The sequence below is a fragment of the Chiloscyllium punctatum genome, chromosome 21 (assembly GCF_047496795.1).
Source record: "Chiloscyllium punctatum isolate Juve2018m chromosome 21, sChiPun1.3, whole genome shotgun sequence".
Lineage (NCBI taxonomy): Eukaryota > Metazoa > Chordata > Chondrichthyes > Orectolobiformes > Hemiscylliidae > Chiloscyllium > Chiloscyllium punctatum.
Genome location: NC_092759.1, coordinates 81,923,170 through 81,995,258, shown reverse-complemented (window position 1 = coordinate 81,995,258; position 72,089 = coordinate 81,923,170).

Here is a 72,089-nt window from a genome sequence, read left to right as displayed (position 1 = left end):
ATGAGAGAAGAGTTTATTTAAAGTCTGAACATTGGTCTCCCAATCGCTTTAGGGAAGTGGGCTGCGGTAGAAAAATCAGCATGAGAGGTGATTAAACGACCCAGATTCATGCTACCCGAGTAAGGTAAAAAATATGGAAATAATCAGCTTCTCTGTTTCTGTGTAGAACTAATGTCCATTCCTCTCAGGGTTGAATGAAATCACCTCTTATTCTCTCACAGCTGAACAGAGTAATTTTCACTAACTCCTCATGATAGCATTATCCCAGGGAGTAGTCTGGTGATAATGCTTTGCACTCTCTCTGTGGCAACGAGATCATTCCTTAAAAAGGAGAGAAATTCTGTATGCAATACCTCAAATGCTGCCTCAAAAACACTCTCACGGTTGATCACAACAATTGTTTTTCCTCACTTAGCTGTGTGCGTTTATTCATCTATCACAAAAAGCCACTCCTTCTCACTGCAATACGACTGACGTGGAATTTACAAGTTCATTTCATCTGCTCGTCAGCGTCAATGAAGTCAGCACCAGAGGTACCTCTGGAGATGACCATCACTCTCGGGAAAATCTCTAGATGCAGTGTTTGGTTAAGGGGTAAATTTAAAGAATGGGTCTGCGTGCGTTGTTCTTCAGAGGGTGGTTGTGGACTTGTTAGGCTGAAGGGCATGTTTCCACACTATTTGTAATCTATTCTATCGAATCTAATCTAATCTAATACAGCTAAGATAGAGATTGGTCACCAATCTGAATGGACATAAACTGGAGTAAAATGGGAAGCAGGTAGAGGAAGAGAGCTCTCTTTCCTTTTGTTCTTCTTTCATGGGATGTGTGCAGTCTTGGTAAGACCAGCACGTTATGCCGATCTTGAACTGCATGCCTGCTTCAGCTTTGCACAGGATAATAAAGAGTCAAACGCATTTCTGAAGGGCTTACACTCACGTGGGGTCTTACCAGGGAACGATAACACACTGCCTTCTCTAAAGGACATGAACCTACCAGATGGGTTTCTTATAACAAATGATAAGGGTTTCATTTAAATTTCCCCAATTTCCTTCATGAGATATCAACAGGTTATTATTCTGTGTGTCTGTAGTATCAGTCAATGATTTGACCACCATTCACTGTCTTCTTATCTGACAAATTCGGTGCAGAGAATAAATTAAACATTTCAAGGGCAATTAATTTGAAACCGCCACATTTTCAGAAGGGAAATTAAACAGTTGCATCCGGATTTAACAAAGGAATAAATTTGCGTTTATTCCGAAATTACACTGCGGCTGAGCAGGACACTACAATACATTATAGTGAACTTGGACAGGATTGATGAATGTAGAAGGCAGGAGGATGCAATTCTCGACAGGACATAAAATATTATTGAGTTGAAAGTGTCTGTTTCCTCCTTGGATTTCAGTGAATAATTTGTCAATAGTAATCTGCTAGTTGTCATTTATAAGAAAAGGAATTTATAAGAAAAGAAATTTTTACTTGGAACTGACGGCATTGACTTCCCCTTTTCCAAAGTTTTCACATCATGGGCAGAAATTCGGTTTAACACGTTTACTAGACAAATATGATGGCTTTTTTGGAACACCAACCATAGCGAGGATGGCATAGTAACCGACCTGAATAATCCAAATGTTTAAAATGTACACGTTGTCAGTTATCTGCCTTGTATATGGGAGGAATTTTAATAAAAACATTGTCGGAACTTCAGCAGGTTTCTCCGTTTATAAATGGAAACATAGAACCTGTAATTACTGATCAGTCGAGGGAGCAAACATGATTTTGCCCAGGCATCAATATTGGAACGTTACTCTTGATAAATCATATAAAGATCAGATTCCAGAGTACTTCTGCAATGACAAAAGAGGGGAACGAATATTAACGATAAGACCGGAAGACAAAGAAGCAGAAATTAGGGAATTCGGCGCATTGAGTGTGCTCCACCTTTCAATCATAAGTGAAGTGCTTCTCAAACCAGTTCTCCCACGTTCTCACCGTAAACATTGACACAATTTAGAATCAGTAAACTGTCTATCTCAGTCTTATATACACTCAATGATCGTCCTCTGCAGTCTTCCATTGCAGAGAGTTCCATAGAACCATCGCTGTCATCCTGAAGAAGATTCTCCTTATCACACGTCACTCTGTATCTTCAGGTCCTCTTTTTTCCTACAAATAGAAACATCTTCCCAACATCCATTCTGTCTAGGTCATTCGATATTGTGTAAATTTCAATTAGATCCCCCCACATCATACAACCTCCTCGATATATAATCCTACAGCGCTCAAATTTTCCTTATACGTTAAGCATTTCATTCCTGGCATATTCTCGTGAATTTCCTCTGAGCACGTTCCAGGAGGCCTGCGTGCTTCCTGAGATATGGGGTTCAAATCTGCGTACAATATTCCAAATGTGGTCAAGCCAGAGTCTTATGGAGCTTCCGACGTACAACCCGGCTTTTATATTCAAGCCCTCTTGTATTAAAAGGCAACATTGTATTTACCTTCCCAACTACTGACAATCTGCAAGTTTACCTTGAGAGGTTCATGGACTATAACTCCCAATTCTCTTTGAACTTCACTTTTCTGAATTTACTCCCCATTTAGAAAATAGTCCATGCATTGCTTCTGCCTGCCAAACTGCATAACCTTACACTTTCCCGTGTTCTTTTACTTCTCCCATTGTTTTGCTTACTCTCCCATTGCTCTCCCATTTGCTTCCTCTCCAATTCTGCCTGCCAAAGTTCATGGCCTCACACTTCCCCATGTACTTTTTCATCTCCCATTGTTTTGCTTAAATTGGCCAAATCCAACTGGAGGGGAAAGTGAGGACGACGGATGCTAGAGATCAGAATCAAAATGTACAGTCTCCAAGGTAGCTTCCGAGAAGCAGGAGATTCGACATTTTGTCCATTACTTCTTCATGAGGAATGAGCGGGTTGGCGGAAGTGGGATGAGAGATAATTGGGAGTGGAGCTCGGGGGAATTTAGCTTGCAAGACGATAGCTAGATGAAGGTAGGTGGTGATTTTGACAGGTCAGAGTGGAAGGTAGAATGGATAGGTGGGAAGGAAAATGGACAGCTCAAGAGAATACTCAAATCTGGGATAAAGTGGGGGAGGGCAGATAAGGAAACAGGCTCAATTTACCTTGATACCACGTGGGTGGAGGGTATCAAGTTTACGATGTTGTTTTCTTTCAGCAGGGGTCAGTTGGCTGGAATTTGGCAGTGGAGTGGCCAAGAACTTGCATGTATTTGACGGAGTGAGTGGGGAAGTTGAAGTGTTTGGCCACAGAATGTGTGTGTTGGATGTGTGTGGCCCAGAGTGTTCCATGAACCGTTCCACAAATTGACGTTCTGTTTCTGCAAAAACAGGAGACTGGGAGCAACGGACAGTTGCTTGGATGCGCAGAAAAATCTCTGACGAATGCGAAAACAGCCACAGTTCCCTCAGCCTTTCCTCCTAAGAACTTCCTTCCAAACCAGGCAACATCGCAGTAATGGTACTCTGAATCCTTTCCAAAGCTTCCACATCCTCCCGATAATTTGGTGACCAGAACTGCGTGCAATACACCAGGTCCAGAGTTACCAGTGTCTAGTTCCGCTGAAGCATGACCTCGTGGTTCCGAAACTCAATCACCAAACCAATAAAAGGCAGCACATCATATGTCTTCTTAATTACCCATCACCCTGATTCGCAACTTTCAGGGATTATATCTGTGAACACTCTGTTCATTTACACTGCCAAGAATTTTACCATTAGCCCTAAACTCCGCATTCTTGTTACTTCTCCGAGGAGCAGGGAAATCGATGTTACAGGCAAAAGCCCTTCTACAGGAATGGCATTCGTGAAGAAGGGCTTATGCCCAAAACATCGATTTTCCTGCTCCACAGATGCTACCTGGTCTGCTGTGTTTTTACAACTTCACATTTTTCAACTCTGGCATCAATCGAATGCCAGCCTCACTATGCCAAACTTGCCAGGCACACTTATATACTTCAGTGGTGTAGCTCAGGGTGCACTGACAACTCGAATTGAAATGCTGCTGCAAGGACGCTGTGCTCAGCGACACACACCCAGCATATGTCCTGCCCCTCTCGGCTGATCACTGGGTTTGAGTGTGTCTTCACACTCACTTTGAGCGAAATTGATCACTCACAGGATTAGTCCCTTGCCGTACCTTGCCCTTTCTGCCTTTGGGAGTATTTGCCCTCAGACAAAGTTGCCAGGGTGACACGAATGGTATATTGTCCTGTTACTTACAACAGACACAAAACCAAGAAGCTTGATATCATTGTCCAAAATCAGTCACGGTGCCCAGCACAGTGAGCCACGAGATCTGGTACACACTTTCAGTCTGCCTGTCGTGATTGTTAGGGTAAGGACCCTTCCCCTGTTATGGGTGAGGACCTGACTGTTGGGGAGACTCCGTTCCACTTGCTTCTTTCTGCCCTATTGTGGGATTGTTCCTTTGGGAATGTGAGAATTACCAGGAGGTATGAGGCAGATGCAAGTCGTTTATACAGTTTATAGCACTGGGACAGCTGGAGGAAAGGTCGGGAGGTTTCCTGAGTGATTGAATAGGCAGCACAGATAGACAGCAGAGTTGGGAAGATGGGGAGAGAATTGGTTAGAGAGAGACCCAGAGAAGATGTTGCATTCAATGAGAGTGGGAGAACATGAACCATAAGTGAGAGTGGGAGGGTGGGTGCAGTAACAGAGACAGAGTGATTGCGAGGTCACATAGTGTAGATGGTAACACCTACCGTGATAGAATGCTGAAGGTCACTGACCTGCATCCTACATGCAGGGCATTCCCCTCAAGGCCGGCACCTCACTGACCCAAGGGGTAAGCCTCAGACCAGGTTGGAAGGGACTGGATTCATGGCCTCCACTGTCACTCCTGGAGGAAGGTAATGGCTCTTCCCTGCACCATACCATCCACCAGAACCTCAGGGGTTTGTCCAGAAAATGGGGCCACAGTTTATTTCCCCTTCTGCCATGTCCATGGAGTTTCGGATTGACAATTCAAGAGTTTAATGACGTTTCAAATATGGCAACTGTAACAGGGAGGCTGCTCCATTTTGGGATATCCGGGCAGTGGGCTGTTGTTGAGAGGAAGGGGAAAATCATCGTGTTCGTCTCAGATGAGAGGAAGAACATAGTAGCAGGGAAAGTCATTAATGAGGAAGATTGGGCATGGTATTATGAGGAAATGCATTTAAGGTTGGAGAGAGAATCCTTTCATTAACCTCGACTAAAAAGAGACTTGACAAAATCATACAATGCTTTCAGCCTCTGTCTGTCTTGATCAAAATCGGAAGTGCTCCAAATATGGTTTGAATATATTGGGAGTGAGAAACTTATGGAGAGCGGAATGATAGAGGAGATTTAATTCTTTAAAATGTACTAACGCAGTGTTTAAGGCTGTTAAAAGAAGCCGGGAAAAATTCCCCTGCCATTTACTGACTACCGTTAACCAGTCCATACTGGATAAAGGGATGGCGCAGGGGGAACGGGATAACTGCTAACACTGCAGCTTGTTTAATATGGAACAAGGGGCTAAGTGAAAGGTTCGAGGCTGGAATTCTGTGATCCAGGAAAACGGTCAACGAGGAAATCGCAGGGTCTCCAGGAGAGTAAACTTGTATTTCTTCGAGGAACATCGTGTGTGATTATCAGGGAGGGATTTAGTTCCGTTGAGGCTGTCGAGATCTGGAAGTGTGTAGGGTTGGAAGGTGGTTACACCATCAGAAATCTGACAGGACTAGTGGATGTAACACAGCTGGTTAGACATTGGAGATGGTAACATAGTAGGGAAAATTGTTGGGTTTGGATGAAGGTAAAGATATGGAGAGTTCCAGGTGCTGGAGGAAGTCGCAGACATGGTTAGCACGCTAGTGGCTGACAAATTATGAAGATAATAGTTTTTGTCAGGTCAGGAGGGTGTTACCGATATTGATGGCTGTGTTGACTGGAGGTGATTACAAAGATCTGGAGGCTTGTATGAATTGGAGCAAATACAGAGAAAGTGAGATGTGTAAGTGCTTGACGGTTATTAAGTGAAGAGGAATGAATCTCATGGAGATTCCAGTGAAAGGACGTTGACAGGGCCTGTATGAGTTACAGAGATATCAGGGCAGCATTGACAGATATAAAGTGTAGATGTAAAGTGAAGAAGATTCACAGTTCGCATATTATGAGCGTTGAGTAACGCGACTACATTAACAATATCGCACTGAAACACACAGAAGTCTTATAACACAGAAGGATGTCATTCGGCCGATTATATTCAACTCCTAACTGCACATGTTGCTGATTAGATGACTTACAGTGTTGAAACAGGCTCTTCGGCCCAAAACGTCCACACCAACCCGCCGAAGTGCAACCCACCCAGAACCATTCCCCTACATTTACCCCTTCACTAACACTATGGGCAATTTAGTGTGGCCAATTCACCTGCAGGAGGAAACCGGAGCTCCCGGAGAAAACCCACGCAGACACGGGGAGAATGTGAAAACCCCACACAGTCAGTCGCCTGAGGTAGGAATTGAACTGAGGTCACCGTGCAGCCCATTTGTGCTGAATAATGATCTTCCGCTTTCCTCCACATCTAAACACGTCATTTTAGTTCCAATAATCATCTAGTTTCATCTTGAATATTTCAGTTGAACGTGCAGCTACAAAATATCCAAATGCATCCGAACAAATCCCAGAGAAATTCTTCAGGTTATATAATGCCTTTCTCATCTCAACCAGCTGAATTCCTCTTTAAGCACTCCCAATTTGAGTTGACCACAGAGGATTGTGGGAGAGCTCCATGTTGTCTGTCAGTTTTCTACTAATTCCACCTGGTCTTACCAACTGGCCTGTGAACACTCCTCTGAGTGTTCCTTCTGCTTCGCAATTCGATTCTCTATCTGATGTTGATTCTATCGTTCGTCTCCGTCATCCAGGGAACGTTGCATTTGTTTATCGTGGTCCATTTGATGAACTATTGCTCGACTAGACGCGAGCCATCTTCTCTTTCAAGGGATCCCATTGGTCAGTTTTTTTTTTCGTTTTCTCACCAAGTTTGTGTTAAAGTCAAACATTCCCAGCTTTATTCTTTCCCCATTGAAGACAGCTCTCAGTCAACTCATTTTTTTCACTCTCAATTATTGAATATCATTCTCGACCATAATCATGACATTTAAAGCGAAATTAGCGCTATGCAAAAAACGTTAACCCACTGACATTGGGTATGCTTCCCCCTCCTTTTTCCCAAGGACCAGGTCCAAAAGTACATGCCCTCTCGGGCTGGACACAGACTCCTGTAGTGTGCTCTCCTCCATGTAATCCAGGAACACTCGTGACCTGCACGACCACTAGCCCAGTGTATATCGGGATAATTTAAATTTCTCAACTTTACTACTCTATCATGTTACCATTTCTCTGGTAATGTTTTGTGGGTTTGTTCTCCAAATCCTTTCAACTATCTGGTGGCCGACAGACTATACCTCACAGAATTATTGTGTACCTCTAGCCAAATCCATTCTTCCGTTGGAGAAATCCTCTTTCTCTCGGACACTTCCCCTCATCTTATTTACTCTACTCCAAGTATTCGTATGGATGCAACATCACTGTGATTCAGGATTTCTTTCTGACGCCATCTTTTACCGTTAAACTTGCTGTTAGAAAATGTTACCAGCTACATGTCCATGTATGTTGTGAATCCAAGTAGTTTCCTCTAGTATTCCGTTTTGTTATCAAAGCCCTGCCAAATTAATTTAAATCCCTCCCAATTGCACTAGACAAGCGCTGCATCAGGATCACAGTCCCAGCTCTCTCACTTGCAACCCACCCAGCCTGTACGTTTGTTGCCTCACCCAGAACCAGTCTCAATGTCGCAGGAATCTGAAGCCCTTTCTTCTGCAAAATCAACTTAATGATACTAATGCTGCAATGCTTTGCACATGACACAGTGAGTATTCCAAGGATTGCTACATTTGTGGTCCTGCTTACTAAAGTTCTATATAATTCGCTACCTTCTGATTACCAGACCACGTCACACTTCTTACCCAAATCACTGAGACCGACACGGAACATGGTCTGTGGCTGTTCGAATTCTCACAGAGTAGTATGCTGCAGACACTGACATTCTTGACCTCACCATCCTTGGAGACACGCCAACAGTCACAGAAATGCTTGCATTTTTCTCAACTGACTGAATCCCCTCTAACGATTGCTCCTTCTTTTTTCTCCTTTTGCTCCTGTACAGACCAGTTGCTTGTGGCGCCAGAAAGATGGCACTGACTGCACTCCACTGAGCAGACAGCACCTTGAGCAGATTCCAAAAGGTAATCTGATTTGTGGGTGAGATGTTAGGCTATTCCTGTGTTCCCTGACTGTTTTTCTTGGATTGACTGGAGGCCCATTCCCTTCCTTCTTCCAGGTCGCCATTTTTGCAGGGCGATTCCCTCTCTGTATGTTCTATCCCCTTAACTCTCTGCACCACAGATATTCCATAGTGTCAACAGTCACTGTCCGAACTCCAAGTTCCAGTTTCATCTGGGACATCAACAGTGGCTGCGATTTTCCAGTGTAACATAAAGTGTTTCTATTCAAGGGACCGTGCTGCCATGTCTTAAACTGAGAAGTTTTACTTCGTTAACTATTTGGCGTAAAGTTAACAGGAAGGAAATACATTTGAGCTTTGTTCCCTTATGGAAATGTGGCTTAATAAATCACTTTACTAGACTCCCTCAGATTTTCAGTTACTCCTCATATTTCTGGGTTCCACACTTCTTTCAGAAGAATACATTTGCCATCTTTAAGCAAGAGATTGGTGTATTATCATCCAATGAACTTGCCGGGTTTTTCCTATTGATGTCCCTTGTGTTTCTTTCAAACTTGGTACAGGCAGGGCGCAGCAGTAGAAACTTCTCTCTGTACCTCCCAGCAACGTGTAATCCTCGAGCTCCCAACTCAACTCAGCTGCATCATAGGGACAGAGTCTCTTTGACTCCCAGGTAAATGTAACGCTACAGCTCCGACTCCACTCTGCTTCCTCACCAGTCAACGCATCTGTGACTCTCAGGTACGTGTAAAACTCCAGCTCTCACTCCACTCTACCTCTTCACAGGTTCGCCAGAGATGTGACTCCAGGTATGACGAGGCGTCGATTCTCACTGCTGCTTTATCGTCTCCAGTTTGCTGCCTCTTTAATTCCACGGTGTGAGTTAGTCTCAGGATCCTGCTCTATGTTTGTCACTAACATGTTCACTCCCTCGGTACTGATTGAGAGACTCCTGTTTTCCAGCTTCTCCAACTCCGAGTCCCAGAAGTCCTCGATCCGCGCTGCTAATTTATATTTTCTCCCTCTTTGTTGCTCACACTCAGGTCCGCTGCTGTTGTGACTCAACGGTAATGGTACATCTGAAACTTCAATTGCGATTTATAACATCCTATTCGGGACCTCTTGCTCACAAGATTGTCGTTGTGTGTGGAACATTGCAGTGAAACAATAAAGGGGTTTAGAGGGGATAGAGGGTGGTACAGAGTTTTATCGAGCTGTCAGGGTTGGAGCAATTTATCGGGTCAGGTAGGCAGACCGGCAGCGCCTAAAACAGTTTACTGGAAGCCTCAGGGAGGTTTGCAAGAACTGAAGAAGGGAAAGAGAAGAGAGAGGTGGTGACTTTTTTCGTCATGGAACTGTGTAGAGTGAAAAGGGCTTTTTGTGAGCTTCTGAAAGAGGTATGAAGACATCATCAAAATGTACAATGACAGCGAGTTGTGTTGCTCCTCCAGTAGACTGTTGGATTTCACACAGTTAGAAGACTTGTAATAACTGGGGAGAATACAGATTTTTGGAGTAGTTTTTGGTTACTTAGTGGCCTTACACTGGTTCTCCTGTTCCTTTTTATTCTCCATTTCATACTCAGATCTCAACATCCCCTAGCTTTTAGGGGCTCCATCTGCTAGGCATAACCTCTATCCCCCTAGCACTTGCATAATTCCTCCATCTGGCCAGTAAGGTGTATTTGAATTTATTATCAGCATCATCCTCCCATTTTTTAATTAATGCCTAATCAAAGCAGCCATGAGACAATGGCACAGATCGCTGACAATGCATAACGGTCTAAAAACCAATCGATCCTCCTAATTAATTCTGATTTCGTAATTTAGAGCTTATGCAATTTTTTTTTGCATTTAAAATAAGCAATATTATCATTATACCTATTAAGAGGTGGAAACTGAACAAGTGGCTAAGGTATTTAAGAATTAGCAATGTTAACTGGAAATTCGTTTATTCGAAATCCAGTTTTATAATCTGAAATGAGTTCAATTTCCAACTCTGAAATCTATTATACTTACTTGGCTCTCGTCCGTCAATGCAAAGCTCAGAAGTCTTTCAGCGGTTGTGACCAGTCATTGCTCATTAATAATGTTATGGGCCCTGAAATGACTGCAGCTGCATGAAAACAATTTGTCTACTCATGCACAAATAATGACCTCACGCAAAGCCACAGAAGTTAACAACAGTATCTTAATGTTTATTACATGGTTCTTCACAAAATAATGTTGAACTGAAACTTCAATTCTCAGTGAGGGAGGGAAATTGATAAATAATAAAGCTATTACTGGCACTCCATAATCACCAATGAAATGCAAAGGTCGTAAAATTAAGTGGAAACAAATGAGTGCAGAAGCAAAAAAAAAGCTGTGAATATCGTTTTCTGAAAACAACATTGGTGGTTTAGAATTTTTCCGATCCATCTTCATCCTTTCAGGTTTACAATATTTAAGTAAATTAAATAAAGATCATATCATACCTCCAGTCAACGAGCAAATACTCATATCTGAGGTCATTGTAATCAATTTTTGGTTTAGATTATTTTAAAAAGAGGATCAGTCATCTACTGAGGTTACTATTGTTACTTGCTTTATTCAATTATTCGCTTATTTCAACACCTGGGCCTGAAAAGGGATGAAATGATCTTTGACAGTAGCATGAACTTATGGCTGATTTACTGGCGTCAAATGGTGTAAATTATATGGAAAATATGCTTTTTTCAGATTGTAATATAACCTTCCTCCACTTTAAACTGATTCGAATTTAAATACGATTATCTTTTTTGGAAGCATAACATAATGATTAGTTCGAAATTGACATTCGGGCACTCATGATCTTTGAGAAGAATTGATGGATTACTTCCTCATTAATATTGACGTTTTTTTAATATGCATATCATAATTATTGATGGTTTCCCTAATCTGATCTCGAGATCCAGGGAACCAAATGCAAGCATACAATCATCAACAAGTAAATGTGCATTCAAACCAGACCACAAAGAAGCCAACTTTCTACAAGCTTCAGTGAAATAATGTTGAGCTGGTCTCTCTCTCTCTCTCTCTCTCTCTCCCTCTCCCCCTCCTCTCTCTCTCACTCACACACACGAACATTTTCAAACGTTCTTCCTAACTCAGTTTTTAGCTTTGACTTTATTCGTTGCTTGAAAGGGTAATGTGGAATTCACTTTCCGGAACAGTCGATTAAAAGCAAATTACTGCGGATGCATATATCTGAAACCAAAAGAGAAAATGCTGGAAAATCTCAGCAGATCTGGAAGCATTCGTAAGGAGAGAAAAGAGCTGACGTTTAGAGTCTAACTCGAAACTTGTAAAAGGGTCAGTTAGCCGCTCCATTTGCATTACCAACAATATTTGCAAGGCAAATTATTAGTAACTCTGCATTAATCCGCAGGACTGGGGAAATACAACAGATTCTTTAATAATTGTCGAATGTATTTATTATGCCAAATTCATTAATGTCTGGATATCCTGAAGCAAATAACCATAATCACTTCAGAATTGTACGTGTCAATTAAAATACTGAAGGCCATATGCATCGATCCGGGGCATCTTGAATCAGTCGTGGACATCAGAGTGGGTTCAGAGCTTATCAGATGGGGTTTCTCCTGTCATAACACTGGGGGAAGCAAATTCATTACTACTAACTTGTAAATCGTAAAGCTTTTAGCAAGTGTTTCCATTAGCATGCTGGGACCCTGTTGAATACTCACACTAGTATCCTCTGGGTAGTCTCGAAATTTGTGTCAGTATTTCTCACAGCACTTTTGTCCCTGGCCAGCTTCCCTTTATTTTGTGCTGGACAAAAAGCAGCAATCACACTCTATATTTCATCCCTCAGACAACATCGGCCGGTGACCTGGCAGGACCAGGGTACCCCAAACCTTACATTTGGTTGGAAAAGATTTACCACTGCGTTTCTTGGCTTTCTTCGAGACAGCAAACAGACGCTGTCCGTCCTTCTTAGCTCGACAATATTTACTTGTCCCTGGGGGCCGCCTTTCTGCGAGGTGTTTGAAACTCACCAATTTGATTTGAATGTCATCGGTCCGGAGTGCAAGTCTGTCACCAGCAAAAGAAAAATGAATAAAACCACACATAGAGAAATAGGTCTGGGAGCAGCTGCTAATAACAGAAGGTCGAATGAATTTAGAAATTATTCTTACCGATAGTGTGTTGCCACAGAGTCTTGCCCATAAATTAGCCAGTTAACTCATTTCGAAATCCAAGGCTAATGCAGCTCTGTGGATGCTGTCGTTCAGCACACCGTCTTGCCACATCTCTTTCTTTTTTTACCTTTCAAAAGGGATCTGCCTATTAACTGAGGACGGACTACCATGTTCCCGACAGCTCTCTGACTGCGGTCTTTCTGCAACATCTCTTTCCTTTTTTGTTCTTAAAATGGATCAGCATGTTACATCAAATCCAGGTCACGCTGCTAACCGATAATATAACTCGCTCGTTTTCCTCATGTTTTCAAACAAAAACTAACACAAAAAAGTCAATCACCGTTCACAGCAGGCTCAGTGGCATTCCTCAAAATGGGTTCAAGGGAACCATTATTCAAGCGGGTTTAACGAGGATCTCGTAAAATCGCAACAGGTTCAAGAAAACCACGTAAAAAGAGAAGTAAATATTTTGCCAAATCGTTTAAAACTATATAGTCAGGAGAGGAGACCTTGAGTAATTACATAGCTTTAATCATGGCCATGGGGAGTTATATCTTCATTCAGAGAAGACCGACGCCATTCCAACGAAATAAAGAATGTTTCAAGACATATAGCAAAACAGAAACCCATTAACCATTAACTATGGAGTCTCGCGACTGTTGTAAGGTCCACATACATTGTCCACACCAACATGTGCTAATGTCTACAAAACTAAATGTTACCTTATACTGCAGGTCCAGCTCGGCATAAGCAACCAATAGGGAACATAATGAAACAATACATGATCTGTGAAGCAGAACCTTGTCTCAGGGAACAGAGGATCACGGACAGCCTACAGCTCCAAGGTCAGGCTGTCATAACAGAATTCCTCAAACAGGCCTCAAGGCGGAGGAGTTGGGACTACGGGATGGCATATTATGCAGGATGTAGGGTGGGAAGAGTTGTAATCCAGGTAGGTATAGGAATCGGTGTGTTTGTAAAAATTGTCAGTGTCAAGTCGGTCGTCATTAATGGAGATGGAGAGGTCCAGGAAGGGGAGGGAGGTGTCAGTGATGGTCCAGGTGAATTTAATGTTGGGGTGTAATGTGTTGGTGAGGTTGATGAATTGCTCAATCTCCTCGCACAGAAGGGAAGTACTCCAGTTTGAGACGGATTCAGCTAAATCTATCGTGTTTCCAGTGAAGGCGTGAGACAACAGTGAACAACTGCAAGACCAAATTTTCTTTTATCTAACGTGAACTCCCGTCATCAAATTTCACTTCAATAACCTTTTCAATTCACTTTAATCGAAGCTAAACGTCTTTCATTTTCCAGAAAATTATACAGAGAAGAAAGACCTCAGCTGGTGACTTCCTGAATAATACTGGATTAGTGGTGCTGGAAGAGCACAGCAGTTCAGGCAGCATCCAACGAGCAGCGAAATCAACGTTTCGGGCAAAAGCCCTTCAAAAGGGCTTTTGCCCGAAACGTTGATTTCGCTGCTCGTTGGATGCTGCCTGAACTGCTGTACTCTTCCAGCACCATTAATCCAGTATTGGATTTTCAGCATCTGCAGTCATTGTTTTTACCGACTTCCTGAATAAACCGATCATGATCATGAAAGACTCCACTGTAGTTCGTTTATGTTAGTGCAGCAATAGAAGCTCGCACGGCACTCTCAATTGAATATTTAAGACAGTTGAAGTCACTGCCGGGACTGTAAAGTTACAAATGGACATACTTTTAAAAAATCGAAATATTCGGTCAGTGGCAAACAAGCGTCCTTGTTTCCTAAACGGTGAACTCATTGAATTAAAACCAAATAAACTTTTGAACCGGCATGTTTATAACGCGGGCAAAGCTAAAATCAATGGAAAACAAACGCATTGATATTTCCACTGACAGGTGACAAATTACACAGGCGAAAATAGCAAGGACAGCCTTTTCAATTCCTTATACTTTGGCTGATTCGAAAAGATGAAATGTTTTCAATACGACAGTTTTACCACGTTTCAACATTGTTTCTTGTAAATATAATTTGAGACCAGACCTCCATGCTTGTTCCTCATTGCATTTATGGAGACTGTCTGCATTGTAATGCCAACACATGAATCAACCACCTCCTCTGTGATTAAGGAGTTGCTATTTAAGGAAATGGCAGTAGTGAATGATACTAATTGAAGGGAATGAAATATAGTGACTGAGACATGTCGGATGTGATGGCCGATGAGTGTGAAACCAGTGACTGCGGGTAGAAAATTGGAGTGACTGAGGGAATGGAGGGGGTGACGAAAGTGAGTGGTATGGAGTTACTTACTGAAGTGGTATTCTGTTATGGAGGAGTGGTTGAATGGATGATTCACTGTAGTATGTTGCCAAAACCTAATAGAGACAGGGAAAGCAATAGAGTTATCATAGAGTGTCTGAGATGAGTAAAAGTAATCTGACTCATCATAGCATATCATGCATTATCAATATTCTGATAATATTTGGATAGATTGTTTCAGCTAATTTTCTGCCTTGAGTTCACAAACACACAACAAAATATGTTTTCAATGTCATGGCCGCTTCAGCCTGCAACACCGTGACAGACAGTCGGATCCACAATCTCATCACCCTCGCTGTGAAAAGACCCTGACAATGCATTATGCCAGCAATTAATGAAACGAACAGATTCCCTTAAAACAAAGCAGACAATGAAACTAATGCAGATACAAAAACCATACAAAAGCCCTCCGATTAAGAGAGACTCTGAAGGCAAAATTTTCAAGTCGTTTGGGCCACAACTGGACTATTGCATGCAGTCTGCAATCCGCATTGCGAGAGGAACATCTTTGAACTGGAAAGGGTATCAAAGCCATTTGCGAAGTGGCTGTCTTGGCTGAAGATTTTCAGTAACAGGAGCTATTGGACAGACGGGGATTGTTTCCTGCATCGGAAAGGAAATTGAGAGGGGCACATGAATGAGATATCCAAATTTAGGAAGAACAACATCAGAATAGAAAGGAAGAAACTCTTCCTCTCGATGGAGAGATCAATGACAGAGTTGCAGCCGCGAGCATAGACTTCACCTAAGAGGCAGAAGGATGAGAGGATGAATAAGGAAGATCCTTCTCATTCAGTGGGTGTTGGGTATGTAGAACAAACTGTCTGCAAGGGTGATCAAGACTCAAAAATATAACAACATTGGAGGATAAATCTCGATGTGCAACTGTGGGGGCAAGGCGTACAAGGCTATAGGCAAATGGTGTTACATGGTATCATAATTGTTATACTACTTATATTTTGGATGGCAGAGGTGTAAATGATTGCTTAAATTAGTTTCCCAATAGTGTAGAGTCAGGCCCTTCGGTTCACCGACACTCTGAAATGAGTCAAACAGGCCAGGGCAGGCAGGGACAAGGTAGGAATAATAAATTAAACCTCATTTATTTCATTGCAAGGGGCCTAACAGAGAAGGAAGACGAACACAGGGCATGGCTAGGAACATGGAACAGGGATATCACAGCAATTACAGAAACATGGACCAGGGAGGGACAGGACTGGCAGCTTAAAGATCCAGGAAAAATAGGCTACAGGGTGGAAAGAAAAGGAGGCAAGAGAGATGGGGAGTCGCATTTTTGATAAGGGAGAGCATTACAGCTGTGCTGAGAGAGTATACTCCCGGAAATACATCCTGGGAAGATATTTGAGTGTAACTGAGAAATAAGAAAGGGATGATCACATTATTGGGATTGTATTATAGAACACCACACCCACCCCCCAATAGTTAGAGTGAAATTGAGAAACAAGCTTGTAAGGAGATCTCAGCTATCTGCAAGAATAATAGGGAAGTTATCATCGGGGAATTTAACTTTCCAAACATCGATTGGGACTGCCGTAGTGTTAAGGGTTTAGACGGAGAGGAATTTCTTAAGCGTTTACAAGATAATTTTCTCATTCAGTATGTGGATGGACCTACAAGAGAAGGTGCAAAACTTGACCTAATCTTGGGAAATAAGGCAGGGCAGGTGACTGAGGTGTCAGTGGGGGAGCACTTTGGGGCCAGCGACCATCATTCTATTCGTTTTAAAATAATGATGGAAAAGGATAGACCAGATCTAAAAGTTGAAGTTATAAATTGGAGAAGGGCCAATTTTGACGGTATTAGGCAAGAACTTTTGAAAGCTGATTGGACGCAGATGTTCACAGGTAAATGGACGGCTGGAAAATGGGAAACCTTCAGAAATGAGAGTACAAGAATCCAGAGAAAGTATATTCCAGTTAGGGTGAAAGTGAAGGCTGTTAGGTATAGGGAATGCTGGACGACTAAAGAAATTGTGGGTTTGGTTAAGAAAAAGAAGGAAGCATATATCAGGTATAGTCAGCATAGAACGAGTGAATCCTTAGAAGAGTATAAAGAAAGTAGGAATATAATTAAGAGGGAAATCAGGAGGGCAAAACGGGGACATGAGATAGCTTTGGCAAATAGAATTAAGGAGAAACCAAAGGGTTTATACAAATATACTAAGGAGAAAAGGTAACTAGAAAGAAAATACGGCCCCTGAAATATCAGCAAGGCGACCTCTGTGTGGAGACACAGAAAACGTGGGAGATGCTAAATGAATATTTTGCAACAATATTTACTGTGGACAAGGATATGGAATGCATAGACTGTAACTTCTTGCAAAATGTCCAGATTACAGAGCAGGAAGTGCTGGATGTCTTGAAACCGTTAGAGGTGGAGAAATCCCCAGGACCTGATCAGGTGTAACCGAGAACTCTGTGGGAAGCAAGGAACGTGATTTCTTCGCCTCTTGCTGAGATATTTGAATCATTGATAGTCACAGGTGAGGTGCCCGAAGACTGGAGGTTGGCAAACGTGATGTCACTGTTTAAGAAGGGTGGTAAAGACCAGCCAGGGAACTATAGACCGGTGAGCCTGACCTCGGTGGTGCGCAAGTTGTTGGAGGGAATCCTGAGGAACAGAATGTACATGTCCATGGAAAGGCAAGGATTGATTCGGGACAGTCAACATGACGTTGTGCGTGGGAAATCATGTCTCAAAAACATAATTGAATTTTTTGAAGAAGTAACAAAGAAGATTGATGAAGGCAGAGCAGTAGATGTGATCTGTAAGGACTTCAGTAAGGCGTTCGACAAAGTTCCCCATGGGAGACTGATTAGCATGGTTAGACCTCATGGAATAAAGGGAGAACTAGCCATTTGGATACAGAACTGGCTCAAAGGTAGAAGACCTTTGGTGGTGGAGAGTTGTTTTTCAGACTGGAGGCCTGTGATCAGTGGAGTGCCACAAGGATTGGTACTGGGCCCTCTACGTTTTGTCATTTACATAAATGATTTGATTCGGAGCAAAAGAGCTACAGTTAGTAAGTTTGAAGATGACATCAAAATTGGCGGTGTAGTGGACAGCGAAGAGGGTTACCTCAGATTTCAGCAGGATCTGGACCAGATGGGCCAATGGGCTGAAAAGTCGCAGATGGTGTTTCATTGAGACGAATGCGAGGTGCTGCATTTTGGGAAAGCAAATCTTAGGAGGACTCATACACTTAATACTAAGGTCCTCGGGAGTGTTGCGGAACAATGAAACCTGGGTTTCCAAATTCATAGCTTCTTGATAGTGGAGTTGCAGGTAGATATGACAGTGAAGAAGGCGTTACGTATGCTTTCCTTTATTGCTCAGCGTATTGAGTACAGCAGGTGGGAGGTCATGTTGCGGCTGTACAGGACAACGGTTAGGCCACTGTTGGAATATTGCGTCCACTTCTGGTCTCCTTCCTATCGGAAAGATGTTGTGAACCTTGAAAGGGTTCAGAAAAAAAAATCAAGGATGTTACCAGGGTTGGAGGATCTGAGCTGCAGGGAGAGGCTGAACAGGCTGGGGCTGTTTTCCCTGGAACGTCGGAGGCTGAAGGGTGCACTTATCGAAGTTTACAAATTATGAGGGGCATGAATAGGATAAATAGACAAAGTCTTTTCCCTGGGATCGGGGAGTCCAGAACTAGAGGGCATAGTTTTAGAGTGAGAGGAATGATATAAAAGAGACCTAAGGGGCTACTTTTTTAAGCAGTGGGTGTAACGTTTACAGAATGAGCTGCCAGAGGAAGTGCTGGAGGCTGGTACAATTGCAACATTTAAGTGGCATTTCGATGGGTATATGAATAGGAAGGGTTTGGAGGGATATTGGCTGGCTTCTGGCAGTTGGGACTAGATTGCCTGGGATATGTGATCGGCATGGACGGTTTGGACCGAAGGTTCTGTTTTCATGCTGTTCATCTCTATGACTCTATGACCTATGACTCTAAACCACCGAGACTCATTTCACGGTGACAAATGCACCTCACACTATGTGCAATTTAGCATGACAAATTTACACCTACTTGCACATCGTTGTACTAAAGGGAGGAAACCAGAAGGGCCTTTGCTGCGTTATCGATTTGTAAGGTTCAGTATTTGCATGTTAGCTGTGTCTTAAGTACTTCAGCAACCTTGGCGATTGAGTGGGCATTTGATCGATCAACTGATTTGTAATGAACAGCAATGCCAAAAGTGTGCGCTATTCTTACAACTCATGTGACCATGGTGGAGTCTTCTTCACAAAGATTCAATCCAATTAAAAAGCAATAATGCTCATGTTAACCTGCCACCCATGCTTTTTTCATCGAATCTGGCAACACCAAACAAAACTGTCATCCTATTTTGTCTCTCCTCGTGAAAATGCACTGCGGCCTACACTAATCCAATTTGCTGCTCCAGATATGGAGCTGGAATGGCATGACACTTCAAGTGTTCCAAAAAATAATTCTTAATGGATAAAATTTCTCCAATCTTTCCTACCCTCCCGGGCTCTGAAATTCAGACTCCGCTGCTCTTTACGTGGAAAGTTTTATTTTATTCCTTCAAATTCTTCACCAAATTTAACGCTTTCTGTTATTGACAGTTGGTGATTAGCAGAACAGTTCTTTTTTTTATTTTCTCTAATGGCGCACCAATCGTTTTGTCTTACAAGTCTAGGGCAGACTTTCACCCTGTTAATAAATCAAACTGTGTAATTGACTGTGTATTTTAGTATTTAAATTGTTGTCTCTGTTTATTTTATATTCGACTTCTTTATTCCAATATGCCGATAAAAGAGGATAATATATCATTTCTTTTTAATGAATGACATTTTTACATCCTTGACCCCACACACGAAACCCATCCAGATCTCTTCTCAGGCTATTTCTTTCATCCCAGAATGTTTACTGGGCTACAAATGAATGTCTATTCCTACGAACAATGTCAATTACACTAAAGCCTATCTAATGCGTTTCACAATGGGATTTGTTTGACATGACCTAAAATATAATTAAGAAAACAAGAACATTAATCAGAAACAAAAGAAATACGAGGTTGACATACATTCAAATAGATATACGGCACAGAAACAGACCATTCTTTTTAACTTGTCCAAGTCCACCAGATATCCCAACCCAATCTACTCCCACCTGCCAGCAACCGGTCCATAACCTTCCAAACACTTCCTATTCATATACCCTTCCAGATGCATTTTAAAAGTTGCAATTTTACAAGCTTCCATCCCTATTCCTCTGGCAGCAAGTTCCATGTACATACCATCCTCTGCGTGAAAAGGTTGTCCGTTCAGTCTCGTTCATACCTTTCCCCTCTCACACTAGACCTATTTCCTCCAGTTCTAGCTCTCCGACCCCAGTGAAGAGAGTGTTGTTTTCTTTTGTCCTACCCATGCACCTCATGACTTTATAAACTTCTATAAGGTCACTACATAGCCCCCGACGTTCCAGGGAAAACAGACCCAACCTATTCAATTTCTTCCAAGAGCTGAAATCCTCTAAGCCTGGAAACATCCTTATAAAGGTGGTAAAAACAATGACTGTAGATGCTGGAAAACAGATTCTGGCTTAGTGGTGCTGGAAGAGCACAGCAGTTCAGGCAGCGTCCGAGGAGCAGTAAAATCGACGTTTCGGGCAAAAGCCCTTCATCAGGAATTTCTGCCTGAACTGCTGTGCTCTTCCAACACCACTAATCCAGAACATCCTTATAAAGCCTTTCTGAACCCTTACAAGTTTCACAACGTCTTTCCAATAAGAAAGAGACCAGAATTGCCAGCAATATTCCAAAAGTGGCCTAACCAATGTCACGTAAAGCCGCAACATGACCTCCCAACCCCTGTACTCAATGCTCTGACCCAAAGGAAAGCATACCAAACGCCTTATTCACTATCTTATAAACTTGCTACTCAATTTTCAAGGAACAATGTAACTGCATACAAGGTCTCTTTGTTCGACAACACTCCCTAGGACCTTACCATTAAATGTGTAAGTCCTGCTAAGATTTGCTTTCTCGAAAGTACAGCACCTCGCATTTATCTGTAGGCATAAATTAGCTGTTCTCATTAATAACGGCGTGTACACGTTGAGTGTTTGGCAATGAGATATTTGGAAAGATGTTCATTTGGAGTCCTGAATTTCTCTTTTCTAAAAATGTAAACATATTAAAACGTCGTTCATTGTTTCGGTCTGCTTGATGAAAATGAAGGTAGGTACTAACCATCCGGAATGCGACTGATGTGGAATTGTGGAATTTTAACATCGAATATCCTTGAAACAGTGAGTGTGGATAGTAAATTTCAAACATTTGCGGACACTAACGAAGAAAGCAGAGGATTGCACACTGTCTTTTGCGGCCACAGTGAGGAACAGATTCGAACGCACCCTTTTGCTTTGAATCTGAGTGAGTGAATGAGAGTGAGTGTGCGCATGAGTGGGTGAGTGCGTGTGTGATTGATTGAGTATTTGAGTGAGTGAAGGAGGGATTGATTAAGATCTCAATTTGAAACTAAATATTATGTTTTATTTTCTGGAAAATTATGCAACCAAAGAAGGACTCAGCTCGTGATTTACTGAGTAATTAGTTTTCATGATAGCCAAAGAATCCATAGTAGTGTACTTATGTTATTATGGCAGTAAATGCTGTCATAGCACTATCAATTGAAAATGTCTGATGGTTAAAGTCACTGTCATGATTGTGTCAGAAAGAAGTACAACTGTTTTCAGAGAAAACACACAATATAAAGTTACAATTGAGATATTCTTTATGAAAAAAATCCGAATGGACAACATGTTTAAAAATACTTTTTCTTACTCACCTCAGTGGTGATCTTATTAAATTGTGACTGGATAATATATTGAAACTCTGTTCTTTTTTATGACGTGTATCAAAGTAAGCATCAATCGAAAATAAAGGGGGTTCTTTGTTCCCACTATGAACTCATGGCAAATTGCAAGTACAACAACAGTAAGCCCTTTCGATTCTTTTTTATTTCTGCTGATTATAAGAAGTGTTCATATTCCAAATTCACCAATTCGTCTGCTGTACGACATTGTTTCTGTGAAATATCAGATAAGACGGGACATTCATGCTTGTTCCTTGTGGTCTTAATGGAGAGTACTTCTTGACTTCTTGAAATGATTCTTATCTCAGGTAATGGATGAAGTCGTGGATTCGTTTGCCGAGCCAGTGAGTATTTTGTCACTTTGCTAGGTGATTTTAAACAGTGGAAGTACCAAGAAACAGAGACACATAAATGCCAGGTGGGCCAGACCAGGAAGAACCTTTTTCAAAGGTGCAGTGATGATGCCTCCGAGTGAAGCGATGGAACGTTTGCAGAAAAAGATGCATTGGCTCGGCGACTTCACGACTTCACTTCTTCTCCCTGCCTGCCCAATGTCACCACATAAGTTTCGAACTTGTCTGTCCAATCTTTACTCAACCTTGTCCATCACGTGGAAACGCTTTCAGAAACTTCCTTCCTGTCAAAGAAATACAGTTACGTGGGCAGAATATTCAACATCTCAATAGGTTGATCCATTGAGTTGAATCTTGCCAGCAGTATGACGATAGTAATCAAGTCGAAAACTGTACCAGCGTATTTGTGTACATGGTGAAGACGGTTCTACATGCTGATTGTTCTCAAGATAAGTATTTTTTTCAAAATAACTACTCACAGAAGTCATGTATTATCAACAGCGTTTCGAGACTTACACACAGTACTCGTCTTCACAGAGAAGAAAGTGATAAAAGACAGACCAATAAATGTGAGACTTTCACTGCAGTGAAATAGTTAAACGGCCTATTTCTCCTCTCCTTGCACCCGAGAAAAATCACAGTTCAGGGGGAACTCAAATAGGTAACTAAGTAAAGCATCAGTTATACAAATAGGAATAGAGACTTGGGGTGGAATATGTGGGAGTGACGCGTTGGGGAAGCCATCACTGAGTCGAGTACAATATTGTCACCGAGTTCAATGGGGGAGAGTATCTGAGAGCAGGGTTAATACAATGATCGAATGCAATTCGATATAGTGACTGAGGGAAATGAAATAATATGAATTGTAATACCGCATATAATGCCTGAGTGGAATGGGGTGAAGTAAACGCGGGAGGGGGAATATCGTTACTGAGTCATGTGGGAAGTGATTACCGAGTAGATTGCATTGGTCTGACTGAACATAGTAGCACGGAATGATTGGGTGAGTGCGATTCGAGAGAATTGGGGTAATGAATTATAATGACGGAACGTAGTGCAATGTAGTGACAAAAGCGAGTGGGGTTTAATTATTGATTGGAGAGAAATCAGTGACTCATGTTAGAATGATTGAAGTGAGTAGACGCCGTGGCTTATGGGCGTGGAAGGTCGTGACTACAGAAGTGGGATTCAGTAAAAGACAATCAGTTGAATTGATGACTGACAACATCATAGTGCGTGAAAATAACAGTGATACTGAGATTAAAACAGATTGAGTCAGAAAGTGGCAGATATCACGCAACAGAGTAAATTCTCTTTGACTTATCACACAACATCATGCACATCAGTGTTCTGATCACTATTCCAAAACTTGTTACAGAGATTTTCCTGCATTGAATTATCAAGCGCACAAATGAATGCATCTTTCGTGTCATTATGGAGTCTACCTCTAGCACCCTTACAGAATGCTGAATCCAGATTCTCACCACTCTGTGTGAAATGATCTTGTCTGTACAATGCGTTAGTAAATAACAATGCAGTGAAAGCCGTCATTTACTATGAAACACTAGACAATAATACGAATAAAGATATTAAAGCAATATAAAGAGCTCTAAGATGAAGACGGATACTGAAGACAAACTGTCAATTTGTTTCAGCCACCGCTAGATTATTGCATGTAGTCTGGAATCCACCTTATGAGACTGATGTCTTTGAACTGGAAAATTCTGCAAAGGCGATTGCCAAGGATGCTGTCTTGGTTGAGAATTTTGCTCATTGATCGAGATAAGACAGGCTGGGATCGTATGCCCCAGAGCCGAGAAAAACAGAGAGTGTCAGAAATGTGGTATAAAAACTTAGGAGGTGCATAGATAGTTCTTCGTGATGGCAAGCTTTTGGTCCAAACGTCAACTCTACTGGTCCTCGTATGCTGTTCGACCACCTGTGCATTTCATTTTTCAAACGTTTTCTCACAGACAGAATAGATAACAAGAATCATCTGTGCTAAATTCAGTGACCAATGGCAGGTTTGGAGTACAGTTTTAATAATAGGGGCAGAATTAATAGAGGATGGGTGAGATAAATCTTTCTCATGCTCTTGACTGTCTAAAACATATTCAATGCAAGTGTGATAAAGGCAGAAAATTGCATAACATGAAAAAAGTCTTCATCGGCACTTGTGATGCCAAGGATTGCAAGATTAAGAGCAAATGATGGAACATGGCATCAGAATGTTGTTGCTTCCTATTTGATTGACTGATGGGGTATTTAAAATCTTCAAGGGCTTGCTGTGCTTTGGATTTCTAAGACTCAGTGATTGAATGTTAACAGAGCCTTATCTGCATCATGCAAGCAACCCAGGTGTTTCAGTGTTCATTTTGCAGGTCAACTGCACCGTGATGCAAAAGCGTGCACTCATTTCACGGCTGAGGTGAACATGGCAGACTAGGTTTATTAACATTTCCAGCTAGTTATGGGGCACTGACGCTCAGATTAATCAGTCGTCCATTCTCTCTTTCAGATAAACCTACACGACAGAGCATAGTCATTATCCTTTTGTGTCTGTCACGATAAAAAATGAGCTATGGTCTGCACTAACCCAGTTTGCTACTGTAGTCTTCGACCCTGAGTGGACTGACAATTCAGGCGTTCATTCAATTATTTCTTGAAGGTTGCGACTTTTCCAGTGTCTACTTCCTTCCTAGATAGTGCAGTTCAGACTCAGCTGCACTCTGCATGAAAAGATTGTTTCTAGTCACTCGGTTCTCCGTCAACTTCGTGACTTTCACTGTAAAGCAGTGCGTCCTTGAAATTAAATATTATTGACAATCTGAGTAGTTGTTCTTTCTTATTTCCTCAAATGACAGATCACTCCCACAATCCTTAAGGTAGATGAAACATTCTAATGGTCTTTATCAATAAAGTGGCAAACAAACTGTGGTGCTGAAAAAGCAGAGCTGGTCATAAAGCATCCGAGGAGCATTGGAATCGGCGCTTCGGATATAAGCTCTTCATCTGGAATGACGAAGGGTTCCTGAAGAGATGACGCTCAGAACGTCGTTTCTCCTGCTCCTCGGTTGCTGGCTGCCCAGCTGTGCATTTCGAGGACTACATTGTTTGTGTCTCTTCTCCATCATCTGCATTCCTCACTTTTTCGTCATCAATAAACGTGTGTAAATTCCTCTGTATTGCAGCATTTAACTTGGTGCTAACGCTTGTTTCATATTCGAACTCATGTTTACGATCTGACCGTAAAGCAGTGTAACATCGCATTTCATCGCACTACTTGCATTTTTTACACTCTCCAGCTTACACAGGAAAACTGTCCAAATGTCTTCACAGCCTCCTTCATTTACTCCATGCGGTTTTACGAGGTCAGAAATAAATGCCCAGTGTTTTCGGAATGTGGCTGAGTTTGTGAGGGAGATCACAATCTGTACCTGTACAAATATAAAATTGTAGGATATTAATAGACTCTTAGAGGTAGACTCTCGAAAAAAAGCTGAACGTGACACATAACATGCCATGTGAGATTTTTAATGCTTGTTGTAATTCAATGAAAGTGATCATGGTATCTTTAATCCACACATTAATTCGAGCAAACACAATATGCACGTTTTGTAACTTACATAAGGAGAAGATTGGAAACATATCTGTTACTTTCTTGGAACAATCTGTCCTCGAAACCTGAATTTTTGCCTTAGCTTGAGATTAACAGATTAAAATAGGGTTGTCTATCAGACTTGTAAAAGAACTCACGAAAAAAAGGCCGAGAAAATCATTGGCCATAACATTTTGATTGCCCCAGAATAGATAGAGGCCGGGTATCATACTGCATGAAAGAGGCCCTTTCAGACCATTCATTTGAGGCTCTGTGGAGACTGATACCCCTGAGATTTGCATCTTACAAAGATAGATACATATTTTTGCAGTACATATAGAATCTAAGTGGCAATTCGCTCAACTGAAATGAATGACTGTTCTTTGCTAAATCGACGTCCTCGTTCCCGATCGTGAGTTCATTCATTTTGAACTGATAAAGGCTAAACCACTCCTTTTGTTCAAAAAGGCAATGGCTCCAAACAGGAGAGGCTGAAGTTACTGATTTTCTACACGCAGATCTCACTAAATTGCAGAGGGGGTGGAGGAGCAACACCAAGACGTGCTCTATATAGGCACCAAATACATCGATAGCAAACGAGATGGGGACTTAAGGCAGAAATTCAGGGAGCTGCAGTCGAAGCTTAGAGCTAGGACAGAGTTTTGTTTCTAGTTTGTTACCCATGTCACGTGCTTGCGAGATGAGGAATAGGTCGAGAGAGGGGTTGAACACGTTGCTACATGGATGTTGCAGGAGGGAAGGCATTGGATTACTTGATAATTGGGACTCTTTGTGGGGTAAGTGGGACCTTTAAAAACAGGATGGGCTTCACTTGAACCAGACGGGTTCCAATATGTCTTTGGGGGTCTTGGATGGGGTGGGGGAAATACTTGCTAATCCTCTTCAGATGAATTTAAATTAACTCAGCAAGCGAATGGAGACGGAAATTTTAGTTCGAGTATACGGGATGATGAAAGCAATGAAGTCAGAACTAAGATGCCGACACACAAGAAGGAATCAGCAAGTAATACTTTAGTTTGATCTTTGTCCACTTCAATGCCAGGAGCAGCCGGGAATAAGGTGGGTGAAGTTGAAGGTTGGGTTCGTAACTGGGATTTTCATGCTGTGACCATTTCATAAACATGGGTAGATGAGGGACAGGAACCGTTATTGCAGTTGGTGGATTTAAATGTTTCAGAAAGTGTAGAGAAAATGGCAAAAGAGGGTGTGGCGTCACACGATTCTTCAAGATCAACATTATCATTGCAGAAAGGTCGTTTGAGGACTGTCTACTGAGGTAATATTTGCTGAAACCAGAAACATGAAAGGAGAGGCTACCCTGTTGGTAGTTTTCAATAGGCCTCCAAGCAGTTCCAGACATGTACAGGACAGAATAGGAAACATTATTCTCGATAGGAGCGAGAGTGACAGGGTAATTTTTATGGTGAACTTTCACTGTCCAGATATTGACTGGGAATATTACAGTTCAAGTTCTTCAAATGGGTTAGTTTTAGTACAATGTTTAAGGCAAGTGTCAGTCTATCACTGCTAAATGAGTAGCTAGTATACGTTGATAATGTACATTGAAAATAAATGTCTGGGATCCCAGTCTGAGAACAGGGACAAGAGTGTTCAGCACAAACGTTAGAAAGCATTTCCATGCCCATGGTGTGATAGACGTTTCGAAATGTATTCCATAACCGGCAGTATATGCTGGATCGGTTTTTCTCTTTAAATCTGTGACGGTTTTTCTTTCGTGTATGCGTTAAGTAAACGATGAAGGAATTTGGGCGAATGGCTGGTCGGCGGAATTCGGCCACAGATCAGCCATGAGTTTGTTGTGGGCACATCACAACAAATTACCTTTTAATTTGGCTAATTATTACAAAATCTCACAGACGGCGAAATATTGAAACAACAATTCAAAATTTATTCCACGTAGTATGAAATATTAGACTTCTCAAGTAAGCAAGTACAAGCCTTGACCAAACCTAGATATTATGTGATTTATGCTGAAAGCTAGACAGGACCTCAAACAACTGACATTTCCAGGGTTCTCAGCTTCTGCAGAGTTGTTCTATTGTTTGATACATATTTAGGTTATCGTCTTTCGGTCTCGCAAATGATAAACCGATGAGTTTTTTTTGTTAAAGTCCTTTGGTCCAAATTACTGCTCGTTTGCAACTTGCCTTCTTAGAAAAAAACATATTGTTTGTTGTTACATTTGGCCTTAACTGCCTAATAGAAGACACAGTTCTAATTATCTCCGTAAATTCTTTTGCAGAACAATCAGTTATCCTTGTGAGGATATAGCAATCACTTGTTTTCAGATGATGTCAACGGCTTTTGCTCATGTTCTCGACAATATATAATAGGTGCAGGAGTAGGCCCTTCTGCCCTTCGAGCCAGCACCACCATTCATTACGATCATGGCTGATCATCCTCAATCAGGATCCTGTTCCAGCCTTATCGCCATAACCCTCGATTCCACTATCCTTAAGAGCTCTCTCCAAATCTTTCTTGAAAGTATCCAGAGTCTTGGCCCAACAGACTTCTGGGGCATAGCATTCCATACACCCACCACTCTCTGGATGAAGAAGTTTCAGTTCAACTCTCTAAGTTGCCTCGCAGTATTTTTCAACCATGTCCTCTGGTTCGGGACGCACCCATCAGTGGAAACATGTTTCCTGCCTGCTGAGTGTCCAATCCTTTAATAATCTTACACATCTCAATCAGATCCCCTGTCAGCTTTCCAAACTCAAGCGTATACACGCCCTGTCCCTCCAATCGTTCAGCGTAAGATAGTCCCGCGATTCCGGAATTGACCTTGTGAACCTACGCTGCACTCCCCTCAATAGCCAGAAAGTCTTCCCTCAAATTTGGAGACCAAAACTACGCAAAATATTCCAGGTGCGGTCTCACCAGGGCACTGTACAGCTGCAGAAGGACCTCTTTGCTTCTATACTCAATTCCTCTGGTTATTAAGGCCAGCATGCGATAAGATTTCTTCACTGCCTGCTGGACCTGCATGCTTGCTTTCATTGACTGATGTGCATGATCAACTAGATCTCGTTGTACTGCCCCTTTACCTAACTTGACACCATTTAGGTAGGAATCTGCCTTCCTGTTCTTGCCACCAAATTGGATAACGACACAATTATCGATCTTAAACTGTATCTGCCATGCAATCATCTGTTCACCTAACCTGTCCCGGTCACTCTGTATTCTCCTTATAGTCTCCTCACATTTCGCCCTGCCACCCAGCTTTGTATCATCAGCAAATTTGCTGATATTACTTTTAATACCTTCATCTATATCATTAATGTACATTGTACAAAGCTGCGGTCCTGGCACTGATCCCTGCGGCACACCACTGGTCACCGCCTGCCAATTAAAAGATAGCCGTTCATCACTACTCTTTTTTTTCCTGTCGGCCAACCAATTTTCAAAACATGTCAGTATTTTGCCCCTCATACCATGTGCCCTAATTTTGCTCACTAACCTCCTATGTGGGAATTTATCAAGGGCATTCTGAAAATCCAGGTATACTACATCCACTGGATCTCCTTTGTCCATCTTCAGAGTTACAACCTTAACAAATTCCAGAAGATTAGTCAAGCATGATTTCCACTTCATAATCCATGCTGACTCTGAACTATCCTGCTACTGCTTTCCAGCTGTGTCATAATTTAGTCCTTTTCAATAGACTTAAGCATTTTTCCCATCACTGAGGTCAGACTAAATGGTCTATAATTCTGTTTTCTTTCTCCCTATATCCTTAAAATGTGGGACAACATTTGCCATCCTCCAATCCGCGGGAACTGATCCTGAATCTGTAGTACATTGGAAAATGATCACCAATGCATTTACGATTTCTATAGCCAGCTCATTCTGTAACCTGAGATGCAGATCATTAGGTCCTGGGGACTTATCAGCCATTGGACCTAACTGGTCTTCCCAACACCATTTCCTGCTAATATAACTTCCCTTCAGTTCAGGTCCTTCAGCCACTTTTACAACTGGGAGATTGCTTGTGTCTTCCCCAAGAAAGACAGATCTAAAGAACCAATTCAACTCTCCTGCCATTTTAGATTAGATTACATTACAGTGTGGAAACTGACCCTTCGGCCCAACAAGTCCACACTGACCCGCCGAAGCGTAACCCACCCATACCCCTAAATTTACACTTTACCTAACACTAGGGGCAATTTAATATGACCAATTGACCTGGCCTGCACATCTTTGGACTGTGGGAGGAAACCGGATCACCCGGAGGAAACCAACGCAGACACGGGGAGAACGTGCAACCTCCACACAGTCAGTCGCCTGTGGCGGGAATTGAACCTGAGAATTGAACGCTGAGAGGCAGCAGTGCTAACCACCATGCCACTGTGCCACAGTGCCGCCTCGTAATAAATTCACCCGTTTCTATCTTTAAGGGCCCAATTTTAGTATAAACGTTTTTCTTTTCACATACCTAAAAAAAGCCTTTACGAGCAATCTTGAGTGTCAGATGTTGTGCAGCAATCTAATAGTGTTGAATAATATCATGAAGGCGTTATATAAGGTCAATAGTCATATTCGTTACCTCTCGACAGAGAACACCAACATTAGAAGGGATAGGTTTAACACAAAGAATCGATTGATATCGAATGGAGCTAAGGAGCAACTTTGTCACTCAGAAGATGGTGTGCGTGGAACGAACTGCATGATGAGGAAATTGAAGCAGAATTTAGAACATTTAAAACGTAAATAAATTGGGTATACGAAAGGAAAACGTTCAGAGGCGTATCGGTCAAATGTGGGAAAGGAGGTTAGATTAGTTAAGGATATTGGGTCGGCATGAACAAGTTGGTGCGAAGGTATCTGTTTCCGTGTTGGACCTTTCTATGATGATCTGACTCTCTCTCTGATTGTCATCTTTCCCATCCAGACACTGTATCTTTTGAACCATTTGTCAGTGACGAGTATATTAAACACAACTTAATGAAATCCAATGCGCTGATACCCTCGGCTGTCTAAACCAGATGTTTCAAAGACTATTACAGGCGAGGATTAGTTGGCCGATACATTTTCCACGCCACAGCCAGAGCATTGTGTGGAGTTCAGGAAGCTGCGAAATAGAAGGATTGTGATAGTACAGGAGACGGTATGACGAAAATTCCCAAGGAAAGTACGCTGAACATGTTGTTTGACATGTTGTTCACAGAGCTACAGATTTTCAGTGATGAAAAGAGATGGAACAAATTGAGTCTCTTTTCCTTGAAGCAGAATTGACTGAAGGCAACACGCTTAAGATTCATCAAAAGTCATGAAAGGCACAGATACGTTCAATAGGAATAACCTTTTTTTCCCTTTGATGAAGGCATGAATGGCGAGGAATCTTAAAATTAGGGTAAGGATTAAATGATTTCGACAACACATGAGGAAAAAATATTTTTGCCCAGAGGTAATGGTAATCTGACACTTAGCATCACTTACAAGAATTAAAGGAAAAATACTGACATGACGAAAATGTATTCAGCTGGACACTTACGACACAATTTCAATCAAGGTTGAGGGTTAAGTGCTGGAAAATTTGGAAAAATATGTAGACGGCTGTTTTTAACTGGTGCAATGCTATGTACTGAAGGACGTTTCTATATGCTCTAGATTTCGTTCAGTCTGTTACAATGACGAGCTTCGGAGTAAGGTAATCTGTTTTGGAAAGGGAAGCATGATAATTTCAAGGAGCAATAATTTGGTACGCTGTTTTGGAAGTTTGCCCTTCATCATCTGTCTCTGTTATTCAGCTCCGTTACATGGAAGGTTCCAGAAAGGTTGTCTCACCAGAGCACTGCTCCACACGTAGCACATCGTAGTAACAGGGTAACTTCAAAATTTTATGTGGTATATGCTCACTATCCAGCACTGTTCATGTTGATTACATTGTGAAATATTTATAAATCTTATGTTATGTTCTCAACCCATCATGACCAATGCGAAAGTGACCAGGAGAGTTTGCTTAAAGAGGGATAGAAAACAATGTCACTTGGTTCATGAGATAAAGATGAAAAAAAAAACAATTACTTCGTTCATGAGTTTAAGGCGTTGGGTCAATATTCATGCATACTGCACAGTTACAGGCCTCTTTCTAAGTTTTGGAACTCACGCTTAGGAAATGGCAGACAGGCTGCCGAATGGGATTTTATCCATTTCATTTTATTTGTCACAGAGGAGCAGGGAAGTCTAAACAGAGAGGGATAGGAAAAAAAAACATGCAGCTCTGGTGAAACACCTCTTTTCTGAATCGGTCAGCAACAAAAGGTGTGAAGTTGACTCAGACGTGAGAGCTTTTCACACCTCGACAAAGAACAATCACGTACAGTTAGCACCTCTTTGAAATCTCAGATCGACGTTTACCTTCTGCCAACATGTTTATAAACTGACATTGATACATCTATCAGTTAGCACCGTGTGAACTAGCAACAGTTAGTGAGTCACTTCTCTTCTCTTCATTACACAGGTTGCGAACTCAGCTGGCAGCTATGTGACAGTTGTCATATCAAGGTGTGTAAAGCTCTTCAGGAAAATGCCCGTTTAAGAGGCAGACAAGGAAATTAACAACTCATACCAGCACAGCAACCTCGCAATTAAATCTGTCACTCTCCGACTCGACTGCTAATTCAGCATTTCCCGGGAAGGACTTCCTTTGAGCTGCTTATTGAGCTGCTACAGAATAGGCGCTGTAAAAATGAACATACTTCAAGGTATCATCTCAAACGTATGCGTATATTTTTGCGTGGCCCAGTGGTCAAAGGCGCCGTTGTGAAGTTATGGACGGATTGATGGAAGCTGCAAATGAGTTGCTGGAAAAGCACAGCAGGTCAGGCAGCATCCAAGGAGCAGGAGAATCGATGTTTCGGGCATGAGCCCTTCTTCAGGATGAGGAAAGTGTGTCCAGCAGGCTCAGATAAAAGGTAGGGAGGACGGACTTGGGGGAGGGGCGTTGGAGATGTGATAGGTGGAAGGAGCGTAAGGTGAGGGTGATCGGCAGGAGTGGGAGTGGGGGCAGAGATGTCAGGAAGAAGATTTCAGGTTAGGAAGGTGGTGCTGAGTTCGAGGGTTGGGACTGAGACAAGGTGGGTTTGAGGGTAAATGAGGAAACTGGAGAAATCTGAGTTCATCCCTTGTGGTTGGAGGGTTCTAGACGGAAGATGAGGCGCTATTCCTCCAATGGTAGTGTTGGTATGGTCTGGCGATGGAGGAGTCCAAGGACTTGCATGTCCTTGGTGGTGTGGGAGGGGGAGTTGAAGTGTTGAGCCAGGGGGTGGCTGGGTTGGTTCGTCCGGGTGTACCAGAGGTGTTCTCTGAAACATTCTGCAAGTAGTCAGCCTGTTTGCCCAATATAGTGGAGGTCGTATCGGGTGCAGCGGATGCAGTAAATGATGTGAGTGGAGGTGCAGGTGAATTTGTGGCGGATATGGAAGGATCCCTTGCGGCCTTGGAGGGAAGTAAGGGGAGGTGTGGGCACAAGTTTTGCATTTCTTGCGGTTGCAGGGGAAGGTGCCGGGAGTGGAGTCTGGACTGGTCGGGGGTGTGGACCTGACGGTGAAGTCACGGAGGGAGTGGTCTTTTCGGAACGCTGATAGGGGAGAGGAGGGAAATATATCCCTGGTGGTGGGATCTGTTTGGAGATGGCGAAAATGACGACGGATGATACGCTGTATATAGAGGTTGATGTGGTGGTAGGTGAGGACCAGTGCGATTCTATCCTGTTCGCAATTGGAGGGGCGGGGCTCAAGGGCAGAGGAGCGGGAAGTGGAGGCGATGCAGTGGAGAGCATCGTCGATCACGTCTGGGGGGAAATTGCAGTCTTTGAAGAAGGACGTCATCTGGGTTGTGTGGTATTGGAACTGGTCCTCCTGGGAGCAGATAGGGCAGAGACGAAGTAATTGGGAAAATTGGATGGCGTTTTTACAGGGGGCCGGGTGAGAGGAGGTGTAGTCTATGTAGCTGTGGGAGTCGGTCGGTGTATAGTAAATGTCCATACTGATTCGGTCGCCCGAGATAGAAATAGAAAGGTCTCGGAAGGGGAGGGAGGAGTCTGAGACAATCTAGGTAAATTTGAGGTCGGGGTGGAAGGTGTTGGTTAAGTGGATGAACTGTTCAACCTCCTCGTGGGAGCATGAGGCAGCGCCGATGCAGTCGTCGATGTAGTGGAGGAAAAGGTGGGGGGTGTTGCCAGTGTAGCTGCGGACGATGGACATTTCCCCCCATCCTACGAAGAAGCAGGCATAGCTGGGGACCATGCGGGTACCCATGGCTACTCCTTTGGTTTGGAGGAAGTGGTAGGATTGGAAAGAGAAGTTGTTCGGGGTGAGGACCAGTTCAGTCGGTCGAAGGAGGGTGTCAGTGGAAGGGTACTAGGGCGAGATTAAGTACCACTGCTGCGAATTGTGCTAACTGTTATGGCAAACTATAACCGGGATAATACGGTTTGAAATTGAAGACAAAATAAATGTAATCGAGCGCTGTAAGGCGCTTTGTGATGTGGGACAACACAGAGGCTCCATTTGGTGAATGCCTACGTCTGTAATTTTAAAGAAATCGGTTGGGAACATAACTCGGTGACTTTTGAATCACTACTTAATTGCCACCTGTTTTTGTGTCATCCAAAACTGACGATGTACATTCACTTCTGTGAAATTAGTAAATGATTGTGCCTGGGGGAATTTGACAAAAGTGAAGGGATTCTGAAACTTCCATGACTCACTCAAACTGAATGGACTCAGGACAATACTTCTGATGTTCTTGTGTCATCGTTTCGATCAGAGTACGATCACGGAAGATGATGATGTGTTTGTTTTGTGCTTATTTTCTAAAGGAAGATGACTGACAATCTGAAACTAACAAGTCACCGAAACTCTCCACCTTCTCTTCTTAATTTAGTTTCCTTCTTATATTCGTGTCATCATCAATAGCGGTTACAGTGCACACAACAACTTCAAGAAAAACATAATTTGCTGGAGAATGCCAACAGGTCAGGCAGCATTTGTGAAGAAAAATCACGGACAACGTTTCGCGTCTGATTATCTTTCCTCAGAACAATTATAGTACATTTGTCCCATTCCTCCATCTGATTGATATAGATGGCACATATTGACGGACCAGCACTGTTCACTTTGTGACTCCACTGGTTGCATTCCATCAAATTGATTAAAACTGATTTATCCCGAGTGTCTGCTTCCTGTCTGATTACCAGTCTGCCCCGATGCCTGTGTCGACTATTCGACGGGCTGAGTAAAAAAGAGGACTATCAGTCGGCACTTCAGCCCCTTAATCCTGCTCTGCGATTTAATGCAAACACGGCTGACGTCACCTCGTCCTCAGTTCCACTTTCCTGACCAGTCCACATATTCCTTCATGTCCTCAGTGTCCCAGCATCGATTGCAAGCTGCGGCAGTGAGGAACAATGAGAGAAGAATGTTTTCGTCACACTTTTTAGAGCAAAACTCTGTTCTACCTTTTCCTAAAAGTATGATATCATCTTCTAGATTGCCGCAAATGAGGATATATCCACTGCAGACCTACAGCATCAATCACATTTCGCATCTTGCAGACCTCAATGAGATTTCCTCTCATTCTTCTAAATTTCAGAATGTACGAACTGCTCAATCTGACCTCAGATGACAAACTCTTCATCTCTGGAAGGTGTACAGTGAACCTCTTCTGAACTGCCTCCAATGCAAACGCATCTTTCCATCATTCATGGCAACAAAAATGAAAATCCTACTCCTGTTGCACTCTCACGAATACCTTGCATAGTTACAGTAATTCTTCTCTTGTTTTATACCCTATTATTTTATAAATGAATGCTGACATTTTAATTGACTTACAAATTCCCTGCTGCACCTGCCAGTGAGTTTTCTGTGATACACACGAGAACACTCAGCTCCCTCTGCATGTATATTCTCTGAAACTTCACCGCATTTACATATCAAGTTTCAGTTGTATTCCTCTGAACAAAATGGATAACGGCATAATGATCCATTTTCAGTTGTATCAGCCAAATATTATACCACTCATCTAAACTATTCATGTTCTTTTGTAAATATTTTACATCTTCAATGTGTCAACGTATTCTTCCATCTCTTCTAATTTCATCTGAAAATGTGACTGTAGCATTTTCTCAAACCTCATACAAGTAATCCAGTATGTGGAGAATAGTTGGGACCTGCGATCAGAAAACTATGCATGCCCTAAATTGTCAATCCATAAAATGACCCGCCCATTCCATCTCTCTACGTTTTGTTTTGTTCAGCGAACCTCTATCCAAGCAAATAAATTCCTCCAGAATGCATGCCCATTTTTGTATTGAAGCGGAACATTTTGTGAAGAATTTTATTCAATACTTCTTAAAGCGCAGGTACTTTACATTTCCATGATTTAATTTGTCTACTTTACTTGACGCAGCTTTAAGAAATTCGAGTAAATGAATTCTTCATGAACCATGCAGAAATGTATGTATCGTGGTTTACGTTGGCTAATATCCTGTTAGCAATGAATTAATAATGGATTTGAACAAGTTGCTCTAAATCCCAGTTGTTTGCTCACTGCTTTGTGTTCACTAGTGAACACACTTCGCTATCTGTAACCTCCTTGTCCCTTTCAATTCCTGTGGAACAGGCACAAGATTTTAAAAGATCTGCTCCAATTGGTGTTTAAGGCAAGAATGACTGATTGTACTCTCTCTATTCCATGTTTACACCTTGGATGTACTGAATGTCCGCCTGGTGTACCTACATTAAAGTTTCGTCGGGCGGAATGTCGTGAGTAATAAACTCAAGGTTGGCTTATACTCTCCTGATGATATGTTAGCTGCATCAAGGTTTTATCCAATCTTCCTGTTGATCTGTGATAGTTCGATGTGCTAAACTGTCTCCTCATATTCTTCCAACAAGGACTTCAGTTACTGAATGGTCCCTTCCAGCCTTCCTGATCGGGGGAGTGATTAGTCTATTGTTGTTCCCATACAACGAACACATGGCTGATTTACCTCTTCCTTCACAATAAAAAGTCTCAAATTGTTTTGTCACCTTCACCAATTACCATGCAGCAGGCTCATTAGACTGAAAGGCCTCATGTTGTTCTCGTGTAACAATGTCTTCCAGCTTTTCTGTTGCAGACTTGAAGAAACTAAATGAACTAATTTTCTCCCTGTGTAACAAGATTTTGGTCTTGCACGGCCCACTCTGGGTACAGAGTTGAAGGCTGGAGGGGTTGATTGTCTCCCTTCTTTAAATGTATATCAGGCTCAAAGTGATTGAGTAGCCTTGTCCGGTTCTGCTGCAACACGGTGTAAATTAGATGTACAATTTTTTTCAGTACTGGAGTAATTAGTCAAGTTACAGGATAAAATCACTTTAAATTTAAACTGTGTTAACCCATGTGAATGCTTATGCAGGGAAAATGAATTTCATGTTCACGTATGAGAAGGTTTGAACGTACAGGCGGTTGAGCACTGAATTAGGCTGTTTTGGCATTAATGCAGTGTGATAAGAAGAGCTAATTGCAAACCTTGCTGCAGTGGAAGTTTTTGGAAGACTTGAGAATAACACATTGGTTTTCTTTTATGTCATAATACAATACTTTTTTTTTGAAATTTTGTTTTTAGATCTGAATCATCCAAGCCATAAAGGTGTGAGGGGAAGTTGGCTTCAGTGAGTCGGAGAAGGTGGTGAAGCAGATTTCTTTCGAAGGATGACAATGTGCATTACCCATTGAAACACTCTAAGCAGTACAATAAACATATCTCCCGCAAAAGTGGAAACAGCAAAAAGTGACTCAATGATGGTTACTAAAAGTTAAATTAAATGTGGCATGAGATCAAAAGAAAATAGCTGAGATAAATTGAAGGCATTGTGGGAGAACATGGATGCAATGAAACGAACGATGCAGCAAAGAAGGAGCAAAAGGCTCACAAGTAAATCATAAAGGAAACAAGATTGTAAAATAAATAGAAACATCAAAACTGCTAATAGTTTCCAGATATAGTTCAGAGGGAATGCAATAAAGGTCAATGGTGAAAGTGAATGTGAGGGCAGAATAATTCATTGCTAAGAACAGAGAAATTGCAGGAAAACTAAACAACTACATTTTGTGTGGCTTCATTGAAGAAGATCCATAATATCTCCCAGAAATACCAAGTTACCATGTGATGTGCACATCTGAAGCCAAAAAAAATTCATATCAGCGACGATGCAATGTTTGAAATCATACCTGGACTGAGCAATGTTACGACTGATGAACCACATGTATATCAGAATAGAATTTTTAAGAAAACGATAATAGTCTCATTAATTGTCTTGCGGAATCACAATTGTTTCTTTTCCCTGTGCATTCTGGGAAGGCATTAACGCAGTTTGTGTTGTGTAATGTTTCAAAGATTGAGTGGTGATCGTACTAAAAGTCAGAAAATACTTGCATTTTCCGAGGGGACTGACTGTCACAGGAACATGGAGAGGTGCTACCATGTAAGGTTAGGGAGAATCCCAAAATATTCTACTCATACATCAAGCTGGACAGAAAACCATGGAGCAATTAGGGCTCATTAGAAATCAAGGTGTAGTCTGTGTATGAAGCTGGAGAACATTTCTCGATTGTTCCATGAGAGCTTCACATCTATTTTAATATGGAGAAGGAGGATACAGGATGAGAATTCGTGAAGATGGACACTGAAGATCCTGAACATATTGAAACAAAATGCGAACAGCCTTTGAAGGTTTTTAATGGCATTAAAGTGGACTGATTGCTAGGTCTGGATGAGTTTTGTGAGAGGCTGCTGTTGTAGAAAAGGAAGGAAAACCACTGATCCAAATGTTTACGAAGAATCTTGGCATGGGGGAGGTGTCCACGTAATACAGGATGCTATAAATTCGAAGGAGTGAATAAATGCAAGTAGCATGCGTCGAAAATTAAGCCTCTCGAACCTGCTACGTTATTTAAAATGCTCATGGCTGATGTCATATCAGTCTCAGTTCCACTTTTCAGTCTACTCTCCATATCGCTTCATCAACTTAATGTCCCAGCATACACTGCACTCTGGGACAGTGAATTACATAGGTTCACAAACCTTTGCGAGAAGTAAGATCTCGTGATCCCTTTTTAAAATCTGGTCTACTGTATCCTAAAACTGTGATCACTTCCTGTCGACTGGCCCACGAGGAAATATCCTATCCACCTCTGCATTGTCAATCGGTTTTCACATCCAAAAGAGTTCAATGTGATCTTCTCTCATTCTTCTAAACTCCAGAAAGTATAGACCTGAACTGCTCAATCTCTCTTCATAAGATAACTGGTCATTTCTGGAATCAATCGAGTGAACCATTTCTGAACTGCCTTCATTGCAACTACGTCCCTCCTGCAGTCAGGGTACTAAAGACTGTGCACAGTAATCCAGTTGCGATTTGAATAATTCCTTGCCAAAATGAAGTAGTTCTTCCCTCGATTTATACTTGATTCTTTTACAAGATAGTGTTGAAATTACACTTGTTTTTCTCATTCTCTGCTGGACCTTCATGTGAGTTTTAGTGAGAGGCAAGAGGACGCACCGATCTCTCTGCACGTAAGCTCACTGGCATTCTCTCCACTTACTTAGCTGGTTGCCTGTGTATTCTGCAGATCAAAATAGATAAGCACGTTCTTACCCATATTAAATATTGTCTATCAAGGTTTAGCCCATTCATCTAAAATATTCATGTCCACTGTTTTTTTTTACATCTTCAGAACAACAAACTACTTTGCCTCCTGTTGTCTTATAATCTTAAAAGGTAAATGGAGCGTTTTCTATCTACTGACCCATTAAATGCAATAGATGGCAAATGGTTGGGGCCCGAGAACTGAACTCGATGGCATTCCAAAAATTGCCAATAAAAAAGAGACGCAACTATTCCATTTCTCTGCAGTTTGTTGGTTCGCCAACATATTCCCAAGACAATAAATTCCTTGCTTGACCGATGTGCTGCTATTTTGCAGCTTAGTATTGTGTGTACCATTTTACACAATGCCTTTTCCAGTTGACATTTCCAAGATCCCCGTTATCCATATTGCTTGTGTCTGCTTTAAAGAATTGAGCAAATAAATCCTTCATAAACTATGCTAACTCTGATGGATTGTGGCTTGACCTTCCAGATGTCCTTTGGTTGATTAATTCATAATGGATTATGACAAATTGCCTTAAATCCTGACAGATTGCTCACCGCTTTTATGGTGATGCATGAAGATTATTATTCCCCGTTCTTCCCTTTCGTTTACTTTCTCGTTCCACTTTGTTTTACTTCACTTTCAACTCCTGCGTAACAGGCACAAGGTTTTAACAGGTCTCCTGCGATTGCAGTGGAAGAGGCACGAGTGGCTGAATGACGTCATTCTGGTCCTGGTTGACACACTCGATAATTTGCATGTCCGCCTGGTGTTCTTATATTATTCAGCAAATTGCAGGAATGTCCTCAATAACCAACACGAGCACGTTGGCTCAGAGATGAGCACTGCTGCCTTATAGTATTAGGGTCCAAGGTGCGATTCCACTCTCAGGACTGTTTGGGTGGAGTTTGCAGATACTACATGTGTTCCCTCCGAAAGTCCAAAGATGTGTAGGTCAGCTGAATTGGCTGTACTAAATTGCCTGTAGTGTTAGGTGCATTCGTTAGAGGGAATTTGTTAGGCCGACTGGCCCATATCCACACTGTAGTTAACCTCACGTCTGCTTTTCTCCTGTTGATATGCATGAGTTTCACAGAGTCGTGGAATTTTCTTATGACTGTGTAACATTTTGAGGGGCTGAAGGGTCTCCTCCTGTCAATCTATAAAAGCTGGCGATACGGACCGTTCATCTCCTGCATGACTGAAATGTAATTGTGGGAGTGATTGGTTCCCATACAACAGACACGTAGCTGACTTACCTTCGCCTTTCCCATAATAATTCTCACGTAGGTTTTTTGGCGTCTCTAATTCCCGTGCAACAGGCTTAGTGCACTGAATGGGCTCCTGTTGTCTCAGTGTACCAATCTCCAGTCACTCTTTGGCCTCTTCCAGTTCCTGTGTGACAGACCTGAGAAGGCAGATACTCTTGCCATGTTACAGGATAGTGGTGCTTCATTGTCTCCTATGGTCCGCTGTTATTGGCTTGAGGGGCTTATTGGCCTTCTCCTGTAACTGTAACTCGGACTCCAGGGGCTGAACTGCCTCGTCCTGTTCTGCTGTAATAGCGTAATTGCCTGAATGCACTTCCACTGTTCCCTGTAATTCCTGAGTAATTAGCATCTGTTGCTAACTCCTTCCGGTGTTTGATGGGGAAAACTACGACCATGTTTTATTCTTGTAATCTTCCGAAAAGGTGAACGTCATCATTGCAGGAATTAGTTGAGGGCACCCTCTCTGAGCTGCTTCCAATGTTACAATATCCTTTCCTCTGTGAGGGAGACTGACCTGTGCACACTACTCGAGGTGTGATTTCACCAAGTTCCTGGAGAGCAGCGGCAACACTTTGCCAGCCTGCTGTAGGGTTCCCACCAAGGTTCCCACCTAGCTGTATGCAGGAATGCACAGTATTGTTAAAAATGTTCATTGTGCTTCTCTTCACAAGCATCATATGTGACTTCTAGTAAAAATGACACAATGATGCTTGATAAGAACGAATAAGGTGTGATAAGACGAGCTTAACATCGAGATCGAGCTCGCCAAATATCTCGCCTGAATCTCCAATTAAACTACCCAAAATGCACATTGCTCAGATTCCACAGAATCTACTCGGGTGTTGATGAGAAACAACAAAATAAAGTAAACATTGTTCGAAGTTACATATCAAAGTTAAAAATGAAATGCAAATTTTGAGTAAGTCATAAACCAGGAAATTAGGTATACACGTTTGTGGGTACTGCACGAATAATGGAGAGCTTAAAATTGTAGCTAAACTGTGCTGATCCAAGCGAATGTTCATGATGGGAGAAATGGAACTCTTGAGCGTGTGTGCGATGTTTTGAATTCACAATGCGTTGACACTGCGTTGGAGAGCAAGCCATGTTGGAATTGTTCAGAGGATGTAATTGAAAACCTTGGGGTGGAATACATTTTAGGGAATAGCAATCATAACATATTGATTTTTAATACACGCCTGAATATAAAAAAAATGTTTTTATTTGAAGTTACGGTTATTACCTCGAGTCATGCAAGCCATGAAGTTGTGTGAGGAAAATTGACTTCTGTAGGTGGCAATAGTATATGGAAATGATTCACAGAAAATTCATGGCAATGAAACAATAGCTTTTTAAAATGAACAGTGTAATATGAACTATACACATATACCCACATCAGTGCAAACAACAAAATGGTAAGATGGCTAAACGATATTTAAAAATACAAGTTAAAGATTGCATTAGGTCAAAGGAAGCGGCTCACAGACTTACCATGTATTGTAGAAATCCTGGATTTGGAGACATTTCGGACCGAACAAAGGAGGACCAATGATCTGATTAGGACCATAAAGGGAAGAAGAATTCAAACCAGCATCAAACACTTGGTCGAGCAAAGGCTTCAATCGGTACTTGAAAGGAAAGGGAATGCAGGGACAAATATGGAATCGTGAATATCCGGATTGCATCATTATTTTCGCAGAGGATTGCGAAATTACAGAGAAACTAAACAGTCACTTTCATGTCTCTCTTCACAGAGGCAAGATTATCTAATGTGGAAATTCTATTCACTCGTGATTCAAAAATATCAGAGGCGATGGCAGTGAAAATTTACACTGAGACCACTGACTATCATTAGGAGCATGGACAAATACAAGCAGTCAAAGTTCACAAGAATGCCAAAGTATTCTGCATTTACTTCAAGCGGATCATAACAACCAGGGAACAATGAGCGCCCAAGAGAAACCAAGGGGTCAATCCGAATATGAAGCTGGAGAACTTGATAGTTTGTTACATGACCGCTTCAAATTTATTTAAATTGGACAAAGGAAGACGGAGGTACAGACGTGCACAAGTTGGACTATGAAACTCTTGAGCAGACTGAAATAAGATGGAACAGGCATTGATGGGTTGGACCAGTATGATACTGGACGAATCACCAGAACCGGTCACGTATCACAGTGTGGGAGATGAAATGAATCATTTCAGTGAGTGACTCGCTCATAGCTGTCTAATTCAGATAAGTAATCGTGCCACACATAATTTAAATTATTAACTGTATACTTGTGAGCTCACGGGGTGAGACAAATCGACCTAATGGTAACATGTCACTCCGACGAGATACAGAATGCTGCGTGATTATATTTGTTAAAATCAATATTAATTAGTAAACTGCTGATTGAACTGTAATTAGTAAGTGGGCAATCGGTTCAGTCACTAGCCCTAGTCACATAGCTGTCTAGACAATGCTAGTTGGTAATTGATCGCAAATGTTAGTATAACAATAGATTACTCTAAAAGAAGAACATTCCCACGCTGTGAAAGTATTCACTTTCAGGTGGCAGAACAGCAGAAAGATCAGCCACCTCACTGAGCTTAGGAACGCACAAGTAGATACTAATTTTAAAATTAAAATGGACTCCCAGCTTTAGTATGTATGATCAAATGGCGGCTTGGGTTCTAACATATAGCCCAGGGTTCACGTTTTAACCAATCAGAGGGTCAGTTGAGAAGAGTTGGCATAATGATGGACATAACCAGACTCAAGTGTTTGTCAGACGGTGGCCCTTCATGGTCACATGCAGAGAAATCCAAATTAATAGAATTAGAGAATTCATAAACTGGCAGGGAAATTTGAAACAGAAAAAAAATACAAACAGGGAAAAAATAGTTTAAATCGGTAGCAGTAGTGACACAAAGCTGGCACAGCATCGTTCAAAGAAAACAATGGGAAGGAAGAGCAGAACAAAAATAGCAACGAGAACCATGTTTCCTGATAAAGTGTCGGCGCACAAAAGCCAAGTAGACTACCTACTCAAGTCCAAAGCTCACATTGTGAACAAGTGTCAAGGGGAAAAGAATCCGACTTGCGAATATTTGTGGCTCTGTTTGTAATGTTTTGACGAGAGTGATGGATATCAGTGCAACATTTGGAGCTGATAAGGGCACAATTGCCCCATTTCACTGGCAAAACATAGTTGAGAGCGATATGATTCTGAAGGGCCATAGCGCACATAGCCATGATCTCTGCATTTAGTATGCCAAAAGCCAAAGTAGTGGCATTTGTAAACTCTTCCAGAGTGGTGGCAATCTTTCGTACTTCAACCTCAAGTTGAAGAGTGGGATAAAGAGCTGAAAGGATAGTTAAACTGACATGACAAGCAGGAAGAATTCTCTTCCTACGAGGCATCGGAGTATCAAAAGATGAATTTCGGGAGTGGTAAAGAAAAGGGATTGCATACCCGAGATAACAGCTGCCAGTCCTGGAGGCAGGCAGACAGTGATAAGCCTTCTGGCCATAAATTAAAAGTAATGCCATTGAAAGCGAATAACTGATCAATTTGGACGCCAAGCCCAAATTGGTGAAGAGGAATTAATGGCAGTCCTGTTGAAAACGGTGAGAATAAATATGTTTTCAACCATACTGGATAAGATGTCAGTCGCTGAAAGGAGGATGGAGTCAAGATATTTATTGAACCCATTCCGCCAACCCAAACGAGATTGACTTTCAATGCAAATACTTGGTAGTGTTGTGATCGTTGTCATAATATTAGAGAGAAACAGAGACGGGGATGTATGTCATAGATTATAGCGTGGCAAGAATCACCCTTCAAAAGTGCCCATCCTATAATCCGCTTATCACTATTGTAATGTCCCTATTAGTGGAAGGGGCGCCGACCATTTATACGAAGGTGGCAGGGATTTGAAAAAAGTCGTGACAGCAGCAGAACAACGCTGATTAAATAATTCAGCAGTGTCAGATTCATTAAAAAGGACCTGCCGTTCAAGAATCCTACCGTTAGGATGGAAAGGATTATGGGCACAACCCCAAGAGACAGAGTGGCTGATCTTCTGTGCACAGAGATATGTCATACAAAGGAAGTATTAAAGTGCAATTCTTCCTGGTAGATATCTGCGGTCGTTGCTTTACAGGTAACGCAGCAGGAATCAAGAGATTCTCTTCAAGGTGTGGTGCTCTGATGCACTGTGTCCCGTCCTCCATGCGGCCTCCCCTTGAACTTGACTGCTGAACGGGTCACCAGCCGAACGAGGAAAGAGTCTTTCCACCTCAGCTCCAATTTGCCCTGTTTCTATTTCTTTCACTTGGCGTTCCGTGAGTGAAAACTTTGAACAGCTTTGGCTAACTCATGCAAGTACTTCCACTTGTCCAACACAACAGTGGGAGCTGTATCAGTCATTAGGATATTTTGGTCCATCCACAATATTTTTATTTTTAGATTAGATTCCTTACAGCGTGGAAACATGCCATTCGGCCTAACCAGTCCACACCGACTCTCCGAAGAGTAACACACCCAGACCCATTTCTCTCCGACTAATGCATCGAACACTATGGGCAATTTAGCATGGCCAATTCACCTTCCTCCACATCTAAGGACTGTGGGAGGAAACCGGATCACCCGGAGGAAACCCACGCAGAAACAAGGAGAATGTGTAAACTCCACACAGACAGTCATATTGTTAGGCAATGTTCGGAACAATGTGCATGAGGTGATTCTATAAAAGCAAGTTGTGGACGAGTAAAAAGACTCCCTCCCCGGAAAAGGAAATTGTTAAAAACCACGGGGCATCCCTCTTACAACATGTGTTTCGTTTGTTCACAAATTAAACACGCTTCAGCTCTTTTCCAAGATGCTTTCTAAATCTCTCGGTGCCACCAAGTTTGCAATCCAGTATTTACCATTCCCTCCTTGCACACGTGTTCACAAAGTTCACATAACCAAGTAAAAAAGGCACCAGCAAAGATGGAACGTAAACTTGTCTAGCAGGGGTCACCAACATTTTGGTTTGAGTATCGAGGGAGTACCATAATTGGGGCCATAGTTTGTGCTGTTCAGCAGGGGGCTTCCCCGGGATTATTGTATCTTATCTTGGTCTGGCATATCGATACACATGCTGCCTCTTTCAAGATTTTCCTGGAGACCAATTTGGACCAGATGATTGGGGTGTAAGGCTGCCTGCTTGAAAGCGGCACCTACCTGCTCATTCCTTTGGAGACTATGTCAGTTACCTCAGCGTGAGCCGAACATTTCGATAACTGCTAGATTGATTAGATAAAACAGGATTTCTATTGCACTGCATAGTGGGGGTTAAACGTCCTCTGTTCCCACAAGGCTGCATAATTGTGGGTCACACCAAAAACACAATGGAGATACAGTGTGCATCAGCAGATTTTCCTTTTGCTCGAATGCAAGCATTCGATGCCTATGTTCGCTCCAACGTAACATTAAAGACACATCAATCTCCAGTGGCCAAATTTCCACAGTTAAAACAAGGGCCAGCCGTTTTGTTCAGAGATTGAAAAGTGTAGTACTGGGGCTTGCCTGTCCCCATTTCCAGTGTACCCTCGGGAATGGGTTGCTCAGAAGTGTCGCTGGGTGGGCAAATAAGGTGGGTTCCGCACCCAGTGGGTATCCATGCTCCCAATCAACCCTGTCAGGGCTGGAATACGGCATTTAGGATCACGAGGGCACTGGACATAATCTGTTCTACCTGAAACTTTCATCGTGATCCAGCCTAGCTCTGACAACACCAGTAGAAAACCAGTCAACTCAGATGCGACTGGATATTATGGACTAGGTCATATAATTTGGCTGGATCATTTCGGTGAGACCAGGAGGAAAAATATCACAAAAGCATAGTGTTAAAAAAGACGAATCAGCTTTCCGATTTTTTTTCAATTGTGGACTGAAGACCACTTTTGTCGGACAGATGCCCACTTATTGAAGTCTCATAACATGAGCAGTTCGTATTCAGGCTACTCCTGGAATTTTGCTGCGTTTATATTTGTATCATCCTTTGAACATATTGACCAAACTGGCCGGTTTGATCTTACCGTAAGCAGCATGCTTCATTAACATAACTCTAATTCCGGAGATCGGCCCTATTTGAGGATGGCACAGGCGACTCACGCCATGATATCAGCAATGAAGACTGGATGCTTCATTTTCAAAAGAATGAAAAATATTTGTAATGGTAGTGTGTGGTGGGAACAATCAGGAGATGTTAGGAGTTCAGCCGTTATCCAGGAATAAAATCCCAATCCTCATCCTTATGAGTGTCATCCCCATCCTCACACAGAGTTAGTACGCCAGGTATCACCTCGGGATTCTGAATTTAGTATAATTCTTTATTTTACAGTGTTGTTGCTTTAACCCTGGTTATATAATACTCACTCTTCGTGGCCTTACACTGTTTCAAATGCCTTTTTCATTAATTTAATCTCGCCATTCACAGTCAGCTGTGAACATCTCCCATGTTTTGGGAGTTCCGTCCACTACGCATACGCCTGTTCCCCAATCAAATGCAAAGCTCCTTCAACTGGCCATTAAGGTACATTTCCATTCTTTACATAGCAATAAATTACTGCAGTTATGCTTCAAATTACCCATGGGGCAATGAGACTCTTCACTGACAACGTTTAAGAGGAATAAAACAAGCGATCCTACCAAATAATTCTGAGTTTCTGGTTCAGGGCTAATACAATTGATTTTAAAAAATAAATAAATAAAATAATCCTTATCTGTAATTCAGAGTGGAAACTGGAAAAGTGACAACAGCATTTCAAAAGTCATCAATATAAACTCCAAATTTATTTATTCAATATTGATCATGCAAAATGTGCACAGCTTCCAACTCTGGAATTCATTATAATTACCACACCAGCTCCTCAACCATCCACTCATCTGCTCAAACTCCTACTCCTACCCATACTAGTCTGCAGCACCGGGAGTAATCAAGGGAGTGGCGTTTTCGGTTAAGGATCGTTTTACAACTGCACTTATGGATGATATTCCCGGAAATACAGTCAGGGAAGTTATTTGAGTTGAACTGAGAAATAAGAAAAGAATGATCACTTTACTGGGATTATATTATAGACCCCCTACTAGTAAAAGTGAAATTGAGACTGATTTGTACGGAAATCTCAGTTATCAACAACCATAATGGGGTAGTTATGGAAGGGGATATTTAACTTGCCAAACATAGATGGGGCTGGAAATGCGCAGCAGGTCAGGCAGAATCAAATGAGAAGGAGAATCGACATTTCGAGCATAAGCACCTCTTCATGAATGAGGAGGTTGTGCCAAGCAGGATAAGATAAAAGGTCGGGCTGTGGGACTTGGTGGAGGGGCGTTGGGATTCGGATAGGTGGAAGGAGGTTAAGGTGAGGGTGATAGGTCGGAGAGGGGGTGGGGGCGGAGTGGGTGGGAAGAAGATTGCAGGTCAAGAATGTGGTGCTGAGTCTGAGGGTTGGGACTGAAAAATGGTGGACGGAGGGAAAATGAGGAAGCTGGAGAAATCTGCATTCATCCCTTATGGTTGGAGGGTTCCTAGGTGGAAGATGACTATCTCTTTCTCCAGGCGTCGTGTTGCCATGGTGAGGCGATGGAGGAGCCCAAGGACCTGCATGTTCTTGGCGGAGTGGAAGTGGAATTAATGTGTTCAGCCACGGGGCGGTTGGGTTGGTTGTTGCGGGGGACCAAGAGGTGTTGTCAGAAACGTTCCGCAAGTAGGCAGTCTGTCTCCCCAACGTATAGGAGGGCACATCAGGTGCAGCGGATGCATTAAGTGATGTGTGTGCAGGTGCAGGTAAATTTCTGATGGATATTGAAGGATCCGTTGGGGTCTTGGAGAGAAGTGAGGGGGGAGGAGTGAGTGCAAGTTTTGCATTTTTTGTGGTTGCAGGGGAAGGTGCTGGCAGTGGAGGTTGGGTTGGTGTGGGGTGGTTCGATCTGACGAGGGAGTCACGGAGGGAGTGGTCTTTCCGAAACGCTGATAGGGGTGGGGAGGGAAATATATCCTTGGTAGTGGGGTCCGTTTGGAGTTGGCAGAAATGCAAAAGTATGATCCGATGTATCTGGAGTTTGGTGGGGTGGTAGGTGGGGACCACTGGGTTTCTGTCCGAGTGGCGATTGGAGGGGCTGTTTCAAAGGCAGAGTAGCGGGAAGTGGAGGAGATGCGGTGGAGAGCATCGTCAAACACATCAGAGGGGAAATTGCGGTCTTTGGACAAGGAGGCCATTTGGGTTGTTCAATACTGGGACTGGTCCTCTTGGGAGCAGATGCGGCGAAGGCGAAGGAATTGGATAAATGGGATGGCGTTTTTACAGGGGGCATGGTGGGAACAGGTGTAATCCAGGTAGCTGTGGGAGTCAGTCAGTTTATCGTATACGACCATGTTGAGTCGGTCGTCCGAGATGGTGAGGTCTAGGAAGGGGAGGGAGGAGTCTGAGACTGTCCAGGTAAATTTGAGGTCGGGGTGGAAGGTGTTAGTAAAGTGGATGAACTGTTCAACCTCCTCGTGGGAGCACAAGGTAGCGCCGATACAGTCATCAATGTAGCGGAGGAAATGTGGGAAGTGGTGCCAGTGTAGCTGCGGAGGATGGACTGTTCCACATATCCAACGAATAGGCAGGCATAGCTGTGGCCCATGCGGGTGCCCATGGCTACTCCTTTTGTTTGGAGGAAGTGGGAGGATTGGAAGGAGACGTTGTTAATAGTGAGTACCAGTCCAGCCAGTGGAAGGAGAGTGTCAGACGAAGAGTCCTGGTGGGTTTGGTGGGAGAGGAGGAAGCGTAGGGCGTTGAGGCCTTCGTGATGGGGGATGGAGGTGTATAGGGACTGGATGTCCATAGTGAAGATAAGACGTTGGGGGTCAGGGAAGCGAAAATCATGGAGGAGGTGGAGGGCGTGGGTGGTGTCCCAAACGTAGGTGGGGAGTTCTTGGACAAAGGAGTACAGGACCGTGTCAAGGTATGCAGAAATGAGTTCCGTGGGGCAGGAACAGGCTGAGACAATGGGTCGGCCAACGCAGTCAGGTTTGAGGGTTTTGTGCAGGAGGTAGAAACAGGCGGTACGGGTTTGTGGGATTATGAGGTTGGAGGCGGTGGATGGGAGATCCCCTGAGGTGATGAGGTTATGGATGGACTGGGAGATGATGGTTTGGTGGTGGGAGGTGGGGTAAAGGTCAAGGGGGCAGTAGGAGGAGGTGTCTGCGAGCTGGCATTTAGCTGAACACCTCCTCCTCCTACTGCCCCCTTGAGCTTGACCCCAGCTCCTACCACCAAACCATCATCTCCCAGATCATCCATTACATCATCACCACAGGGGATCTCCCATCCACCCCCTCCAACCTCATAGTCCCACAACCCGTACCGCCCGTTTCTACCTCCAGCCCAAAATCCACAAACCTGACTGCCCCGGCCGACGCATTGTCTCAGCCTGCTCCTGCCTCAGCGAACTCATTTCTGCATACCTTGACACGGTCCTGTCCCCCTGAGTCCAAGAACTACCCACCTATGTTCGGGACACCACCCACGACCTCCACCTCCTCCATGATTTGCGCTTCCCTGGTCCCCAATGCTTTTATCTTCACCATGGACATCCAGTCCCTATATACCTCCATCCTCCATCACGAAGGTCTCAAAGCCCTCCGTTTCTTCCTTTCCCGCCGAACCAACCAGTACCCTTCCTCTGACACTCTCCTTCGACTGACTGAACTGGTCCTCACTCTTAACAACTTCTCCTTCCAATCCTCCCACTTCCTCCAAACCAAAGGAGTAGCCATGGGCCCCAGCTATGCCCGCCTCTTCGTTGGATATGTGGAACAGTCCATCATCCGCAGCTACACTGGCACCACTCCCCACCATTTCCTCCGCTACATTGATGACTGTATCGGAACTACCTCGTGCTCCCACGAGGAGGTTGAACAGTTCATCCACTCTACGTACACCTTCCACCCCGAAATCAAATTTACCTGTACCATCTCAGACTCCTCCCTCCCCTTCTTCGACCTCTCCATCTCTATCTTGGACGACCAACTCAACACGGATGTATACTATAAACTGACTGATTCCCACAGCTACCTGGATTACACCTCTTCCCACCCTGTCCCCTGTAAAAACGCCATGCCATATTTCCAATTCCTTCGCCTTCACCGCATCTGCTGCCAGGAGGTCCAATTCCAATACTGAACAACCCAGATGGCCTCCTTCTCCAATGACCGCAATTTGCCCTCAGACGTGGTTGACAATGCTCTCCACCGCATCTTCTCCACTTCCCGCTACTCCGCCCTTGAACCCCGCCCCTCCAATCGCCACCAGGACAGAACTCCACTCGTTCTCACTTACCACCCCACCAACCTCCTGATACATCGGATCATCCTTCGTCATTCCCGCCACCTCTAAACGGACCCCAACACCAAGGATATATTTCCCTCCCCACCCCTATTAGCGTTCCGGAAAGACCACTCCCTCCGCGACTCACTTTGTCAGGTCCACGCCACTCACCTACCCAACCTCCAATCCTTGCACCTTCCCCTGCAACCGTAAAAAATGCAAAACTTGCGCCCACACCTCACCCCTCACTTCCCGCCAAGGTCCCAAGGGATCCTTCAATATCCATCAGAAATTCACCTGCACCTGCACACACATCATTTACTGCATCTACTGCAAGCGAAGTGTCCTCCTATACATTGCGGAGATAGGCCGACAACTTGTGGGACGTTTCCGAGAACACCTCTGGGACCCTCGCACCAAACAACCCAACCTCCCCGTGGCTGAAAACTTTAATTCCCCCTCTCACTCTGCCAAGGACTTGCAGGTCCTTGGGCTCGTCCATCGCCAGACCATGGCAACACGACGCCTGGAGGAAGAGAGACTCATCTTCCGCCTAGGAACCCTCCGACCACAAGGGATGAATACAGATTTCTTTAGCTTCCTCATCTCCCCTCACCCCACCTTTTCTCAGTCCCAACCCTCAGACTCAGCACCGCCTTCTTGACCGGCAATCTTCTACCCGACCTCTCCGCCCCCACCCCCTCTCCGGCCTATCACCCTCACCTTAAGCTCCTTGCACCTATCGCATTCCCAAAGCCCCTCCCCGAAGTCCCTCCTCCCTATCATTTATCATATCCTGCATGTCACACCCTCCTCATTTCTGAAGAAGGGCTTATGCCCGAAACGTTGAATCTCTTTCTCCTTTGATGCTGCCTGACCTGCTGCGCTTTTCCAACATCACATTTTTAAGCTCTGATCCCCAGCATCTGCAGTCCTCACTTTCTCATAAATGGGGCTGTCATCGTGTTAAGGGTTTATTTAGAGGAGAAATTGCTAAGTGTGTACAAGAACATTTTCTGATTCAATATGTGGATACTCCTATTGGAGAAAGTGCAAAACTTGAACAAATCTTGGGAAATAAGGCGGGGAAGTGGCTGAGGTGTCAGTTGGTAGGGGCACTTTGGGGCCATCGACCAGAATTATGTTAGTTTTTAAATAGTGATGGAACAGGACAGACCAGATATACAAGCTGAATTTCTAAATTGGAGGAACGCTAATTTTCGACCGTATTCGGCAAGTACATTCGAAAGCTGATTGGGGGCAGATGTTCCTTTGTATTTGGACGGCTGGAAAATAGGAAGTCTTCAGAAATGAGGCAATGAGAGTCCAGAGACAGTGTACTCCGATTAGGGTGAAATTAAAGCCTGGTAGGTGGAGGAAATGAAGGATGATGGAAGAAATCGTGTGTTTGGTTAAGAAAAAGAAGGAAGCAAACACCAGGTAAAGACAAGATTCATCGAATGAAACCTTAGAAGAGTATAAAGGAAGTGTAGTATATCTAAGAGGGGAGTCGGGAGGGCAAAGTAGGTACATGAGATAGATTTGGCAAATAGAGTTAAGGAGAATTCAAAGGGTTTTGCAAATACATTAAGGACAAAAGTTTAATTAAGCAGAGATTAAGGTCCCTCAATGATCAGCAAGGCGACCTTTCTGTGGAAATGCAGGAGATGGTGGCGACCTAGACGAATATTTTGCATCAGTGTTTACTGTGGAAAAAACATGGAAGGAGTTCATTGCCCGGAAAAAATGGTGATGTCTTGAAAAAAGTCCATATTACACAGGAGGGAGTATTGGATGATGTGAAATGCATAAAAGTTGATTAAAGCTCACGACTCGATCAGGTGTACCTAGAAATCTGTGAGAAGTTAAGAAAATGATTGCTGGACCCCTTGCTGAGAAATTTGTATAAACGATAGTCACATTTGAGGAGCCTGAAGACTGGAGTTTGGTTCACGTGATGCTGCTGCTGAACAAGGGTGGTAAGATTAAGCCCCGGAACTACAGACCGGTAAGACTGACGTTGGTGGGCAAGTTTTTGGAGGGAGTCCTGAGGGACAGGCTGTACACGCATTTGGAAAGTCAAGAACTGATTAGGGAAATTCAACATGGCGTTGTAAGTGGGACATCATGCCTTCCAATCTTGACAGAGTTTTTTTTTTGAAGAAATAAGAAAGATGATTGATGAGGGCAGAGTGGTGGCTGTGGTCTATCTTGATTTCAGTAAGGCGTTCGAAAAGGTTCCCCATGGGAGACTGTTCAGCAAGGATTAAATCTCATGGAATACAGCAAGAACGAGCCTTTTGGATACAGAGCTGGTTCAAAGTAGAAGACAGAGGGCGGTGTTGGAGGGTTGCTTTTCAAACTGGAGGCGTGTGACCAGTGGATTGCCACAAGGATTGGTGCTGGGTCCACTTCTTTTCGTCATCTCTTTAAATGATTTGGATTTGAGCAGAAGAGGTCTAAGTCGTAAGTTTGCCGATGACACCAAAATTGGAGGTGTCGGGGACAGTGAAGAAGGTTACCTCACATTACAACAGGACGTTTATCAGATGGGCAAATGAGCTGAGAACTGGCTGATGGAATTTAATTGAGATAAATATGTGGTGTTGAATTTTGGGAAAGCAAACGTTTGCAGGACTCATCCACTAAATGGTAAGTTCCCGGGGAGTATTGTTGAACAAAGAGATCTTGGAGTGCAGGTTCATAGCTCCGTGCAAGTCGAGTCGGAGATAGATTGGGTCGTGAAGAAAGCGTTCTGTATGTTTTCCTTTATTGGTCAGAGTACTGAGTAGAATAGTTGAGAGGTCACATTGCGGTGCTCCAAAACATTGTTCGTCCACTTTTGGAATATTACGTGCAAATTTGGTCTCCTGCCTATCGGAATGATGTTGTGAAACCTGAATTAGTTCAGAAAATATTTATTAAGAATGTTGCCAGGGATGGAGGTGTTGAGCTACAGGGAGAGGTTGAAGAGGCTCGGTCTGTTTTCCCTGGAGCGTCGACGGCTGAGGGGTGACCCTGTAGAGGTTTATAAAATCATGTGGGGCTTGGATAGGATAAATAGGCAAAGATTTTATTATCTGTCTGGTTGGGAGAGTCCAGAACTAGAGGAAATAGCTTGAGGGTGAGAGGAGAATGATCTAAAAGAGAAATAGGATGCAGAGGGTTGTATGTGTGTGGAATGAACTGCCAGATGAAATGGTTGAGTCTAGTACGACTGCAACATTTAAAAGTTATTTAAAAAGGTATATGAAGAGGAAGGGTTTGGAGGGAAATGGTTTGGGTGCTGGCAGGTGGGAGTAGATTGGGTTGGGAGATCTGGACGATCCTGAATCTGGTGGATTCCTGAATCAATGTGTGGAAAGCCGACCCGAGGGAAAGTCATATTGGATTTAGTTCTTCACAACGAACAAGGTCAAGTGTTAGACCTCAAGGTGGGAGAGCATTTCGGTGTTAGTGATCACAATTCTTGGACCTTTACTATTGTTACAGAGAGGGATAGAAACAGGGAGTATGGGAAAGTAATTAATTGGGGAGAGGGAACTTAAATTCTATTAGGCAGTGATTGTGCAGCATAAATTGTGAACAGATATTCTCAGTAAAGTGCATGGCAGAAATGTGAAAGTTACTGAGGAAGCACTTGCTGAAATTATTGGACAGTGTTGTCCCACTGAGGCAAGGAGGGGTTGTCGGGTGAAGGAACCTTGGCATCAAGAGATGCAAACATCTCGGAGAAATAGAGGATTGTAGATGCTGGACATTAGAATAGAGAGGGTAGTGCTGGAGAAGCACAGCAAGTCAGGCAGCATCCGATGTGCAAGAGAATAAATATTTCAGCCATAAGCTCTTCATCAGAAATGAGGCTTGTGAGCCTGCTGGCTGAGAGATAAATGGGAATTAGGAGGCTGGGGGAACGTAGCTGATGTTGCAGTGGGCCGTTGAAGATGGAAGAGAAGTGATAGTTCGGAGAATATGGTGGTGCAGATGGATGGGAAGGACGATGCACAGGTCAAGATGGAGGCTTAGAACTGAGATAAGATGGAGATCTCGAAGTTGGCCTCCTGTCTTCTCAAAGTAGAAGAGACCACATTGGGTGCTTCATATACAGTAGATGACATTTGTGGTGGTGCTCATAAAGTTCTGTCGGACGTGAAAGGAAAATTTAGAGCCTGGATTGAGGTGAGGGTTAGGTGTGGATACAGGTTTTGCAATTACTACTGTGGCGTGGGAAATCGTCGGGATGGGGTGGGACTATGAAACCATAAGTCAGTGAGTGGAAGCAAGGCCATTCGGCCCATCAAGTTCACACCACCATTAGTCATCGCTGATGCGCGTTTCAATTTCATTCACCCACAGTCTCCCCGGAGCTCTGAATTCCTTGCGAGATCAAGAATTAATTAATTCCATAGGTCCACCACTCTTGCTGAAGAAATGTGTCCTCATTTCCATTCCAAATTCATCCCCTCTAATTTTGAGGCTGTTCACACTTTTCCCAGTCACGCTGCCCAATGGTAACAATTTCCCAGCGTCCACCATTTCAAAGCCATCCATTATTTTGTACATTTCTACGAGATCTACCCTCAATTTTCGAAATTCTTATGTCTACAGTCACAGGATCCTCAGCCATTATTCATATCTCGGCATACTCTTTCAGGGATCACCTATGTAAATCTTTTGCTTGATGCAGTCCAGTGCCAATATGTCCTTCTTGAGCTGTGCAGTCCAAAATTGGACACAGTATTCTAAATGCGGCCATACAGAAGCTTTATAAATTCTCAGAAGCACATCGCTGCATTTACATTCCAACCATCCTGAGATAAATGACAGCATTACATTTCCTTTTTAATCACAGACTCAACTTGCAAACTAACTTGTCGAGAATCCTGTACCAGCATTCCCAGATCCCTTTGTACTTTGGTTTTATGCATTTTCTCAAAGCTAAGAAAATAGCCTGAGCCTGTATTCTTTTTTTTTTACACAGTGCAAGACCAAACATTTGCTCACGTTGAAATTCATCAGCCATTTTCTGGAACACTCTCCTGAACTGTCTAAATCTTTCTACAGCCTCTCCACCTCGTCGGTACAACCTGCCTGTCCGCCTAACTTTGTAACATCGGCAAACTTCAACAGAATGCCCGCAACCCCTTCATCCAGATCATTAATATATGAAGTGAACAGCTGCGGCACCAAAATTCTACCCTCTGGGACACCACGAAAACAACAGTTGCCGTTGCAAAAAATAAACTTTTAGCCCAACTCTCTGCCTTTTGTCAGACAACCAATCCCCAATTCATGCCAGTAGTTTACCTCGAACAACTTGGGACCTCACCTTACTCAGCAACCTCCCGTGAGGCACCTTTTCAAAGGCCTTTTGGAAGTTCAGACAGATAATATCCACTGGGTTTCCCGGTCTAACCGACTTATTACCTCTTCAAAGAATTCTAAAAGGTTTCTCAGGCACGACGTCTCCTTACCAAACCCATGCCGACTATTTCTAATCCGATCCTGCACTTACGTGAATTCAGAAATCTCATTCTTAATGAGGGATTCTAAAACTTTACTAACAACGGAGGTTAGGCAAATCGGCATATAATTTTCCATCTTTTGCCTTGATCCTTTCTTGAACAAGCCTGGTTGCAATAGCGGTTTTCAATCATGTAGGCTTTCGATTGACTCCAATGATCTGTGAAAGATCACAGTCAGCACCAACTTTATTTCCTCAGACACCTCTCACAGAACTCTAGGATGTAGCCCATCACAGCAAGGAGATTTATTGATGTTTACATCTTTTAGCTTTTCGAGCACTTTCTCCTTTGTAATGGCTACCATACTGAACTCTGCTCCCTGACTCTCCCTTGTTGTTGAGATATTACTCATGTCTTCCACTGTGAATAATGACACAGAGTACTTATTAAGTTCTTCAGTTATTTCCTTATCTCTCAGCACAACATTCCAGCATCCGTTTGGAGGGGCCCAATTTCGACTTTTGCCTCTTGTTTGTTTCTCACGTATTGAAAGAAAAATGCACTATCATTTGCCATATTTTTAGCTAGTTTACCTTCATATTTGATACTCTCCATTATGTCTCTCTTTTTATCCTCTGTTTGTTTTTGCATTTTCCCAACCTTCTGGTTTCCTACTAATCTTGGCCATATTATAGCCTCTATCTTTTTATTTGATACATTTCCTGTCTTCCTTTGTCAACCATGGCTAATTCTTCACAGGATAATCACACCAGTCTCTTAGCCACGTGTTTACTTCCCTACTTTTCTTCTCACTATGCCAATTAACACGTGGCTCGGGCAGTAATACAGAGGTTATGACCATTGAGGATCTGTTCTTCCATTACCTTGCTCGTGCTTGATAATCCCCAAATAGGTCCACCTTCCTAGTCTTAACTATGTTGTTAGTGCCATCGTGGACCCCAACAATTGGATCGCCCCCCCCCTTGCTCCAAAATCCTTTCAAAACAGTCGGAGTTGTCCTATACCCTGGCAGCGTGCAGGCAACACACATATGCAGCTCGCAAAGGATACCACCTGTCCCCCCAATTACAGAATCCCCAATCACAACTACTTGTCTTTTTTCTCCTTTTTCTCATATGGCCTTCTGCAACATATGTGGTCAGCTGGCTCATCCTGTCCACAGCCATTTTCTCCATCGATACAAGCAATAAAAGTCTCATAACTATTGGACATGGTCAAGGGCCGAGCCTCCTCCACTCCTGACCTCTGAATCCTGCCTGCCTCACTTACAGTCTCACTCTGCTGTCCCTGACCATTAACTGAGTTTGAATTGCTTAAACCACCGATTGTGACTGCCTCCTGAAACAATGCATCCAGGTAACTCTCCCGCTCCTGAAGGTGTCGCAGTGTTTGAAATTCAGATTCCTGATCATCCATCTGATTCAGAGTTCTTTCAGCAACCAACACTTGCCACAGATGTGGTCACTGCCATTCACAATGGGATCAGCCAACTCCCACATCATACAGCTACAGCACATTACCTGGCCAGCTTAATGAGTTAAATAATTTCCAGTACTTCTCGATAGTCTTAATCAACTAACCAACTAATAGCAAAATTTCAATCTATTGGGTGATACACAAGAAATATAAATTGAAGTGCCTTAACTCAGCAACACACGAGAGTTCCTTTTTCGGTTAGAGAGGAGGACGGGTGAGAGACATGACAAGTATAATGCCTCGGGATTCAGCCTGTGTCAAAATATATACCAAACAGTCCTCTGCTGCTCTTTGGAAAAGAAAGAGCATTGCTAATTCCCACCTCGCGAGAAAATGGAGTCCCTGACGCCTGAGGTAAGGTTTTTTGAAACATTTTACCTAGCTTCCCAGCATTCGTCTGCTGGTCACTCTCATCTCTCGACAAATGGAGACCCCGATTCTTGAGGTAAGTTTTTTACACGGTTTTCCTCACCTTCCCAGCAGTCGTCTGCTGGTCACTCTCATCTCTCGACAAATGGAGACCCCGATTCTTGAGGTAAGTTTTTTAAACGGTTTTACTCACCTTCCCAGCAGTCCTCTACTCCTCACTCTCACCTCTCGAAAAATGCAGGCCCCGAGGTTTGTTGTGTGTCGTGGATCTGAAAACGGTCATCAGACATGTGGACATTTCGTCAAGTGGAATAAGGAATCTTTCTTAAGATTGCAGAAGCAATGATCAGACAGGGCTCTAGAATTCTATAAGGTGGCCGCAAAGGAACTGATGAATGGACTTCCGAGAGTTAGAAGAACACGCGAAAAAATGAGAATATTAAGGAAAACCCCAAGGTATTCTGCACCTACTTGAGGAGCAAGAGAATGGACAGTGATAGTAGGGCCGATCAGGGTTAGTGGAGTGAACTTGTGCCTATAGTTGGAGGTCATAGGGGAAGTGTTTATTGACGATGCTGCTTCATTATTCACTACTGAGGAGGAACTTGTCTTTTGTGAGGACAGCGTGAAACAGGCTGATTTGCTCGAAAAGTTTTCTATAAAGAAAACGGATGGGCCGGAAGCTTTTAAGCATATGAGGACAGATAAATCCCCTCGATGAGATGGGATGTACCCTTGGATAATACAGGATCCGAGAAAAGAAATTGCTACACATTGGCGATGATCTTTGAATCCTCACTGTGCAATGAGTAGTGTCAGATTATTGGAAGATCGCAAATGTTATTGACTTGTTCAAAGTAAGGGAATATAGACGGCTCTCATAATTACAACAATCAGTCTTGCATCGGTGTTGGGGAAATTCTGGAAGATGATTCTGAGAAATGAATTATGATAATTTGGAAAAGCATAGGGTAATTAAAGATAGCCAGCATGGCTTTCTGAGTGACAGGTCATGCTTCACAGGTGAATTCCTTGAGAGTTTGACAAAGCACATTAGTGAAGGTAAGGCAGTGGATTTGTTGTATGTGTATTTTGTGAGGTTTTTGATTATATTCCCAGTGGTAAGCTCATTCAGAAAATAAGGAGGCACGGGATGCATGGAAATTTGGCTATCTATATACAGATTTGACTGATCCACTGAAGAAAGAAAGTGCTAGTAAATGGAATGTATTCAGCCTAGAACTGGAGCTCGGTGACCAGTGGTTTTCTGCAGGGTTCTGTTCTAGAAGTTTTGCTCGTTGTGATTTTTATAAATGAGTTGTATGAAGAAGTGGAAGGATGGGATAATAAGTTTGCTGATAACACCAAGTCTGATAGAGTTGTGGATAATTTGGGGAATTGTTATCGGTTGCAATGATTCATTGACAGATGTAAAGCATGGCTGATAATTGGCCGATGGAGTTCGACCTGGAAACGCTTGAATTGATTAAGTTTGGAAGGTCGAATTGCAGTGCAGATTACATGGTAAAAGTCAGGGAACAGAAGGATCTTGGTGTCCACGTCCATATCTCCCTCAAATTTGCCATTCAAGTTGCGTGGCTTTTTAAGAAGGCTCATGGTATGGTGGCGTTCATGACCAGGTGGAACGATTTTAAGGTACACAAAGTTATGCTGCAGGTCTATGTAGTCCCTGTTAGATTAAACTTAGAATATTGTTTCAGTTGTGTTCGCCTCATTTTCGGAAAGATGTCGAAGGTTCACGGAATATTCAGTAGACATTTACCCTATTCTGCCTGGAGTCTAGGGCACGCCTTATGCGGAAAGTTCGAAGGAGATTTTTCTTTTCTTATTGGAGTGACTGAGGGGAAAAGGTGACTTGACAGAGGTGTACCAGATGATAAGAGGCATAGATCGAGTAAAGACTCAGAGATGTTTTCCCAGTCAGAAATAGCCATCACAAGGGGCATAATTTTAAAGTGATTGGAGGGTACTTTAAGGGAAATATGACAAGGAGGCTCTGTACACAGAGAGTGGTGGGTGTGTGAAATGCATTGTCAACAGTAGTAGTAGTGTCAGACACATGAGGGACATTTAAGCGACTCTTGGACAGGCACATATATGGCTGTGGAATGAAGAGCTTGTAGATTAGTTTGATCTTAGAGTACGATAAAATTTCGGCACAACCATCGAGGGCAGAAAGGCCTGCTGTCTGCCATATGTTCTATCCCTCCACAACGTCTACCACTCCGACGATCCATCTTATCTCTGTAAACGCCACGCGTCATTAAGCCCTCGTGGTTGATTTAACCCCCTGCAGACTTTCTTATCCTCCTTATATCAGTACCCTCCTCTTACCATATATCCTCCTTCTCTATTTCACCTCCTCCAGCATTTATTTCCCTCCAACTAACTGCAGCTCTTTCCAGTCCATGTATCCCTTCATATTTCTGCATTCTGCTGCAGCATTTACACTCCTCCCTATATCTGTCACAGCCTGCACAACACATCCCATCATTATACCAGCCAGCTCATCCGGCATTAACACCATTTGGCATCTGTGCAACGATCTCAAGCCTCAATTTCCCAAACTACCTTCCTAACTAGTTGCAACCCCAGTACCAGTCATGGTCACTTTTCACTTCTTGAACACCTTCACTTCTACTATATCTGTAACCTCCTCGAGTACCTACACCCGTCACTATCTCTCTAAACTTCTCTAACACCTGCACAGCTCCATTTAATTTTAATCTCCATCAGATTTTCCAACCCTCCCGATATCTACTGTGTCCTCCGGCCCCTGCATCCTTCCCTCACTCTGAAACATTCTCGATACCAACACCCCCTCCTTATGTCTTTAACATCCTCCAGGCCCCAGTTCCTTCTCGATCTCTTGTACTGATTTTATCTATATACTCCTGCCAATATGTGAAAACTTCTGCAGACCCGACACAGCTTTGAATCTGTGTAACTTCCTCTCGGCCCTCCACATTTTTCTATCTGTATAAAATCCTCCAGATACCTCAACCCGAGCTAACTCTGGAACTTCCGCCAGCCGCAACAAATCTCCCTGCTTCTATAATCTCCTTTAGCCGATACACACCTTCCTTTCTCTGTAATATTGTCTAATCTCAACACTCCTCCTTATCTCTGTAACCTCCTCCAACCGTTGCATCTCCCACCATTCCAACCCACCGATCACCAGCATCTTCAACCCTTCCTATCACTGTGGATTCCTTCAGCATGGTATTCATCCATATCTCTGGAACCCATTTCAGCTATTGCATGTTTCGCTATCACTATAAACTCCTCAAGCACGTCGGGTCCTCCCTATCTTTTTGTAAACTCTTTCAGCTTCTACTTCCAGCCCAGACACCCATCGCACCAGAGGCATTCTCTCTGTTATTTTACAGCTTCACCGTATCAGTAGCTTCCTCCTGCACTTATGCAAATCTATCTCCGTGACCTCCTCCAACCCTGAGCACCTCCATTTTTCTGTGAACTTTCCACTGCATTTACTGACACTGCATCCACAATCCTCGGGATGGCGAAGACTGAAATCTCTTATCCCGTTGAGTGAATTGTTTTCACAAGATTTCGGTCCCAAATACGTTGCCCCTTTTCCTGAGATTCTGTCCTCATGTTTTGTACTTCCACACCCACACAAATAATTTCTCAGCGTTTGTCCGGTTATGCCCTTGCCATTTGGATTAATTTACATTTCAATCAAATCACTTATCAATTTCCTGAAACTCAAGAATATAGAAAACATTTATTCCCAAACTCAGCAAGTGAAACCCAGGTACCAAAGAGTGAAATATTGTTGTGGTTCTGTTCGCCGAGCTGGGAATTTGTGTTGCAAACGTTTCGTCCCCTGTCTAGGTGACATCCTCAGTGCTTGGGAGCCTCTTGTGAAGCGCTTCTGTGATGTTTCCTCCGGCATTTATAGTGGTTTGTACCTGCCGCTTCCGGTTGTCAGTTCCAGCTGTCCGCTGCAGTGGCCGGTATATTGTGTCCAGGTCGATGTGTTTAATGATAGAATCTGTGGATCAGTGCCTTGCCTCTAGGAATTCCCTGGCTGTTCTCTGTTTGGCTTGTCCTATAATAGTAGTGTTGTCCCACATGAGCAAAACCAATGTCGTGTCCAAAGTCCCATGCAAGGAATGCACAAAATACTACATAGGACAATCAGGAAGACTGCTAACGATCCGCATCCATGAACACCAACTAGCCACGAAATGACACGACCAGCTATCCTTAGCAGCCACACACGCAGATGACAAACAACATGAATTTGACTGGGGCAACACTACTATTATAGGGCAAGCCAAACAGAGAACAGCCAGGGAATTCCTAGATGCATGGCACTCATCCACAGATTCTATCAACAAACACATTGACCTGGACCCAATATACCGGCCACTGCAGCAGACAGCTGGAACTGACAACCGGAAGCGGCAGGTACAAACCACTATAAATGTCGGAGGAAACATTACAGAAGCGCTTCACAAGAGGCTCCCAAGCACTGAGGATGCCACCTAGACAGGGGACGAAACGTTTGCAACACAAATTCCCAGCTCGGCGAACAGAACCACAACAACGACCACCCGAGCTACAAATCTTCTCCCAAACTTTGAAGTGAAACGTTATTTTATTATTTATTGATATATTTCAGACATTGCTGGCTGGGCTATCCTTTCTTGCTCAATACCATGTTGTTCTGGACATGGTTGTGGTGCATTGCCGACTTGATAAAATGTAGCCAGTTTGGTGCAGGCACACTCACAATAATGTTAGAGAATGAAAGCCAGGATTTTCATCAAGTGAAATCCATGAAATAGAGATGTATTCCAAGTCAGGATGGTCATTGACTTTCCTTGTAATTTGCAGGGGGTGGTGTTCGCATGTGTCTGTTGCCCTTGCCGTTCCATATGGTCATGGCTTCGAGGTGCTGTCGCATAGATATTGGAAAATATCTGAAATAGATCTTATAGCTGGTACACGCTGCTTCTATTGGGAATCGATGGTGTCGGCTTTGTATGTTGTGGATGTGATGACAAACAAGCTGGACTGCAAACACACCCTTCCTTATACATGAACAGCATAACGCTTCCAGGTGTCTTCTTAGCTTTTTCTTTATTACAAAATTAATTCTATCGCCAATCAGTGAGTACCTGTCATTAAATTAAATGATTATCTTTTTAAATTAGTTTACAATAAGCTACATAATTATTGTGGAACTGCAAAATGAAACACAAGACCACAGGAACAGGACAAGGCTGTTAAGCCCCTTGTGCCTGTTCCACAATTTAAGGAGATTTTGGCTGATTTGATGCTGAACTCCTTGTGTGCCTTTAGCGCAAATCTGTCACGAACTTTCCGTAGCAAATGTGTTTCTATCTTAGATAATAAAGTGTCAACAAAGAACTAAACAATTCCAATTTAAACAAGTAACAAGTGAGATGAAGAATGGATAATCTGAAACTTGTCAACTGAAAGTTCACTGCAAAAGGCTACCGAGGGTCAATTTGAATGACGAGGTGAGGTACTTCATTCAGTGATTTGATGCTGTTGATTCTGTTGAAAATATTTACTTAGAGGAGGTTGTTCTTCAACGGTTATACTGTTTTTCAAAATAAGACATAAAAGATGTAGATTGTGTTGATGATGAGTCAGGTAGGCTACAAAGGAAAGGCAGGAGGGTGGAGGTAATGGTTCTAGTTGAAGAGCATGTGATGGCACCATCGGCCTTCTCTATCCTAACAATTCTATCATTATGAATGTACTCATATGGATTAATAATTCACGAAAAGACAAATAAACTGAGTGAAGAAGTTTATCGGTCATTCTTGGATGTGAATGTGTGCTGTGAGGAGGGGGTAAAGATATGTGAAGACTGAACAGTCGTCCACATGGACATGATCGATGTTAAGGGCATATGATGCGGAAACGAGAAGTTATCCAGATTGTTGGAGAAATAGATGTGCAGTATATTTCATACATCGTAAAATATTGGAAAGTACAGATGGAAATAAAATTTAAAGTGTCCTTGTCTATAACCTGCTGACGTCTAACAGACAAGTTATTTGTTAACAAGCTATTTGTTAATCCAGTGGGAATATAACCTTTATTGTCAGATGATTTATCCATATGAAGAGTGATGTCTTGCTTCATCTGGATAAAGATATTGGTCAGATTGCACCTGGAGGACTGCGTGCAGGTTTGATTCTTTATCTTGGGAAATATATTATTTCCATAGATAGAGGGCAAAGACAGTTTTAATGGACTTCTGCCAAGGACAACTATTTCAAATAGGGCCATGACAAACCAAGCCTGTGTTCTCCGGTGTTTCAAAGAGTGATAAATTATTTCATTCAATGTGACAAAATACTGATTCGATTTCTGCTTCTGACGCATTTCTGTCTATTGGTGTAGCATTTATAAATTCCTTGAAACAGTGAACTGCATTCCCAACTGATTTTCACTGCAATGTGAGACAGGTTGTTCTTCCAGGAACAGAGGGATAAGAACAGACTGTTACCATAAGGCGTACGAGCAACAGCACTTCAGGGAGAATACACTGAATATAAATTCAATTATGTTTGTTCTGATAATCCTAAACTCAAATTTCCTGTAGGTTCCCTGTAACAGTTGACTCGCTGAATGATTAAAATCTCTCTCTATGACGAAGATACTCATGATCCAGGCTCAATAGCTTTCAAAATCTTCTCCCATTGTGTCCTTACCTCTGATGAAAGATTTGCTGGTCTTTATTCTTCCTGTTTATTTCGGCAACTCCGTGTGAAACCCAAACCTACATTGGATGTTTTTCTTTTCCATATAGCCAGAGACAAAACAAATAAAAATGTTTCAGAACATGCACTTTTTTCCCATCATCTTCAATGTCAGTCTAAAATACAACTCAGCCAGATTTGAGGATATGTTTATTTCATCAAAACTTCCAATTGATCCTCACAATCTGCATTAATATGCTCATGGATCACACTATCACTCTCTCTGAATCGCTGCTTCTCCAGGGTGAAGACGGAGTTGAAGTACATGCTTAACTTATTCGCTACTTCCATGCACAGGTTGCAACCTTGGTCTCTAAAAGAACATTGACCATTGAAAATTACAGTGCAGAACATGTCATTCGGCTCTCGACGTTGCGCCGACCTGTGAACTTATCTAAGTGCATTCTCATACACTATCCCATCATCATGAGCTTGTTCAAGAATTGTTTAAATCGCCTTAATGTAGCTGAGTTAATTACATTGGCAGACTGGGCATTCGACGCCCATGCCACTCTCTTAGTAAAGAATCTGTCATAAATCTATCGCCCCTCAATTTGCAGTTATGCCCCCTCATACAAGCTGACGTCATCATCCTGGAAAAGACATTTCCACCGTCTACTCTATCTAATCCTCTGATCATCTTGTATATCTCCCTCAAATCACTTCTTAGCCTTTTTTCTCCGATGAGAACAGACCCAAGTCTTTCAGCCTTTCCTGATATGACCTGCCCTCCAGACCAGGTGACATCATGATAAATCTCCTCTGCACATTTTCCAATGCTTACACATCTTTCCTGTAAAGGGGCGAACAGAAATGTACACAATATTCCAAGTGCGGCTGCAATTGCTTTTTTTTTGTTTTAGCAAAGGTTTCTGGCTCCGGAACTCAATCCCTCTACCAATACAATATAACATACCGTATGCATTCTTAACAGCACTATCGACCTTTTTTGGCATTTTTCAGAGATCTATGCACATGGAAATCAAGATCCCTCTGCACATCCACACTGTCAAGAATCTTTCCATTTACCCATTACGGTGCCGTCCTCTTATTCATCCCAAAGTGAACCACCTCACGCTTATCTGCAGTAAACTCCATTTGCCACCTCTCAGCCAGACTCAGCATTTTATCCAAGTCCCTCTACAACCTGCAACACTCTTCTACACTGTCCTCTACTCCTCTTCCGACTTCAGTGTCGCCTGCAAATGGATTTATCCATCCACTGATGCCTACGTCTAAGACATTTACATAAATGACCAACAAGAGTCGTCCCAAAACAGATTCTTGTGGAACACCACTAAAACCGGACTCCAGGTTGAATATTTTTTCATCAACCACCATTCGCTTCCTTCCTAAAGAAAGTCACTTTCTAATCCTCACTGCTAAATCACCATCAATCCTATGCCTCTGCAGTTTCTCCAAACGCCTACCATATGGAACTTTATCAAAACCCTTACTGAAGTCCATGTACACTATGTCAACTGCCCTACCATCGTCGGCATGCTTGGACACCTTCTCAAACAACTCAATGACGTTTATGAGGCATAACCTACCGTTGACAAACCATGTTGACTATCTGCAATCAAATTGCTGCTTGACAGATGATTATAAATCCTATCTCTCATGATTCTTTGCAAAACCTTCTTAAAAATAACATAAGGTCCACTGGTCTATAATTACCTGGGTTATCCCCAATGCCCCATTTGAACAAGGGCACAACATTTCCAATCCTCCAGTCCTCTGGTACGAAAACTGTAGACAATAAAAACTCAAAGATCAAAGCCAAAGGCTCCAAAATCTCCTCGCTAGCTTCCCAGAGAATCCTCGGATTAATCCCAACCTGCCAAGCCGACTTGTCCATTTTCAGTCCTTCCAGAGTTGATAACACCTCCTCCTTACTAATCTCGGTCATTTCTGGTCAAATGTCTCGTATCTCATTCTCCTCCTCTACAGAATTCTACTTTGCCTGACTGAAAAACAAAGAGAAATAATCATTTAGACTCTCTGATCACCACAGGTTCCATACACAACTTCCCACTTCTGTCTTTGACTGCCCCTATTCCTGCGTTCGTTTTTTTATTAATTCGTTCCCTGGCAAGAGAAAGTTGATGGTTCTTCTTTATTCTACCTGTAAAAGACTTCCCATGCCCTCTCCTTGCTCATCTGAACTCTCCCTTAAAACCCTTCCTCGCTCATCCGTAACTCTCCATCGCCTCATCTGAACAATCTCGTATCATTGTCACATAAGGCCCCTTCCTCGGATTAAGAAGCGAATCAATTTCTGAGATAAACTAGGGGTCCCTTACCTTTTCACTTCTCTCCCATTGTTTATTTTAATAAGCGCATTCTTTCCTGCGTTATCATCATCCCGTTGATATGCAGATAGACTATCTTGGGATTCTTCATAATCTTAGCCTTTAATGTTTAATCATGCCGACGTTTTGCAGTTCTACTTATTTGCTGAAGTTTAGCGCTACAATTTCTCTGGGCCTGAATGACCTCCGTTCGTCTGCTCACTTTATACTGATCTTAAGCTTTTCCTTTAGTTTTTATTCCGTTCTTAATATTTCCAGGCATTCAATCTTCTCCGGGTTTGTTTTCATAAATTTGATCTTAGATGCAACATGTTGGGCCCATACGCTTGAAAAATCCATCTTAAGAATGAACTGTCAACCCCCCTCAGTCAAAACACTATTCTGCTAGAACTTTACCCAAAGGTAATTGTGCTCGACGACCTTCGCCATTTCCTGTCTTTTCTTTACCAAATCTCATTCCCCAATCCAGAAAACTTTTGTTTTCCAATCATCTTTTGTTTTTTGTCATTTCCTTCACAAAGTTATCGTGTATAAAGTAATAGTTACTGGTCCCAAAATGCTCTCTTGTCATTTTGCCAGTAATACCCGACTGGCTTCATTTTCAAAAGGAAGGCCCAGCACTGCGCCGTCCCTTCTTGTGTCTTCTAGCTATAGGTATAAAAAAACTCTCTAAAATAAATTTCAAAACATATGCCCCCCCCCGCCATTTATAACACTAGATTTCTTCTATAAATGTGGGGATTTTAATCCCAGAGTATTGTTGTTTTTTTTTCACACACCTCATCGAATTGGCTACACATCTGTTCCTGTCTTTCCTTTTAACTGGCAGTCAATAATACATCCCCAGCATTTTGTATTTCGTCTTCTTCTTCCGAAGCTCCATGCACAAAGCCACATTTGTAGACTCCTCTAAGATATCCTCCAACCTTACTATTTTAACTGTTTCCTGAATTAATAGTGAAACAAGTCCTGCTCGTTTACACACTGTCCCGTCTGCCTTGAGTTCCTATTTACCAGAATACCGATTTTCTCGTCCTGACCTCCCTCAACCAACTTTCTGCAATGGTAAAAAATGTCTCAATTCCACATATCAATCCACTCTCTTACCTTATTTATCTGACGCTTAATATTCTCAGCATTAAGGTAAAGTACATCCAAACAAGAATTTTACACCCAGGACACCCTGTACCTCGGCGTTCTCCTGGCATTCACTGGTTGTTATCAGGATGCCTGAAATGACCGAAAATGCAGCTCTGGAGCTGAAAAAGATTATATTTATTCAATCGCCATTTTGTTTTTTTTTGCGACATTTCAAAAACGAGCAATCACCGCCGCATGGTATGAGTTTCTGGTTATTAAGTACCCCCTCAGTACTCATAGAGAACAGCCCTTACGAATGGGCAGCATTGATTGTGTCTCTCCGCAAGGCCGAGACTAAAATTTTAATCCCTAAATTGGAGAATGGTTAATTCTGATGGTATGAGGTAAGAACATTCGAAGGCTGATTGGGGTATATTCTCCCCGTTAAAAGTAGAACTAGAAACTGGGAAGCCTTCAAAAATGAGAAAAAGAGAGACCGGAGACAGTGTATTCTTATTAGGGTGAAAAGAAACGCTGGTAGGTGTAGTGGATGCTGGATGACATGAGGAATTGAGTTTTGATTACGTGAAAGAAGGACGCATGTGAGAGGGCTAGACAGGAGAGATCGAATGAATTCTTAGAATAGTACAAAGGCAAGTTACTTAATTGGGAAATCGGGAGTTCAAAATGGGATATGAGATAGCATTTTCAAATAAGGTTAAGGAGAATGCAAAGGGTTTTCATAAATCCATTAAAGAGAAACGGGTGACGAGGGAGAGAATAATGCTCCTCAAATGTCAACAAGGCATCCTAGGCATTGAGCCGCAGGAGGTCGGGGAAATACGAAACGATTATTTTGCATCAGTGTTTCATGTGGAGCAGGACATGAAAAATATGGAATGTTGGCAAGTACATGGTGACAGCTTGGAAAATGTCTATATGACAGGGGAGGAAGTCCTGGATGTCTTGAAACATATGAAAATTGATACATCCCCAGGGAACAGATGGGGGCACCCTAGAACTCTGAGAGAAGCTATGAAAGTAATTGCTGAGATATTTGTAGAATCGATAGTCACAAGTGAGGTGCTGGAAGACTAGAAGTTAGCAAAAATTTTGTCAATGTTTAAAAATGCAGTAAGGAAAGCCAGGGAAAAATGCATCACTGAGTCTGACATTGTGATAGGCAAGTTGTTGAAGAGTGTCCTAAGGGACAGGATTTACATGTATTTGGAAAGATAAGGAGAGATTAGGGTGAGTCAGCATGCCTTTGAACGTGGGTGATCATGTTCCGTGAACTTGATTGAGTTGTCTTTGAAGAAGTAACAAAGAGTATTGATGATGACAGATTAGTGGACGTGAACGATGTGGACGACAGTGAGGCGTTGAACAAGATTCCTCGCAGAGACTGCTTGTTAAGGTTAGATATCATGGGATACGGATTAACTAGCCATTTGGAGACCGATATAACTCAGATGTAAAAGACAGAGGATGATGGAGTGTTGTTTTTTGGTCAGGAGGCCAGTGGTGTGCCACAACGGTCGATGCTGGCGCCGCTACTTTTCATCATTTGTTTCAACGATTTGGATGTGATCATAAGAGGTACATCTCGGAAGTTTGTAGATGACAGGAAAATTGGAGGTGCAGTGGAGAGCGAAGAAGTTTCCCTGAGATTGCAACAGGATCTCGATCAGTTCGGCCAATGGGCTGAGTAATGGCAGATGGAGAATAATTTAGATAAATGTGAGGTGCTGCATTTTGGAAAAGCAATCAGAACAAGACTTATATGCTTCGAGGTAGGGAGTGTTGCTGAACAAGGAGACTTTGGATTGCAGGTTCCAAGCTGCTTGAAATTCGAGTCGCAGCTAGATAGGACAGTGAAGACTCCATTTGCTATGGTTTCCTTTATTGGTCAGAGTTAGCAGGTCATATTTCGGCTGTAAAGTACTTTGGTTAGGCCAATTTTGGAATATTGCGTGCAGTTCTTGTTTCCTTCCAATGGAAAGGATGTTGAGAAACTTAAAAGAGTTCAGAAAGATTTTACAAGATGTTGACAGATTTAGAATATTTGAGCTACAGGGAGAGGGTACATTGGCTAGGGCTGTTTTACCTGGAGTGTCGAAGGCTGAGCGTTGGCATTACAGAGCTTTGTAAAATCATGAGGGGCACAATAGGGCAATTAGACAATGTATTTTCCACGGGGTTCCGGAGTCCAGAACCAGAGGGAACAGGTTCAGGGTGACAGGGGCAAAATATAAAATGGACAAAAGATGCAATATTTTAACACAGAGCGTGGTGCGTGTATGGAATGGGCAGGCAGAGTAAGTCGTGGTGGCTGGTAAAATTATTACAGAAAAATGGCATCTGGATGCGTAAATGAATCGGAAGATATTGGAGGTATATCGGCCAATTGCTGACAAATGGATTTGGATTAGGTTAGGATACCTTGTCAGCACGCTCGAGTTGGATTGAAGAGTCTGTTTCCATGCTGTTGACTCAGCGACTGTAAGTCAACATGCTCCCACCGATGCTGCTCATCTGTGCAGGGTCCTGGCTAATGCTGACGCTTTGTGAGCAATGATCACTCTCGCCCTGGTAATTCAAACCTGCCTTTCTCCAGATGGAGTTTATCACAATGAAATGGTTTGTGCTTTTCTCTGTTTTCCATTCCATGATCCACAGGATATTGGGAACCCTACTGGTTGAGGATGACAGCACCATCTATCGCCCTGAATTGAAAACCCGTGAGTCAGTGGGTTGAACAGGATAATTTGAAACAGGACTGTTGCGGTGAAGCACGAAACGATTCACGCAGCTTTTGGATTGATGAATGTGTGAAGGAGTGGTGTGTGTGAGGTCAGAAAGCTGGGGAGGGGTGTTAGGCCAAGGCTTCCAATTATGGTGCACATTGTTAGGTTCAACTGAGTGTCAGCACAAAATGTGTTGTGACCGACGCCCAACAAAATCCATATGTCTTAGTTACTATTGTGATTCTTGCCTGACCGTTTGCTGCTTTTTTTTCAGATGCAATCTACTGGACCGATTTACATTTAAGCCCCCGAAAAAGCACTTTCGATGACCCATGTTTTAATCTCTGACCATACACGCAGATGTATAATTATACGTTGCTATTGGCGAATATGAAGGTGACATTAATGGATACTAGTTTCGAGGATTTACTGTGAGATATCAAGTGCGACAGGAGTTTATTCAATTGTTAAAATATTCACCAAGGGTCTGGTCCAGGGTGTAGATGAATGAAGTATGGGAGGCAGACCTCATGTCCTCAATATAAGTAGCATGTGAGGTGCATTCAGATAACTCTTGATCATGCATCTACTCCTGCAAGAGGCTCCGACCGAAGATGAATCTGTTGGACCTGATTGCTGTTCAGTTATTGTTGTGTAATTTGGAAAGCATTTGTACCTGCACTTAAACCAGTGATAGTACCAACACTGAGAGCAGTGACACTCTGTTGGCTAGGTATCCCACTGCCAAAGGCGGATGGTTGTGAAGTAATGTGTAAGTGATAGCCCGGATCCAGCTTGGAAGATCTCAGTACAGTTTTAGAAGCTGGCCAATGTATCACTCAGCGTCACAGGAAACTGTAAGGTCCAGTCAC